The 71679-nt window shown below is 45.9% G+C and overlaps 1 protein-coding gene across 11 annotated transcripts; it reads right to left on the bottom strand.

The window, feature by feature from the left end:
- Positions 1-31736: 31736 nt before the first annotated feature.
- On the bottom strand, positions 31737-69265 carry LOC110519250 (maestro heat-like repeat-containing protein family member 1). Of its 11 annotated transcripts, none has more exons than XM_090188321.1 (43): positions 68948-69265; positions 68096-68207; positions 67775-67920; positions 66723-66854; positions 66296-66458; positions 65978-66076; positions 65617-65768; positions 62732-62872; positions 62175-62267; positions 61621-61699; positions 58923-59036; positions 56793-56866; positions 56338-56460; positions 56066-56176; positions 55088-55232; positions 54426-54466; positions 54109-54250; positions 53412-53464; positions 53057-53164; positions 52584-52703; positions 52008-52130; positions 51410-51556; positions 49670-49696; positions 48533-48655; positions 48219-48298; positions 47812-47956; positions 45265-45360; positions 45067-45171; positions 44319-44454; positions 43826-43938; positions 43488-43640; positions 43170-43324; positions 42672-42837; positions 42348-42544; positions 41839-41976; positions 41586-41700; positions 39756-40052; positions 39178-39366; positions 36820-36969; positions 36253-36387; positions 35872-35974; positions 35368-35433; positions 31737-34835 (listed from the first exon to the last, which is right to left on the bottom strand). In XM_090188321.1, exons 2-43 carry the CDS (start codon positions 68115-68117, stop codon positions 34759-34761), a joined length of 5094 nt encoding a protein of 1697 aa, XP_090044447.1. In that variant the 5' UTR covers positions 68118-68207; positions 68948-69265; the 3' UTR covers positions 31737-34758. The 11 variants fall into 11 exon arrangements, with proteins under 11 accessions (XP_090044447.1, XP_036793269.2, XP_090044455.1 ...); XM_036937374.2 differs by having other exon boundaries at positions 39906-40052; XM_090188329.1 differs by having other exon boundaries at positions 69021-69249.
- Positions 69266-71679: the final 2414 nt, after the last annotated feature.

The following is a 71679-nucleotide window of genomic DNA, read 5'->3' as shown; positions in this document are numbered from 1 at the left end:
TGTTCAGAGGGAACAGCTTTGACAGTCTTGGTGATCAACAGTGACAGCGTCAGCTCTGTTCAGAGGGAACAGCTTTAACAGTCTTGGTGATCGACAGTGACAGCGTCAGCTCTGTTCAGAGGGAACAGCTTTAACAGTCTTGGTGGCCAACAGTGACAGCGTCAGCTCTGTTCAGAGGGAACAGCTTTGACAGTCTTGGTCATCAACAGTGACAGCGTCAGCTCTGTTCAGAGGGAACAGCTTTAACAGTCTTGGTGATCAACAGTGACAGCGTCAGCTCTGTTCAGAGGGAACAGCTTTGACAGTCTTGGTGATCAACAGTGACAGCGTCAGCTCTGTTCAGAGGGAACAGCTTTAACAGTCTTGGTGATCAACAGTGACAGCGTCAGCTCTGTTCAGAGGGAACAGCTTTGACAGTCTTGGTGATCAACAGTGACAGCGTCAGCTCTGTTCAGAGGGAACAGCTTTAACAGTCTTGGTGATCAACAGTGACAGCGTCAGCTCTGTACAGAGGGAACAGCTTTGACAGTCTTGGTGATCAACAGTGACAGCGTCAGCTCTGTTCAGAGGGAACAGCTTTGACAGTCTTGGTGATCAACAGTGACAGCGTCAGCTCTGTTCAGAGGGAACAGCTTTAACAGTCTTGGTGATCAACAGTGACAGCGTCAGCTCTGTTCAGAGGGAACAGCTTTGACAGTCTTGGTGGCCAACAGTGACAGCGTCAGCTCTGTTTAGAGGGAACAGCTTTAACAGTCTTGGTGATCAACAGTGACAGCGTCAGCTCTGTTCAGAGGGAACAGCTTTGACAGTCTTGGTGATTAACAGTGACAGCGTCAGCTCTGTTCAGAGGGAACAGCTTTAACAGTCTTGGTGATCAACAGTGACAGCGTCAGCTCTGTTCAGAGGGAACAGCTTTAACAGTCTTGGTGGCCAACAGTGACAGCGTCAGCTCTGTTCAGAGGGAACAGCTTTAACAGTCTTGGTGATCAACAGTGACAGTGTCAGCTCTGTTCAGAGGGAACAGCTTTAACAGTCTTGGTGATCAACAGTGACAGTGTCAGCTCTGTTCAGAGGGAACAGCTTTAAGTCTTGGTGATTAACAGTGACAGCGTCAGCTCTGTTCAGAGGGAACAGCTTTAACAGTCTTGGTGATCAACAGTGACAGCGTCAGCTCTGTTCAGAGGGAACAGCTTTAACAGTCTTGGTGATCAACAGTGACAGCGTCAGCTCTGTTCAGAGGGAACAGCTTTGACAGTCTTGGTGATCAACAGTGACAGCGTCAGCTCTGTTCAGAGGGAACAGCTTTAACAGTCTTGGTGATTAACAGTGACAGCGTCAGCTCTGTTCAGAGGGAACAGCTTTAACAGTCTTGGTGATCAACAGTGACAGCGTCAGCTCTGTTCAGAGGGAACAGCTTTGACAGTCTTGGTGATCAACAGTGACAGCGTCAGCTCTGTTCAGAGGGAACAGCTTTAACAGTCTTGGTGATCGACAGTGACAGCGTCAGCTCTGTTCAGAGGGAACAGCTTTAACAGTCTTGGTGGCCAACAGTGACAGCGTCAGCTCTGTTCAGAGGTAACAGCTTTGACAGTCTTGGTCATCAACAGTGACAGCGTCAGCTCTGTTCAGAGGGAACAGCTTTAACAGTCTTGGTGATCAACAGTGACAGCGTCAGCTCTGTTCAGAGGGAACAGCTTTGACAGTCTTGGTGATCAACAGTGACAGCGTCAGCTCTGTTCAGAGGGAACAGCTTTAACAGTCTTGGTGATCAACAGTGACAGCGTCAGCTCTGTTCAGAGGGAACAGCTTTAACAGTCTTGGTGATCAACAGTGACAGCGTCAGCTCTGTTCAGAGGGAACAGCTTTGACAGTCTTGGTGATCAACAGTGACAGCGTCAGCTCTGTACAGAGGGAACAGCTTTGACAGTCTTGGTGATCAACAGTGACAGCGTCAGCTCTGTTCAGAGGGAACAGCTTTGACAGTCTTGGTGATCAACAGTGACAGCGTCAGCTCTGTACAGAGGGAACAGCTTTGACAGTCTTGGTGATCAACAGTGACAGCGTCAGCTCTGTTCAGAGGGAACAGCTTTAACAGTCTTGGTGATCAACAGTGACAGCGTCAGCTCTGTTCAGAGGGAACAGCTTTAACAGTCTTGGTGGCCAACAGTGACAGCGTCAGCTCTGTTCAGAGGGAACAGCTTTAACAGTCTTGGTGATCAACAGTGACAGCGTCAGCTCTGTACAGAGGGAACAGCTTTAACAGTCTTGGTGATCAACAGTGACAGCGTCAGCTCTGTTCAGAGGGAACAGCTTTAACAGTCTTGGTGATCAACAGTGACAGTGTCAGCTCTGTTCAGAGGGAACAGCTTTAACAGTCTTGGTGATCAACAGTGACAGCGTCAGCTCTGTACAGAGGGAACAGCTTTGACAGTCTTGGTGATCAACAGTGACAGCGTCAGCTCTGTTCAGAGGGAACAGCTTTAACAGTATTGGTGATCAACAGTGACAGCATCAGCTCTGTACAGAGGGAACAGCTTTGACAGTCTTGGTGATCAACAGTGACAGCGTCAGCTCTGTTCAGAGGGAACAGCTTTGACAGTCTTGGTGATCAACAGTGACAGCGTCAGCTCTGTTCAGAGGGAACAGCTTTAACAGTCTTGGTGATCAACAGTGACAGCGTCAGCTCTGTTCAGAGGGAACAGCTTTGACAGTCTTGGTGATCAACAGTGACAGCGTCAGCTCTGTTCAGAGGGAACAGCTTTGACAGTCTTGGTGATCAACAGTGACAGCGTCAGCTCTGTTCAGAGGGAACAGCTTTGACAGTCTTGGTGATCAACAGTGACAGCGTCAGCTCTGTTCAGAGGGAACAGCTTTAACAGTCTTGGTGATCAACAGTGACAGCGTCAGCTCTGTTCAGAGGGAACAGCTTTAACAGTCTTGGTGATCAACAGTGACAGCATCAGCTCTGTTCAGAGGGAACAGCTTTGACAGTCTTGGTGATCAACAGTGACAGCGTCAGCTCTGTACAGAGGGAACAGCTTTGACAGTCTTGGTGGCCAACAGTGACAGCGTCAGCTCTGTTCAGAGGGAACAGCTTTAACAGTCTTGGTGATCAACAGTGACAGCGTCAGCTCTGTTCAGAGGGAACAGCTTTGACAGTCTTGGTGATCAACAGTGACAGCGTCAGCTCTGTTCAGAGGGAACAGCTTTAACAGTCTTGGTGATCAACAGTGACAGCGTCAGCTCTGTTCAGAGGGAACAGCTTTGACAGTCTTGGTGATCAACAGTGACAGCGTCAGCTCTGTTCAGAGGGAACAGCTTTAACAGTCTTGGTGATCAACAGTGACAGCGTCAGCTCTGTTCAGAGGGAACAGCTTTGACAGTCTTGGTGATCAACAGTGACAGCGTCAGCTCTGTTCAGAGGGAACAGCTTTGACAGTCTTGGTGATCAACAGTGACAGCGTCAGCTCTGTTCAGAGGGAACAGCTTTAACAGTCTTGGTGATCAACAGTGACAGTGTCAGCTCTGTTCAGAGGGAACAGCTTTAACAGTCTTGGTGATCAACAGTGACAGCGTCAGCTCTGTACAGAGGGAACAGCTTTGACAGTCTTGGTGATCAACAGTGACAGCGTCAGCTCTGTTCAGAGGGAACAGCTTTAACAGTCTTGGTGATCAACAGTGACAGCATCAGCTCTGTACAGAGGGAACAGCTTTGACAGTCTTGGTGATCAACAGTGACAGCGTCAGCTCTGTTCAGAGGGAACAGCTTTGACAGTCTTGGTGATCAACAGTGACAGCGTCAGCTCTGTTCAGAGGGAACAGCTTTAACAGTCTTGGTGATCAACAGTGACAGCGTCAGCTCTGTTCAGAGGGAACAGCTTTGACAGTCTTGGTGATCAACAGTGACAGCGTCAGCTCTGTTCAGAGGGAACAGCTTTGACAGTCTTGGTGATCAACAGTGACAGCGTCAGCTCTGTTCAGAGGGAACAGCTTTGACAGTCTTGGTGATCAACAGTGACAGCGTCAGCTCTGTTCAGAGGGAACAGCTTTAACAGTCTTGGTGATCAACAGTGACAGCGTCAGCTCTGTTCAGAGGGAACAGCTTTAACAGTCTTGGTGATCAACAGTGACAGCGTCAGCTCTGTTCAGAGGGAACAGCTTTGACAGTCTTGGTGATCAACAGTGACAGCGTCAGCTCTGTACAGAGGGAACAGCTTTGACAGTCTTGGTGGCCAACAGTGACAGCGTCAGCTCTGTTCAGAGGGAACAGCTTTAACAGTCTTGGTGATCAACAGTGACAGCGTCAGCTCTGTTCAGAGGGAACAGCTTTGACAGTCTTGGTGATCAACAGTGACAGCGTCAGCTCTGTTCAGAGGGAACAGCTTTAACAGTCTTGGTGATCAACAGTGACAGCGTCAGCTCTGTTCAGAGGGAACAGCTTTGACAGTCTTGGTGATCAACAGTGACAGCGTCAGCTCTGTTCAGAGGGAACAGCTTTAACAGTCTTGGTGATCAACAGTGACAGCGTCAGCTCTGTTCAGAGGGAACAGCTTTGACAGTCTTGGTGATCAACAGTGACAGCGTCAGCTCTGTTCAGAGGGAACAGCTTTGACAGTCTTGGTGATCAACAGTGACAGCGTCAGCTCTGTACAGAGGGAACAGCTTTAACAGTCTTGGTGATCAACAGTGACAGCGTCAGCTCTGTTCAGAGGGAACAGCTTTGACAGTCTTGGTGATCAACAGTGACAGCGTCAGCTCTGTTCAGAGGGAACAGCTTTAACAGTCTTGGTGATCAACAGTGACAGCGTCAGCTCTGTACAGAGGGAACAGCTTTGACAGTCTTGGTGATCAACAGTGACAGCGTCAGCTCTGTTCAGAGGGAACAGCTTTGACAGTCTTGGTGATCAACAGTGACAGCGTCAGCTCTGTTCAGAGGGAACAGCTTTAACAGTCTTGGTGATCAACAGTGACAGCGTCAGCTCTGTTCAGAGGGAACAGCTTTAACAGTCTTGGTGATCAACAGTGACAGCGTCAGCTCTGTTCAGAGGGAACAGCTTTGACAGTCTTGGTGGCCAACAGTGACAGCGTCAGCTCTGTTTAGAGGGAACAGCTTTAACAGTCTTGGTGATCAACAGTGACAGCGTCAGCTCTGTTCAGAGGGAACAGCTTTGACAGTCTTGGTGATTAACAGTGACAGCGTCAGCTCTGTTCAGAGGGAACAGCTTTAACAGTCTTGGTGATCAACAGTGACAGCGTCAGCTCTGTTCAGAGGGAACAGCTTTAACAGTCTTGGTGGCCAACAGTGACAGCGTCAGCTCTGTTCAGAGGGAACAGCTTTAACAGTCTTGGTGATCAACAGTGACAGTGTCAGCTCTGTTCAGAGGGAACAGCTTTAACAGTCTTGGTGATCAACAGTGACAGTGTCAGCTCTGTTCAGAGGGAACAGCTTTAAGTCTTGGTGATTAACAGTGACAGCGTCAGCTCTGTTCAGAGGGAACAGCTTTAACAGTCTTGGTGATCAACAGTGACAGCGTCAGCTCTGTTCAGAGGGAACAGCTTTGACAGTCTTGGTGGCCAACAGTGACAGCGTCAGCTCTGTTCAGAGGGAACAGCTTTAACAGTCTTGGTGATCAACAGTGACAGCGTCAGCTCTGTTCAGAGGGAACAGCTTTAACAGTCTTGGTGATCAACAGTGACAGCGTCAGCTCTGTTCAGAGGGAACAGCTTTGACAGTCTTGGTGATCAACAGTGACAGCGTCAGCTCTGTTCAGAGGGAACAGCTTTAACAGTCTTGGTGATTAACAGTGACAGCGTCAGCTCTGTTCAGAGGGAACAGCTTTAACAGTCTTGGTGATCAACAGTGACAGCGTCAGCTCTGTTCAGAGGGAACAGCTTTGACAGTCTTGGTGATCAACAGTGACAGCGTCAGCTCTGTTCAGAGGGAACAGCTTTAACAGTCTTGGTGATCGACAGTGACAGCGTCAGCTCTGTTCAGAGGGAACAGCTTTAACAGTCTTGGTGGCCAACAGTGACAGCGTCAGCTCTGTTCAGAGGGAACAGCTTTGACAGTCTTGGTCATCAACAGTGACAGCGTCAGCTCTGTTCAGAGGGAACAGCTTTGACAGTCTTGGTGATCAACAGTGACAGCGTCAGCTCTGTACAGAGGGAACAGCTTTGACAGTCTTGGTGATCAACAGTGACAGCGTCAGCTCTGTACAGAGGGAACAGCTTTGACAGTCTTGGTGATCAACAGTGACAGCGTCAGCTCTGTTCAGAGGGAACAGCTTTAACAGTCTTGGTGATCAACAGTGACAGCGTCAGCTCTGTTCAGAGGGAACAGCTTTAACAGTCTTGGTGGCCAACAGTGACAGCGTCAGCTCTGTTCAGAGGGAACAGCTTTAACAGTCTTGGTGATCAACAGTGACAGCGTCAGCTCTGTACAGAGGGAACAGCTTTAACAGTCTTGGTGATCAACAGTGACAGCGTCAGCTCTGTTCAGAGGGAACAGCTTTAACAGTCTTGGTGATCAACAGTGACAGTGTCAGCTCTGTTCAGAGGGAACAGCTTTAACAGTCTTGGTGATCAACAGTGACAGCGTCAGCTCTGTACAGAGGGAACAGCTTTGACAGTCTTGGTGATCAACAGTGACAGCGTCAGCTCTGTTCAGAGGGAACAGCTTTAACAGTCTTGGTGATCAACAGTGACAGCATCAGCTCTGTACAGAGGGAACAGCTTTGACAGTCTTGGTGATCAACAGTGACAGCGTCAGCTCTGTTCAGAGGGAACAGCTTTGACAGTCTTGGTGATCAACAGTGACAGCGTCAGCTCTGTTCAGAGGGAACAGCTTTAACAGTCTTGGTGATCAACAGTGACAGCGTCAGCTCTGTTCAGAGGGAACAGCTTTGACAGTCTTGGTGATCAACAGTGACAGCGTCAGCTCTGTTCAGAGGGAACAGCTTTGACAGTCTTGGTGATCAACAGTGACAGCGTCAGCTCTGTTCAGAGGGAACAGCTTTGACAGTCTTGGTGATCAACAGTGACAGCGTCAGCTCTGTTCAGAGGGAACAGCTTTAACAGTCTTGGTGATCAACAGTGACAGCGTCAGCTCTGTTCAGAGGGAACAGCTTTAACAGTCTTGGTGATCAACAGTGACAGCATCAGCTCTGTTCAGAGGGAACAGCTTTGACAGTCTTGGTGATCAACAGTGACAGCGTCAGCTCTGTACAGAGGGAACAGCTTTGACAGTCTTGGTGGCCAACAGTGACAGCGTCAGCTCTGTTCAGAGGGAACAGCTTTAACAGTCTTGGTGATCAACAGTGACAGCGTCAGCTCTGTTCAGAGGGAACAGCTTTGACAGTCTTGGTGATCAACAGTGACAGCGTCAGCTCTGTTCAGAGGGAACAGCTTTAACAGTCTTGGTGATCAACAGTGACAGCGTCAGCTCTGTTCAGAGGGAACAGCTTTGACAGTCTTGGTGATCAACAGTGACAGCGTCAGCTCTGTTCAGAGGGAACAGCTTTAACAGTCTTGGTGATCAACAGTGACAGCGTCAGCTCTGTTCAGAGGGAACAGCTTTGACAGTCTTGGTGATCAACAGTGACAGCGTCAGCTCTGTTCAGAGGGAACAGCTTTGACAGTCTTGGTGATCAACAGTGACAGCGTCAGCTCTGTTCAGAGGGAACAGCTTTAACAGTCTTGGTGATCAACAGTGACAGTGTCAGCTCTGTTCAGAGGGAACAGCTTTAACAGTCTTGGTGATCAACAGTGACAGCGTCAGCTCTGTACAGAGGGAACAGCTTTGACAGTCTTGGTGATCAACAGTGACAGCGTCAGCTCTGTTCAGAGGGAACAGCTTTAACAGTCTTGGTGATCAACAGTGACAGCATCAGCTCTGTACAGAGGGAACAGCTTTGACAGTCTTGGTGATCAACAGTGACAGCGTCAGCTCTGTTCAGAGGGAACAGCTTTGACAGTCTTGGTGATCAACAGTGACAGCGTCAGCTCTGTTCAGAGGGAACAGCTTTAACAGTCTTGGTGATCAACAGTGACAGCGTCAGCTCTGTTCAGAGGGAACAGCTTTGACAGTCTTGGTGATCAACAGTGACAGCGTCAGCTCTGTTCAGAGGGAACAGCTTTGACAGTCTTGGTGATCAACAGTGACAGCGTCAGCTCTGTTCAGAGGGAACAGCTTTGACAGTCTTGGTGATCAACAGTGACAGCGTCAGCTCTGTTCAGAGGGAACAGCTTTAACAGTCTTGGTGATCAACAGTGACAGCGTCAGCTCTGTTCAGAGGGAACAGCTTTAACAGTCTTGGTGATCAACAGTGACAGCGTCAGCTCTGTTCAGAGGGAACAGCTTTGACAGTCTTGGTGATCAACAGTGACAGCGTCAGCTCTGTACAGAGGGAACAGCTTTGACAGTCTTGGTGGCCAACAGTGACAGCGTCAGCTCTGTTCAGAGGGAACAGCTTTAACAGTCTTGGTGATCAACAGTGACAGCGTCAGCTCTGTTCAGAGGGAACAGCTTTGACAGTCTTGGTGATCAACAGTGACAGCGTCAGCTCTGTTCAGAGGGAACAGCTTTAACAGTCTTGGTGATCAACAGTGACAGCGTCAGCTCTGTTCAGAGGGAACAGCTTTGACAGTCTTGGTGATCAACAGTGACAGCGTCAGCTCTGTTCAGAGGGAACAGCTTTAACAGTCTTGGTGATCAACAGTGACAGCGTCAGCTCTGTTCAGAGGGAACAGCTTTGACAGTCTTGGTGATCAACAGTGACAGCGTCAGCTCTGTTCAGAGGGAACAGCTTTGACAGTCTTGGTGATCAACAGTGACAGCGTCAGCTCTGTACAGAGGGAACAGCTTTAACAGTCTTGGTGATCAACAGTGACAGCGTCAGCTCTGTTCAGAGGGAACAGCTTTGACAGTCTTGGTGATCAACAGTGACAGCGTCAGCTCTGTTCAGAGGGAACAGCTTTAACAGTCTTGGTGATCAACAGTGACAGCGTCAGCTCTGTACAGAGGGAACAGCTTTGACAGTCTTGGTGATCAACAGTGACAGCGTCAGCTCTGTTCAGAGGGAACAGCTTTGACAGTCTTGGTGATCAACAGTGACAGCGTCAGCTCTGTTCAGAGGGAACAGCTTTAACAGTCTTGGTGATCAACAGTGACAGCGTCAGCTCTGTTCAGAGGGAACAGCTTTAACAGTCTTGGTGATCAACAGTGACAGCGTCAGCTCTGTTCAGAGGGAACAGCTTTGACAGTCTTGGTGGCCAACAGTGACAGCGTCAGCTCTGTTCAGAGGGAACAGCTTTAACAGTCTTGGTGATCAACAGTGACAGCGTCAGCTCTGTTCAGAGGGAACAGCTTTGACAGTCTTGGTGATTAACAGTGACAGCGTCAGCTCTGTTCAGAGGGAACAGCTTTAACAGTCTTGGTGATCAACAGTGACAGCGTCAGCTCTGTTCAGAGGGAACAGCTTTAACAGTCTTGGTGGCCAACAGTGACAGCGTCAGCTCTGTTCAGAGGGAACAGCTTTAACAGTCTTGGTGATCAACAGTGACAGTGTCAGCTCTGTTCAGAGGGAACAGCTTTAACAGTCTTGGTGATCAACAGTGACAGTGTCAGCTCTGTTCAGAGGGAACAGCTTTAAGTCTTGGTGATTAACAGTGACAGCGTCAGCTCTGTTCAGAGGGAACAGCTTTAACAGTCTTGGTGATCAACAGTGACAGCGTCAGCTCTGTTCAGAGGGAACAGCTTTGACAGTCTTGGTGGCCAACAGTGACAGCGTCAGCTCTGTTCAGAGGGAACAGCTTTAACAGTCTTGGTGATCAACAGTGACAGCGTCAGCTCTGTTCAGAGGGAACAGCTTTAACAGTCTTGGTGATCAACAGTGACAGCGTCAGCTCTGTTCAGAGGGAACAGCTTTGACAGTCTTGGTGATCAACAGTGACAGCGTCAGCTCTGTTCAGAGGGAACAGCTTTAACAGTCTTGGTGATTAACAGTGACAGCGTCAGCTCTGTTCAGAGGGAACAGCTTTAACAGTCTTGGTGATCAACAGTGACAGCGTCAGCTCTGTTCAGAGGGAACAGCTTTGACAGTCTTGGTGATCAACAGTGACAGCGTCAGCTCTGTTCAGAGGGAACAGCTTTAACAGTCTTGGTGATCGACAGTGACAGCGTCAGCTCTGTTCAGAGGGAACAGCTTTAACAGTCTTGGTGGCCAACAGTGACAGCGTCAGCTCTGTTCAGAGGGAACAGCTTTGACAGTCTTGGTCATCAACAGTGACAGCGTCAGCTCTGTTCAGAGGGAACAGCTTTAACAGTCTTGGTGATCAACAGTGACAGCGTCAGCTCTGTTCAGAGGGAACAGCTTTGACAGTCTTGGTGATCAACAGTGACAGCGTCAGCTCTGTTCAGAGGGAACAGCTTTAACAGTCTTGGTGATCAACAGTGACAGCGTCAGCTCTGTTCAGAGGGAACAGCTTTGACAGTCTTGGTGATCAACAGTGACAGCGTCAGCTCTGTTCAGAGGGAACAGCTTTAACAGTCTTGGTGATCAACAGTGACAGCGTCAGCTCTGTACAGAGGGAACAGCTTTGACAGTCTTGGTGATCAACAGTGACAGCGTCAGCTCTGTTCAGAGGGAACAGCTTTGACAGTCTTGGTGATCAACAGTGACAGCGTCAGCTCTGTTCAGAGGGAACAGCTTTAACAGTCTTGGTGAGCAACAGTGACAGCGTCAGCTCTGTTCAGAGGGAACAGCTTTAACAGTCTTGGTGATCAACAGTGACAGCGTCAGCTCTGTTCAGAGGGAACAGCTTTGACAGTCTTGGTGGCCAACAGTGACAGCGTCAGCTCTGTTTAGAGGGAACAGCTTTAACAGTCTTGGTGATCAACAGTGACAGCGTCAGCTCTGTTCAGAGGGAACAGCTTTGACAGTCTTGGTGATTAACAGTGACAGCGTCAGCTCTGTTCAGAGGGAACAGCTTTAACAGTCTTGGTGATCAACAGTGACAGCGTCAGCTCTGTTCAGAGGGAACAGCTTTAACAGTCTTGGTGGCCAACAGTGACAGCTTCAGCTCTGTTCAGAGGGAACAGCTTTAACAGTCTTGGTGATCAACAGTGACAGTGTCAGCTCTGTTCAGAGGGAACAGCTTTAACAGTCTTGGTGATCAACAGTGACAGTGTCAGCTCTGTTCAGAGGGAACAGCTTTAAGTCTTGGTGATTAACAGTGACAGCGTCAGCTCTGTTCAGAGGGAACAGCTTTAACAGTCTTGGTGATCAACAGTGACAGCGTCAGCTCTGTTCAGAGGGAACAGCTTTGACAGTCTTGGTGGCCAACAGTGACAGCGTCAGCTCTGTTCAGAGGGAACAGCTTTAACAGTCTTGGTGATCAACAGTGACAGCGTCAGCTCTGTTCAGAGGGAACAGCTTTAACAGTCTTGGTGATCAACAGTGACAGCGTCAGCTCTGTTCAGAGGGAACAGCTTTGACAGTCTTGGTGATCAACAGTGACAGCGTCAGCTCTGTTCAGAGGGAACAGCTTTAACAGTCTTGGTGATTAACAGTGACAGCGTCAGCTCTGTTCAGAGGGAACAGCTTTAACAGTCTTGGTGATCAACAGTGACAGCGTCAGCTCTGTTCAGAGGGAACAGCTTTGACAGTCTTGGTGATCAACAGTGACAGCGTCAGCTCTGTTCAGAGGGAACAGCTTTAACAGTCTTGGTGGCCAACAGTGACAGCGTCAGCTCTGTTCAGAGGGAACAGCTTTGACAGTCTTGGTCATCAACAGTGACAGCGTCAGCTCTGTTCAGAGGGAACAGCTTTAACAGTCTTGGTGATCAACAGTGACAGCGTCAGCTCTGTTCAGAGGGAACAGCTTTGACAGTCTTGGTGATCAACAGTGACAGCGTCAGCTCTGTTCAGAGGGAACAGCTTAAACAGTCTTGGTGATCAACAGTGACAGCGTCAGCTCTGTTCAGAGGGAACAGCTTTAACAGTCTTGGTGATCAACAGTGACAGCGTCAGCTCTGTTCAGAGGGAACAGCTTTGACAGTCTTGGTGATCAACAGTGACAGCGTCAGCTCTGTACAGAGGGAACAGCTTTGACAGTCTTGGTGATCAACAGTGACAGCGTCAGCTCTGTTCAGAGGGAACAGCTTTGACAGTCTTGGTGATCAACAGTGACAGCGTCAGCTCTGTACAGAGGGAACAGCTTTGACAGTCTTGGTGATCAACAGTGACAGCGTCAGCTCTGTTCAGAGGGAACAGCTTTAACAGTCTTGGTGATCAACAGTGACAGCGTCAGCTCTGTTCAGAGGGAACAGCTTTAACAGTCTTGGTGGCCAACAGTGACAGCGTCAGCTCTGTTCAGAGGGAACAGCTTTAACAGTCTTGGTGATCAACAGTGACAGCGTCAGCTCTGTACAGAGGGAACAGCTTTAACAGTCTTGGTGATCAACAGTGACAGCGTCAGCTCTGTTCAGAGGGAACAGCTTTAACAGTCTTGGTGATCAACAGTGACAGCGTCAGCTCTGTTCAGAGGGAACAGCTTTAACAGTCTTGGTGATCAACAATGACAGCGTCAGCTCTGTACAGAGGGAACAGCTTTGACAGTCTTGGTGATCAACAGTGACAGCGTCAGCTCTGTTCAGAGGGAACAGCTTTAACAGTCTTGGTGATCAACAGTGACAGCATCAGCTCTGTACAGAGGGAACAGCTTTGACAGTCTTGGTGATCAACAGTGACAGCGTCAGCTCTGTTCAGAGGGAACAGCTTTGACAGTCTTGGTGATCAACAGTGACAGCGTCAGCTCTGTTCAGAGGGAACAGCTTTAACAGTCTTGGTGATCAACAGTGACAGCGTCAGCTCTGTTCAGAGGGAACAGCTTTGACAGTCTTGGTGATCAACAGTGACAGCGTCAGCTCTGTTCAGAGGGAACAGCTTTGACAGTCTTGGTGATCAACAGTGACAGCGTCAGCTCTGTTCAGAGGGAACAGCTTTGACAGTCTTGGTGATCAACAGTGACAGCGTCAGCTCTGTTCAGAGGGAACAGCTTTAACAGTCTTGGTGATCAACAGTGACAGCGTCAGCTCTGTTCAGAGGGAACAGCTTTAACAGTCTTGGTGATCAACAGTGACAGCGTCAGCTCTGTTCAGAGGGAACAGCTTTGACAGTCTTGGTGATCAACAGTGACAGCGTCAGCTCTGTACAGAGGGAACAGCTTTGACAGTCTTGGTGGCCAACAGTGACAGCGTCAGCTCTGTTCAGAGGGAACAGCTTTAACAGTCTTGGTGATCAACAGTGACAGCGTCAGCTCTGTTCAGAGGGAACAGCTTTGACAGTCTTGGTGATCAACAGTGACAGCGTCAGCTCTGTTCAGAGGGAACAGCTTTAACAGTCTTGGTGATCAACAGTGACAGCGTCAGCTCTGTTCAGAGGGAACAGCTTTGACAGTCTTGGTGATCAACAGTGACAGCGTCAGCTCTGTTCAGAGGGAACAGCTTTAACAGTCTTGGTGATCAACAGTGACAGCGTCAGCTCTGTTCAGAGGGAACAGCTTTGACAGTCTTGGTGATCAACAGTGACAGCGTCAGCTCTGTTCAGAGGGAACAGCTTTGACAGTCTTGGTGATCAACAGTGACAGCGTCAGCTCTGTACAGAGGGAACAGCTTTAACAGTCTTGGTGATCAACAGTGACAGCGTCAGCTCTGTTCAGAGGGAACAGCTTTAACAGTCTTGGTGATCAACAGTGACAGCGTCAGCTCTGTTCAGAGGGAACAGCTTTGACAGTCTTGGTGATCAACAGTGACAGCGTCAGCTCTGTTCAGAGGGAACAGCTTTAACAGTCTTGGTGATCAACAGTGACAGCGTCAGCTCTGTTCAGAGGGAACAGCTTTAACAGTCTTGGTGATCAACAGTGACAGCGTCAGCTCTGTTCAGAGGGAACAGCTTTGACAGTCTTGGTGATTAACAGTGACAGCGTCAGCTCTGTTCAGAGGGAACAGCTTTAACAGTCTTGGTGATCAACAGTGACAGCGTCAGCTCTGTTCAGAGGGAACAGCTTTAACAGTCTTGGTGATCAACAGTGACAGCGTCAGCTCTGTACAGAGGGAACAGCTTTAACAGTCTTGGTGATCAACAGTGACAGCGTCAGCTCTGTTCAGAGGGAACAGCTTTAACAGTCTTGGTGATCAACAGTGACAGCGTCAGCTCTGTTCAGAGGGAACAGCTTTAACAGTCTTGGTGATCAACAGTGACAGCGTCAGCTCTGTTCAGAGGGAACAGCTTTAACAGTCTTGGTGATCAACAGTGACAGCATCAGCTCTGTACAGAGGGAACAGCTTTGACAGTCTTGGTGATCAACAGTGACAGCGTCAGCTCTGTTCAGAGGGAACAGCTTTGACAGTCTTGGTGATCAACAGTGACAGCGTCAGCTCTGTTCAGAGGGAACAGCTTTAACAGTCTTGGTGATCAACAGTGACAGCGTCAGCTCTGTTCAGAGGGAACAGCTTTGACAGTCTTGGTGATCAACAGTGACAGCGTCAGCTCTGTTCAGAGGGAACAGCTTTGACAGTCTTGGTGATCAACAGTGACAGCGTCAGCTCTGTTCAGAGGGAACAGCTTTGACAGTCTTGGTGATCAACAGTGACAGCGTCAGCTCTGTTCAGAGGGAACAGCTTTAACAGTCTTGGTGATCAACAGTGACAGCGTCAGCTCTGTTCAGAGGGAACAGCTTTAACAGTCTTGGTGATCAACAGTGACAGCATCAGCTCTGTTCAGAGGGAACAGCTTTGACAGTCTTGGTGATCAACAGTGACAGCGTCAGCTCTGTACAGAGGGAACAGCTTTGACAGTCTTGGTGGCCAACAGTGACAGCGTCAGCTCTGTTCAGAGGGAACAGCTTTAACAGTCTTGGTGATCAACAGTGACAGCGTCAGCTCTGTTCAGAGGGAACAGCTTTGACAGTCTTGGTGATCAACAGTGACAGCGTCAGCTCTGTTCAGAGGGAACAGCTTTAACAGTCTTGGTGATCAACAGTGACAGCGTCAGCTCTGTTCAGAGGGAACAGCTTTGACAGTCTTGGTGATCAACAGTGACAGCGTCAGCTCTGTTCAGAGGGAACAGCTTTAACAGTCTTGGTGATCAACAGTGACAGCGTCAGCTCTGTTCAGAGGGAACAGCTTTGACAGTCTTGGTGATCAACAGTGACAGCGTCAGCTCTGTTCAGAGGGAACAGCTTTGACAGTCTTGGTGATCAACAGTGACAGCGTCAGCTCTGTACAGAGGGAACAGCTTTAACAGTCTTGGTGATCAACAGTGACAGCGTCAGCTCTGTTCAGAGGGAACAGCTTTAACAGTCTTGGTGATCAACAGTGACAGCGTCAGCTCTGTTCAGAGGGAACAGCTTTGACAGTCTTGGTGATCAACAGTGACAGCGTCAGCTCTGTTCAGAGGGAACAGCTTTAACAGTCTTGGTGATCAACAGTGACAGCGTCAGCTCTGTTTAGAGGGAACAGCTTTAACAGTCTTGGTGATCAACAGTGACAGCGTCAGCTCTGTTCAGAGGGAACAGCTTTGACAGTCTTGGTGATTAACAGTGACAGCGTCAGCTCTGTTCAGAGGGAACAGCTTTAACAGTCTTGGTGATCAACAGTGACAGCGTCAGCTCTGTTCAGAGGGAACAGCTTTAACAGTCTTGGTGATCAACAGTGACAGCGTCAGCTCTGTACAGAGGGAACAGCTTTGACAGTCTTGGTGGCCAACAGTGACAGCGTCAGCTCTGTTTAGAGGGAACAGCTTTAACAGTCTTGGTGATCAAGCTTTAACAGTCTTGGTGATCAACAGTGACAGCGTCAGCTCTGTTCAGAGGGAACAGCTTTAACAGTCTTGGTGATCAACAGTGACAGCGTCAGCTCTGTTCAGAGGGAACAGCTTTAACAGTCTTGGTGATCAACAGTGACAGCGTCAGCTCTGTTCAGAGGGAACAGCTTTAACAGTCTTGGTGATCAACAGTGACAGCGTCAGCTCTGTTCAGAGGGAACAGCTTTAACAGTCTTGGTGATCAACAGTGACAGTGTCAGCTCTGTTCAGAGGGAACAGCTTTAACAGTCTTGGTGATCAACAGTGACAGCGTCAGCTCTGTTCAGAGGGAACAGCTTTAACAGTCTTGGTGATCAACAGTGACAGCGTCAGCTCTGTTCAGAGGGAACAGCTTTGACAGTCTTGGTGATCAACAGTGACAGCGTCAGCTGACAGTGGCAGAACAAAACACACCCCAGAAGCTCACAGGTTCCTGCTCCAGCTGTGGTGTTTTAACACCTCACCTCCCAGATTATTCAGTGGTAGTTAGAGAGAGACAGAAAGACACTGCATTCTCTCAACTCATTCAATTCTCTCAGGCTCACACTAACAGGCTCCATATGATCCAGAGGACATTACAACTTAATCCATGATAATATACATACCGTCTGTGCATGCATGGGGGCGGGGCAAACTCATTTGAATATGTGCATGTGTAATGAAGGTTCTCTATGTGACAATTAAGTACTGATTTCCTGGTTTAGCCATAGAAACTCCAGAAAAAAAAATATTTTAGGGTTATTTTGTATATATATATATATATATATATATATATATATATAAAGGTTAGTTCATTTAGAGATATTTTCAGGTGGAATACTATTTACTACTGTTGTTACTACTGTTGTTGTTTACTACTGTTGTTGTTTACTACTGTTGTTACTACTGTTGTTGCATCAAGCGTTTTTAATTATCAGTCCAGTTTCCCTTGAAATTCTCCCTTTCCCTCATCAAAGAGTTGGTGTCCATTAGCCTTGTTTAAAGGACACCCAGCCCTCCCCCACCCTTTCCCTCCCTCCCTTTGCCCTAGTGGAGGAGCAGCGAGAGTTTAGCTCATCCTCCCAGTGCCTTCTGAAGTGAACGGCTGGAGGACAGAGTCCCCTCCTAAAGCCAATGATTCCCACTGGCCTGGAAGGCCTGGTCTTCTCTCCCCCAACATCAGGGTCCCCAGAGAGACTATGTGCTAGCTATCTGTTTCTTCATTTCACGGTTCGTTTGTGATCACACTGACTACACCTTACTATGGTGTGTGTGTGTGTGTGTGTGTGCATGTGTGTGTGCGTGTGTGTGCATGTGTGTGTGTGAGTTTGCATGTGTGTGTGCGTGTGTGTGTGTGTTTGCTTCCCTTGAACCTGCAGTGAACAACCAGACACAGAGTATCCTTATGGGGATATCATCCTGATGGGATAGAACACACCCAAGCACCCAAATTGAAAATGATCAACGGAAGGAGCACCCAGTTATTTCAATTTGCGGTAACTGTGATCATTTTCCAAGGGCATGGAAGCTCACAAGTTAAGCCTAGCAACACACTAGGTATTGTTTTGGTTGATGTAGTAGTATGCAATCATCAAGTTCTCCTTCTACTGAGATGTTGTTATGGGTTGGGCTGCAAGACAATGGTCACAATGCAACGATTCGTCATCCACAGTTCGTCTTAGCTACTAATTGTATTGAAATCCACATTTGTTTTGACATGACAGTAATGTTATATGTCAGTATGAATATGACAAAAACTGTCAATTTAGGACAAGAAAACAAATGGCGTAAAAAGTTCCATGAAACATTTTCAAGTTTACTGCAAAGTCAATAAAACTCTTTCAGTCTGCAATTGAAATAGGTTTTCTAATACCAAGCCAGTGTCATCGGACAATTTCCTTGATCCAGACCAGAATCAAGATTACTACAGGATCTCAAATATAATGGTTTCAGAGCACAACACAGGGTTTTCATTGTATCACACCACAGTATAAATTGATGGGAACTATCAAATGTGAGCAAAAGCAATCGAGTCACAAATTAAAGGCATACAGTATGTCCTGAAAGAGTGGGGACAACTCCAGATACATTCCTCTTCTGTCTAGCTTTCCACGCCTGCCAGGTGGGAATGAATGACTGTAATTTCAGAGAGAGCGCGAGAGAGACAGAGAGAGGTGATGGAGGAAAGAGAGAGGTTGTGGAGGACAGAGAGAGGTGGAGAGAGAGAGAGGGAGAGAGAGAGAGATGTGGAGATAGAGAGAGGTGGTGGAGGAGAGAGAGGTGGGGAGAGAGAGAGGTGGAGAAAGAGAGAGGTGGTGGAGGAGAGAAAGGTGGAGAGAGAGAGAGGGAGGGAGAGGTGGTGGAGGAAAAAGAGAGGTGGAGGAGAGAGAGTGTGGTGAAGGAGAGAGAGGGAGTGAGGTGGAGAGAAAGATAGTGGTGGTGGAAGAGGAGGAAGATGGAGAGGTTGTGGAGGAGAAAGAGATGGAGAAAGAGGTGGAGAGAGAAAGGGAGAGAGGTAGAGAGAGAGAGTGGTGGAGGAAGAGGAGGAAGGAGAGATTGTGGAGGAGAGAGAGAGGTGGTGGAGGAGAGAGATGGTGGTGGGGAGAGAGAGAGGTGGTGGAGGAAGGAGAGAGATGGTGGAGGAGAGAGAGAGAGGTGGTGGAGGATAGAGAGAGAGGGAAAAGGAGAAAGAGAGAGAGAGAGGTGGTGGAGGAGAAAGAGAGAGAGGTGGTGTAAGAGAAAGAGAGAGAGAGGTGGTGGAGGAGAAAGAGAGAGAGGTGGTGTAAGAGAAAGAGAGGTGTGGTGGAGGGGAGAGAGAGAGATGGTGGACGAGAGAGAGCGAGAGAGGTGGTGGAGGAGAGAGAGATGATGGAGGAGAGAGAGGGGGTGGAGGAGAGTGAGAGAGGTGGTGGAGGAGAGAGAGAGAGGTGGTGGAGGAGAGAGAGAGAGGTGGTGGGGAGAGAGAGAGGTGGTGGAGGAAAGAGAGAGATGGTGGTGGGGAGAGAGAGAGGTGGTGGAGGAAAGAGAGAGGTGGTAGAGGAGAGAGAGAGGTGGTGGAGGAGAGAGAGAGTGAAGGTGGATGAGAGAGAGAGATGTGGTGGAGCAGAAAGAGAGAGAGGTGGTGGAGGAGAAAGAGAGAGAGGTGGTGGAGGAGAGAGAGAGATGGTGGAGGAGAGAGAGAGAGGTGGTGGAGAGTGAGAGAGGTGGTGGAGGAGAGAGAGAGGTGGTGGAGGAGAGAGAGAGAGAGAGAGGAGTGGTGGAGGACACAGAGATGGTGGAGGAGAGAGAGATGGTGGAGGAGAGAGAGAGATGGTGGAGGAGAGAGAGAGATGGTGGAGGAGAGAGAGAGATGGTGGAGGAGAGTGAGAGAGGTGGTGGAGGAGAGAGAGAGGTGGTGGAGGAGAGAGAGAGAGAGAGAGAGAGAGAGAGAGAGAGAGAGGTGGTGGGGAGAGAGAGAGGTGGTGGAGGAAAGAGAGAGATGGTGGAGGAAAGAGAGGTGGTAGAGATGAGAGAAAGAGGTGGTGGAGGAGAGAGAGAGGCAGTGGAGGAGAGAGAGAGTGAAGGTGGATGAGAGAGAGAGGTGGTGGAGGAGAGAGAGAGGTAGTGGAGTAGAGAGAGAGATGGTGGTGGGGAGAGAGAGAGGTGGTGGAGGAAAGAGAGAGGTGGTAGAGGAGAGACAAAGTGGTGGTGGAGAAGAGAGAGAGGCAGTGGAGGAGAGAGAGAGTGAAGGTGGAGGAGAGAGAGAGAGGTGGTGGAGGAGAGAGAGAGAGAGGTGGTGGAGGAGAGAGAGAGAGAGGTGGTGGAGGAGAGAGAGAGATGTGGTCAAGGAGAAAGGAGAAAGAGAGAGCGGTGGTGGAGGAGAAAGAGAGGGAGGTGGTGGAGGAGAGAGAGAGAGAGGTGGTGGAGGAGAGAGAGAGAGAGGTGGTGGAGGAGAAAGAGAGAGAGGTGGGGGAGGTTGAGAGAGAGGAGTGGTGGAGGAGAGAGAGATGGTGGTGGAGGAGAGAGAGATGGTGGAGGAGAGAGAGAGATGGTGGAGGAGAGAGAGAGATGGGGGAGGAGAGTGAGAGAAGTGGTGGAGGAGAGAGAGAGGTGGTGGAGGAGAGAGAGAGAGAGAGAGGTGGTGGGGAGAGAGAGAGGTGGTGGAGGAAAGAGAGAGAGAGGTGGTGGAGGAGAAAGAGAGAGAGGTGGGGGAGGTTGAGAGAGAGGAGTGGTGGAGTAGAGAGAGATGGTGGTGGAGGAGAGAGAGATGGTGGAGGAGAGAGAGAGATGGTGGAGGAGAGAGAGAGATGGTGGAGGAGAGTGAGAGAAGTGGTGGAGGAGAGAGAGAGGTGGTGGAGGAGAGAGAGAGAGAGAGGTGGTGGGGAGAGAGAGAGGTGGTGGAGGAAAGAGAGAGATGGTGGAGGAAAGAGAGAGGTGGTAGAGATGAGAGAAAGAGGTGGTGGAGGAGAGAGAGAGGCAGTGGAGGAGAGAGAGAGTGAAGGTGGATGAGAGAGAGAGGGGGTGGAGGAGAGAGAGAGGTGGTGGAGGAGAGAGAGAGATGGTGGTGGGGAGAGAGAGAGGTGGTGGAGGAAAGAGAGAGGTGGTAGAGGAGAGACAAAGTGGTGGTGGAGAAGAGAGAGAGGCAGTGGAGGAGAGAGAGAGTGGAGGAGAGAGAGAGGTGGTGGAGGAGAGAGAGATAGGTGGTGGGGGAGAGAGAGAGAGAGAGGTGGTGGAGGAGAGAGAGAGATGTGGTCAAGGAGAAAGAGAGAGCGGTGGTGGAGGAGAAAGAGAGGGAGGTGGTGGAGGAGAGAGAGAGAGAGGTGGTGGAGGAGAGAGAGAGAGAGGTGGTGGAGGAGAAAGAGAGAGAGGTGGGGGAGGTTGAGAGAGAGAGAGGTTTGGTGGAGAAGTGGGAGAGAGAGGTGGTGGAGGAGAGAGAGAGGTGTTGGAGGAGAGAGAGAGGTTTGGTGGAGAAGTGGGAGAGAGAGTGGTGGTGGAAGAGGAGGAAGATGCAGAGGTTGTGGAGGAGAAATAGATGGAGAAAGAGGTGGATAGAGAAAGGGAGAGAGGTGGAGAGAGAGAGTGGTGGAGGAGGAGGAAGGGGAGATTGTGGAGGAGAGAGAGATGTTGTGGAGGAGAGAGAGAGGTGGTGGAGGAGAGAGATTGTGGAGTAGAGAGAGAGAGATGGTGGAGGAGAGGGAGAGATGGTGGAGGAGAATGAGAGAGGTGGTGGAGGAGAAAGAAAGAAAGGTGGTGGGGAGAGAGAGAGATGAAGGAGGTTAGAGAGAGTGGTGGAGGAGAGAGAGATTGTGGAGGAGAGAGAAAGGTGGTGGAGGAGAGAAAGAGAGGTGGTGGGGAGAGAGAGAGGTGGTGGAGGAGAGAGAGAGAGTTTTGGTGGATAAGTGTGAGAGAGAGGTTCCAACGACCTTCCAGTGCCACCTTCAGTCAGTTATCAAAATCCTTCAAATGACCTTCCAGTGTCACCTTCAGTCAGTTATCAAAATCATTCAAATGACCTTCCAGTGTCACCTTCAGTCAGTTATCAAAATCCTTCCAATGACCTTCCAATGACACCTTCAGTCAGTTATCAAAATCCTTCAAATGACCTTCCAGTGTCACCTTCAGTCAGTTATCAAAATCCTTCAAATGACCTTCCAGTGCCACCTTCAGTCAGTTATCAAAAGCCTTCCAATGACCTTCCAGTGCCACCTTCAGTCAGTTATCAAAATCCTTCAAATGACCTTCCAGTGCCACCTTCAGTCAGTTATCAAAATCCTTCAAATGACCTTCCAGTGCCACCTTCAGTCAATTATCAAAATCCTTCCAATGACCTTCCAGTGCCACCTTCAGTCAGTTATCAAAATCCTTCAAATGACCTTCCAGGCCACCTTCAGTCAGTTATCAAAATCCTTCAAATGACCTTCCAGTGCCACCTTCAGTCAGTTATCAAAATCCTTCAAACGACCTTCCAGTGTCACCTTCAGTCAGTTATCAAAATCCTTCAAATGACCTTCCAGGCCACCTTCAGTCAGTTATCAAAATCCTTCAAACAACCTTCCAGTGTCACCTTCAGTCAGTTATCAAAATCCTTCCAATGACCTTCCAGTGCCACCTTCAGTCAGTTATCAAAATCCGAGAGGGAAAAGGAGAAAGAGAGAGAGAGGTGGTGGAGGAGAAAGAGAGAGAGGTGGTGTAAGAGAAAGAGAGAGAGAGGTGGTGGAGGAGAAAGAGAGAGAGGTGGTGTAAGAGAAAGAGAGGTGTGGTGGAGGGGAGAGAGAGAGGTGGTGGAGGAAAGAGAGAGATGGTGGTGGGGAGAGAGAGAGGTGGTGGAGGAAAGAGAGAGGTGGTAGAGGAGAGAGAGAGGTGGTGGAGGAGAGAGAGAGTGAAGGTGGATGAGAGAGAGAGATGTGGTGGAGCAGAAAGAGAGAGAGGTGGTGGAGGAGAAAGAGAGAGAGGTGGTGGAGGAGAGAGAGAGATGGTGGAGGAGAGAGAGAGGTGGTGGAGGAGAGAGAGAGAGGAGTGGTGGAGGACAGAGAGATGGTGGAGGAGAGAGAGATGGTGGAGGAGAGAGAGAGATGGTGGAGGAGAGAGAGAGATGGTGGAGGAGAGAGAGAGATGGTGGAGGAGAGTGAGAGAGGTGGTGGAGGAGAGAGAGAGGTGGTGGAGGAGAGAGAGAGAGAGAGAGAGAGAGAGAGGTGGTGGGGAGAGAGAGAGGTGGTGGAGGAAAGAGAGAGATGGTGGAGGAAAGAGAGGTGGTAGAGATGAGAGAAAGAGGTGGTGGAGGAGAGAGAGAGGCAGTGGAGGAGAGAGAGAGTGAAGGTGGATGAGAGAGAGAGGTGGTGGAGGAGAGAGAGAGGTAGTGGAGTAGAGAGAGAGATGGTGGTGGGGGAGAGAGAGAGGTGGTGGAGGAAAGAGAGAGGTGGTAGAGGAGAGACAAAGTGGTGGTGGAGAAGAGAGAGAGGCAGTGGAGGAGAGAGAGAGTGAAGGTGGAGGAGAGAGAGAGAGGTGGTGGAGGAGAGAGAGAGAGAGGTGGTGGAGGAGAGAGAGAGAGAGGTGGTGGAGGAGAGAGAGAGATGTGGTCAAGGAGAAAGGAGAAAGAGAGAGCGGTGGTGGAGGAGAAAGAGAGGGAGGTGGTGGAGGAGAGAGAGAGAGAGGTGGTGGAGGAGAGAGAGAGAGAGGTGGTGGAGGAGAAAGAGAGAGAGGTGGGGGAGGTTGAGAGAGAGGAGTGGTGGAGGAGAGAGAGATGGTGGTGGAGGAGAGAGAGATGGTGGAGGAGAGAGAGAGATGGTGGAGGAGAGAGAGAGATGGTGGAGGAGAGTGAGAGATGGTGGAGGAGAGTGAGAGAGGTGGTGGAGGAGAGAGAGGTGGTGGAGGAGAGAGAGAGAGAGAGGTGGTGGGGAGAGAGAGAGGTGGTGGAGGAAAGAGAGAGATGGTGGAGGAAAGAGAGAGGTGGTAGAGATGAGAGAAAGAGGTGGTGGAGGAGAGAGAGAGGCAGTGGAGGAGAGAGAGAGTGAAGGTGGATGAGAGAGAGAGGTGGTGGAGGAGAGAGAGAGGTGGTGGAGGAGAGAGAGAGATGGTGGTGGGGAGAGAGAGAGGTGGTGGAGGAAAGAGAGAGGTGGTAGAGGAGAGACAAAGTGGTGGTGGAGAAGAGAGAGAGGCAGTGGAGGAGAGAGAGAGTGAAGGTGGAGGAGAGAGAGAGGTGGTGGAGGAGAGAGAGAGATAGGTGGTGGGGGAGAGAGAGAGAGGTGGTGGAGGAGAGAGAGAGATGTGGTCAAGGAGAAAGAGAGAGCGGTGGTGGAGGAGAAAGAGAGGGAGGTGGTGGAGGAGAGAGAGAGAGAGGTGGTGGAGGAGAGAGAGAGAGAGGTGGTGGAGGAGAAAGAGAGAGAGGTGGGGGAGGTTGAGAGAGAGAGAGGGGTTTGGTGGAGAAGTGGGAGAGAGAGGTGGTGGAGGAGAGAGAGATGGAGGAGAGTTATCAAAATCCTTCAAACGACCTTCCAGGCCACCTTCAGTCAGTTATCAAAATCCTTCAAACGACCTTCCAGTGTCACCTTCAGTCAGTTATCAAAATCCTCCCAATGACCTTCCAGTGCCACCTTCAGTCAGTTATCAAAATCCTTCAAACGACCTTCCAGTGTCACCTTCAGTCAGTTATCAAAATCCTTCAAATGACCTTCCAGGCCACCTTCAGTCAGTTATCAAAATCCTTCAAACGACCTTCCAGTGTCACCTTCAGTCAGTTATCAAAATCCTTCCAATGACCTTCCAGTGCCACCTTCAGTCAGTTATCAAAATCCTTCAAACGACCTTCCAGTGTCACCTTCAGTCAGTTATCAAAATCCTTCCAATGACCTTCCAGGCCACCTTCAGTGTCACCTTCAGTCAGTTATCAAAATCCTTCCAATGACCTTCAGTGTCACCTTCAGTCAGTTATCAAAATCCTTCCAGTGCCACCTTCAGTCAGTTATCAAAATCCTTCCAGTGACCTTCCAGTAACATCTCACAAGGGTGCCGTAATCTTTCATTACTTTTTCCACCTATAGTTTGTCATATTGTAGAGTCTGTATGCAAGGCTGGTTTCCTAGTCTTTGTGATTAACACTGGATCTCTGTCCCGCTTCTCTGAGTGTGTGTGTGTGTTTGTGTTTGTGTTTGTGTGTGTGTGTGTGTGTGTGTGTGTGTGTGTGTGTGTGTGTGTGTGTGTGTGTTAATTTGTGCGTGTGTGTGTTAATGTGTGCGTGTGGGTCTTGTCAGGCCCTTTCATCGGCAGCATTAGCATTAGCAGTAAATGGGTGGCCAATGAGAGACGTTATCATACAGCAACAAATGAGCAGTAATCCCCTGTTTAAACCAGCCAAGAAAGAGGGAGAGAACAGCCCAAGTCGATAGGAGGTACTGACCGTACGGTGACAATGGAAAAGATCAACTTGATTATGATGAAGGACAGTTAGTGTTTTTCCAACATAGAAAATTACCTCAGGCACACAGATGTAGCATCCCTAATGGTACCCTATTCCCTAGACTCTGGTCAAAAGTAGTGCACTACGTAGAGAATATGGTTCCATTTGGAACGTAGTTAGAATCACATCTACCTGACCTCACATGTACACACGTTTTCCTAATCCTGAGACTATAAGGATTCAACCCTGAGAAGGATTTAAGTGGATTTCTGCAAGGTAATGTGAATGACTTGATAAACACAATCTGATCACAGTGTGTTTGACCTTTTAACCCACATCCCCAGAACCGTTTCCATTGGATAATAATCACATTTCTCTCACTCTCTTCATTGGCTTTAGCATTCCAGTCAATGTATAACTGTCTGACTCTCACGTTTAGCAATTCAGCAAGGTTGAAACGACAACGTGAGGATTATTTGATTATGATGAGCTTTAGCTCCCTCATGTGGTTACACGAGAGAGAGGTGGAGGAGTCCTTCTCCTTGGTCAGGTGACAGATCTATAACCTGCTCCTGTCACACATTTTAAGAGATCAAATTCAGCATGATATCATAATAAATCCTTGTGGTAGGAATTTATGAAATCATAGTCTTGTGATATAAAATCATGAAAATCCTTGAGTCCTGTGATATGACATCACGGTTTTGTGATATAAAATCCTTGAGTCCTGTGATATGACATCACGGTCTTGTGATATAAAATCCTTGAGTCCTGTGATATGACATCACGGTCTTGTGATATAAAATCCTTGAGTCCTGTGATATGACATCACGGTCTTGTGTGATATAAAATCCTTGAGTCCTGTGATATGACATCACGGTCTTGTGATATAAAATCCTTGAGTCCTGTGATATGACATCACGGTCTTGTGTGATATAAAATCCTTGAGTCCTGTGATATGACATCACGGTCTTGTGATCAGATAGAACATTAGCTGATGCACAACAAGGAAACCTCGTAATGATCCTCTTTCAATGTGATGGGAGGCAGCTGTCCGTCCAGCCATACTGAGGATGTTCCATCATTCATGAAAGGGAAGACATTCCTTCACTCTCATAACTACCTCCTGCTCTCTTGAATAGGAGTGAAGTTTGATGTACAGTATCAGTCAGAACTCATTCCAGTTTTTTTTTTTTTTTTTTTTTACTATTTACTTCATTGTAGTAAAACTATTAAATAACACACATGGAATCATGTAGTAACCAACAAAATATTAAACAAATCAAAATCTATTTTAGATTTTAGATTATTCTAAGTAGCCACCCTTTGCCTTGATGACAGCTTTGCAAACTCTTGGCATTCTCTCAACCAGCTTCATGAGGTAGTCACCTAGAATGCATTTCAATTGTGAGGTGTGTTTTGTTAAAAGTTAATTTGTGGAATTTCTTTCCTTCTTAATGCGTTTCAGCCAATCAGTTGTGTTGTGACAAGGTATACAGAAGATTATGGCAAGAACAGCTCAAATAAGGAAAGAGAAATGACAGTCCATCATTACTTTAAGACATGAAGGTTAGTCAATCCAGAACATTTCAAGAACTTTGAAAGTTTCTTCAAGTGTAGTTGCAATAACCATCAAGTGCTATGATGAAACTGTCTCTCATGACGACCGCCACAGGAAAGGAAGACCCAGAGTTACCTCTAATGAACTTTTCCTCTGCAGCAGAGGTAACTACACCTCAGATTGCAGCTCAAATAAATGCTTCACAGAGTTCAAGTAGCAGACACATCTCAACATCAACTGTTCACAAGAGACTGCGTGAATCAGGCCTTCATGGTCCAATTGCTGCAAGAAACCACTACTAAAGGACACCAATAATAAGAAGAGACTTGCTTGGGCCAAGAAACACGAGCAATGGCCATTAGAGCGGTGGAAATCTGTCCTTTGGTCCGAATTTGAGATTTTTGGACCCAACCTCCGTGTCTTTGTGAGACGCAGAGTAGGTAAACGGATTATCTCTGCATGTGTGGTTCCTACAGTGAAGCATGGAGGAGAAGGTGTGATGGTGCTTTGCTGGTGACACTGTCTGTGATTTATTTAGAATTGAAGGCACACTTAACCAACATGGCTACCACACCATTCTGCAGCGATCTGGTTTGCGCTTAGTGGGACTATCATTTCTTTTTCAACAGGACAATGACCCAAAACACACCTCCAGGCTGTGTAAAGGCTTTTTGACCAAGGAGAGTGATGGAGTGCTGTATCAGATTACCTGACCTCCACAATCACCTGACCTCAACCCAATTGAGATGGTTTGGGATGAGTTGGACTGCAGAGTGATGGAGGGCTGCATCAGATGACCTGGCCTCCACAATCACCTGACCTCAACCCAATTGAGATGGTTTGGGATGAGTTGGACCGCAGAGAGATGGATAAGCAGCCAACAAGTGCTCAGCATATGTGGGGACTCCTTCAAGACTATTGGAAAATAATTCCTCATGAAGCTGGTTGAGAGAATGCCAAGAGTGTGCAAAGCTGTCTTCAAGGCAAATGTTGGCTACTTTGAAGAATCTAAAATCTAAAATATATTTTGATTTGTTTAACACTTTTTTGGTTACTACATGATTCCATATGTGTTTTTTCATAGTTTTCATGTCTTCTCTATTACTCTACAATGTAGAAAATAGTAAAAATGCAGAAAAACCCTTGAATGAGTAGGTGTGTCCAGACATTTAACTGGTACTGTAAGTACCTATTAATGAAGCTTTCAACTGTTTGCAGAGGTGTAAAAACCTTAGACATGACCCATTAATCAACATGTAAAGTTAGGGATGTGCACTAAACATATTCAAATGAAAAAATACATAAAACATTTTCCTTAATTAAAGTATAGATTTTTAAAGATTACGAATGTTACTGTCCCCGCAACAACAACAAAATCATGAATTATGTCATTTTGCCCTTAATTGAAATAATGTAGAATTCTATTCATTCCTAAAGAGCAGTGGTTCCCAAACTTTTATAGTCCCATACCCCTTCAAACATTCAACCTCCAGCTGCGTACCCCCCTCTAGCACGAGGGTCGGCACACTCTCAAATGTTGTTTTTTTGCCACCATTGTAAGCCTGCCACCCACACACTATACAATACATTTATTAAACATAAGAATGAGTGTGGGTTTCTGTCACAACCCGGCTCGTGGGACGTGACAAAGAGCTCTTATAAGGCCAGGGCACAAATAATAATATAATAATCATCTTCAATCATTTTGCTCTTTATTTAACCATCTTACATATAAAACCTTATTTGTTCATTGAAAATTGTGAATAACTCACGACAGGTTAATGAGAAAGGTGTGCTTGAAAGGATGCACATTACTCTGCAATATTGGGATGTATTGGATAAAGTCTCAGTCTTAAATCATTTTCCACACACAGTCTGTGTCTGTATTTAGTTTTCATGAGGGCCGAGAATCCACTCTCACATAGGTACGTGGTTGCAAAGGGCATCAGTGTCCTAATGGTGTGATTTGCCAATCATACAATGATGGAAAGACCTGTGCGTTGTCCTTGGTAATGCAGACAGAGAAGAGCTCCAACTTCTTCATCACAGACTCAATTTTGTCTCACACATTGAATATAGTTGGGAAAAAACATCACCCAGATAGTCGAGAAAAAACAGTCGAGAAAAAACATCACCCAGATAGGCCAGTCGTATGAGAAACTCATCATCATACAAGCGGTCAGACTAGTGAAAATTATGGTCAGTAAAGAAAACTTTAAGCTCGTCTCTCAATTCAAAACAACGTGTAAATACTTTGTCCCTTGATAACCAGCGCACTTTTATGTTGTAAAAATGTTACATGGTCACTGTCCATATCATTGCATAATGCAGAAATGGGGCTTTATCAAAGTTAACCATATTCACTGTAGTGTCAAAACATCCTTCAAGCTGTCAGGCATTCCCTTGGCAGCAAGAGCCTCTCGGTGGATGCTGCAGTGTACCCAGGTGGCGTTGGGAGCAACTGCTTACACGTGCGTTACCACTCCACTATGTCTCCCTGTCATGGCTTTTGCGCCATCAGTACAGATACCAACATGAGCTGCAGCTACGTTTGGCTACATACGGACCGTTAGTGGAATCTCCGTGAGAGAATAACGGTTAATGTGATTGGATGTTAATTATTTGACTAGGCTACCTGTATTTGACATTGTGTTGTTATTTCACTGAACACTAGATGGTTTAATGTTATTTTTGGCAGTGAAACAAGGTTACTCAGGCGAGGAAAAAACCTCACCCAAATGTATAACCCCGTTGGACTGTTTGAAAATGTGAAAGAAAAAACTAAATGATGACTTCTACTGGGGAAGAGACCGGTGGTTTTCTAGCCTCTCAATGGCCAATACGTAGCATTAGCAATCCAGGGTTTATATGCATCATTGGTCACAACTTTAGACTAACTATTGACTAACTATTATTGCCTTTTCTCTTCTGCAGGACAATGTAGAACCAATATCACCATCTCCTGTCTTCTCTAGGACAATGAAGCATCAATATCACCATCTCCTGTCTTCTCTAGGACAATGAAGAACCAATATCACCATCTCCTGTCTTCTCTAGGACAATGAAGCATCAATATCACCATCTCCTGTCTTCTCTAGGACAATGAAGCATCAATATCACCATCTCCTGTCTTCTCTAGGACAATGAAGCATCAATATCACCATCTCCTGTCTTCTCTAGGACAATGAAGCATCAATATCACCATCTCCTGTCTTCTCTAGGACAATGAAGCATCAATATCACCATCTCCTGTCTTCTCTAGGACAATGACGCATCAATATCACCATCTCCTGTCTTCTCTAGGACAATGAAGCATCAATATCACCATCTCCTGTCTTCTCTAGGACAATGAAGCATCAATATCACCATCTCCTGTCTTCTCTAGGACAATGAAGAACCAATATCACCATCTCCTGTCTTCTCTAGGACAATGAAGCATCAATATCACCATCTCCTGTCTTCTCTAGGACAATGAAGAACCAATATCACCATCTCCTGTCTTCTCTAGGACAATGAAGCATCAATATCACCATCTCCTGTCTTCTCTAGGACAATGAAGAACCAATATCACCCTCCCTTGTCTTCTCTAGGACAATGAAGCATCAATATCACCATCTCCTGTCTTCTCTAGGACAATGAAGAACCAATATCACCATCTCCTGTCTTCTCTAGGACAATGAAGCATCAATATCACCATCTCCTGTCTTCTCTAGGACAATGAAGAACCAATATCACCATCTCCTGTCTTCTCTAGGACAATGAAGAACCAATATCACCATCTCCTGTCTTCTCTAGGACAATGAAGAACCAATATCACCATCTCCTGTCTTCTCTAGGACAATGAAGCATCAATATCACCATCTCCTGTCTTCTCTAGGACAATGAAGCATCAATATCACCATCTCCTGTCTTCTCTAGGACAATGAAGAACCAATATCACCCTCCCTTGTCTTCTCTAGGACAATGAAGCATCAATATCACCATCCCTTGTCTTCTCTAGGACAATGAAGAACCAATATCACCATCTCCTGTCTTCTCTAGGACAATGAAGCATCAATATCACCATCTCCTGTCTTCTCTAGGACAATGAAGAACCAATATCACCATCTCCTGTCTTCTCTAGGACAATGACGCATCAATATCACCATCTCCTGTCTTCTCTAGGACAATGACGCATCAATATCACCATCTCCTGTCTTCTCTAGGACAATGAAGCATCAATATCACCATCTCCTGTCTTCTCTAGGACAATGACGCATCAATATCACCATCTCCTGTCTTCTCTAGGACAATGAAGCATCAATATCACCATCCCTTGTCTTCTCTAGGACAATGAAGAACCAATATCACCATCTCCTGTCTTCTCTAGGACAATGAAGAACCAATATCACCATCTCCTGTCCTGCCCACTGATCTAGCTGGCGTTCCAATCCATAGCCTCCTCAACTGCAGCTACAGTATATGATTGCATTACCTTCAAAGTCATTATTTAAAGATGGTCAATTAAGATTTGAAATGACCTGCATGACAATGTGGAGCTGCCATTTATGGTAAACCAATTGTTATCTGAAATGAACTGAGTTGACCTGAGAAGAACACCGGTGCCATTCAATGTGATGATGACACTGATCATTTTTAATCACCATTACGGATCTTGAGATTGGATTGCTTATTTAGACAATATGGGGTTCTCATGCAGAGCGGTCACTGGAAGCAGTGTTAAGAGGACATCCAGTCATTCACATGGGCGAGTGGTTATCAAGGTTCAGCCCATTACATTCAACAAGCCGTCATTTGGTCATGAAGTTAAATTGAGTCAGATTCAATACGCCGGTATGTATTCTATTCCATTAGGCGTTGATTATCTCAGACTGCCTGAGACCCCAATCTGCTGACTGCAGTTGAATACCGTGTCCAGATAGAACGTGCAGTGAATGTAACATCAATTACATGGCCTAGAGTTAAATTAACTTCATCACCAATGGTTTGATTCACCTTGAACACTACGGATCCAAATACTGCTGGGTGAGACTCACTTTCTTTTTCTTCTCATAGTCTTCAAACTACCCAAACAATACTCTCCTCTCTTACTTTTGAGGAGTTGTGAAGAGACCCAGTGGACAGTACTTTGAAGTGAGATATATTAAAAACCATTAGTCATTTAGAAAAACACAATTAAATCTTATTCCCCAATTCACTTCCATCAGGCAGATGCCTTTCCAGATGAATGCTGTGAGTGTGAGGAGAGCAGGGGACTCCCACAGGTTATCAAATAAGCTTTCACATAAAGGTACAGTAAGCTTTATATCCTCAATAGTATAGAAGTACCTTTCCTTTATATATATATATTCATCTTTCTCCATACTTTCCTTATAAAACAGCTTTAATAATCATGTGATGTATTATGTCTTAGTGTTTTCCTTTGAACAATTGTGACATAAAAGGCTCAGGACACCAGTTATTTTTATAGGGATCTTAGGTTTTATTTAGTAAATAAAATATGATTTCCATCAACGTCATAGGCCTGTTTCCGTTTCAAATGGACACAGTGTGCATACATGATACTTTTCCCATGTCCATTATTGAAAGATGTCACATTAAAATATTACATTAACAAAGAATGGTCCAAGAGAACAGCCATCATCCCCAGTAACCCTTCAACACCCCAGACACCGACAGACACACAGGTCCAATCCAGCTGTACTTTAGGACCAGGACTTTTACCCAATGTAGGCAATACAATAAATAGTGCCTATACTGCACTTTACCACAGTAAAACATCTCTATCCATCAGTAACACAACAAAAACATGTGGATGTGTCATTCACTGTGTACAATGACAGACTGATTAAGTAGTGCAACGTAAAACCTCGACAGGAATGTCATCTCTTAAGACCTCATAACCTGTTATAATCAGTACCCTAATCTAATCACATGAAACGGACAGGAGTGGAAAAGTGAAGTGCATCTTTTAAGAGAAAGATTGAGAGAAGACTAGGACCAATGTGAAAAGAAAGGTGAAGTGCATCTTTTATGAGAAAGATTGAGAGAAGACTAGGACCAATGTGAAAAGAAAGGTGAAGTGCATCTTTTAAGAGAGAGTGAGAGAAGACTAGGACCAATGTGAAAAGAAAGGTGAAGTGCATCTTTTAAGAGAAAGAGTGAGAGAAGACTAGGACCGATGTGAAAAGAAAAGTGAAGTGCATCTTTTAAGAGAAAGATTGAGAGAAGACTAGGACCGATGTGAAAAGAAAAGTGAAGTGCATCTTTTAAGAGAGAGAGTGTGAAGACTAGGACCGATGTGAAAAGAAAAGTGCATTCCATCTTTTAAGAGAGAGAGTGTGAAGACTAGGACCGATGTGAAAAGAAAAGTGAAGTGCATCTTTTAAGAGAGAGAGTGTGAAGACTAGGACCGATGTGAAAAGAAAAGTGCATTCCATCTTTTAAGAGAGAGAGTGTGAAGACTAGGACCGATGTGAAAAGAAAGAAAAGTGCATCTTTTAAGAGAGAGAGTGTGAAGACTAGGACCGATGTGAAAAGAAAGAAAAGTGCATCTTTTAAGAGAGAGAGTGTGAAGACTAGGACCGATGTGAAAAGAAAAGTGCATTCCATCTTTTAAGAGAGAGTGTGAAGACTAGGACCGATGTGAAAAGAAAGAGAAGGTTATTGCGTCCATCTTAATGCAGCTACCCAGTAAAACTATTATCTGTAGATATGGGTTCAAATACTATTTGAAATCATTTCAAGTACATTAGGTGTTCTTAATTCTGATTGCCTGCTGGCAATGGAACCAATAGAAAAGCGCTGGCTAAACTGCAAACCCTGCCCCTCTGGCAGGTTAAAGTAAACCACACTACTTTTGAAATAAATCAAATAGTATTTAAATCCAGGTCTGATTATTTGGCACTGTGGCAACTCCACGGGAGTGCCTGGTTGCGTACATGTTGTACCTGGGGTAAAGAAGAACAGATAAAGACTAGGGGTCACATTCATTAGGCACCAAACGGAAGAAAACTGACTGAAAACAGGGAGGGACTATCTGGACTAACTTCCCATATTCATTTTCCGTTGCGTGGTCCTAATGAAAGTGACCCAGGCATTTTCCCTAACCTGACAAGTAGAAACTCTGGGCCCTCAATGTATAACTAGGGCCTGTTTTCACCCCTGGTGAGGTCTCGTGGTCAGGAGAAAACTCCTGTTCCTACAAGACATTTTCTTTACTAACTACAATAGTGTTTCAGGATGCAGTTCTGTTGTTAAACAATGCTAGCACGAGAATAAATGGAGCCTCTGAAATCCCTTCTGCCTCAGAAGTGTAAGAACAGGTACATGGGATGGTTTTGGGCTGTCCTCGCTGACAGACAGCCTCCTTGGACGTGGATGATAACTGCTCATCCCTGAGTGGAGGGCTGTGGACGGTCATGGAGCTTTGTAGGACGGCAATTTGGTCAGCCAAATGACTGCGGTCACCGTAACAACCGTTCAAATAGCAAAATAAATACAAATTAATAAATGTAGACGCACATTTCTCCTCCGTTCCTGACTGCATGTGCTGCCATAGAAACAGAATGAATAGAACGGGAGTCCCCGTTCAACTCAACGTTGGCATAATGGGTGGACTGGCAGCCATTGCGAGTCTACCCATAGGACCAAAGCAGGAAGTAAAATATGTGCTGTGATTTGGTGATTCAACTCAATAGACATTACAAAAAGTGCAGTACATTCCATTGCATGAGCCACACCAGTTAACATCATTTGAATGAACATTCTACATAACAACAAAGATAAATCATGTTAAGAGTCCATGTTGCAGAAGAAAGGGACTTAACTGCACACATTAAATGTCTACGGTAATGGAGGTTATTCTTTACAGTCTTCATCCATAACCGTGGGTTACAGGGTAATAGTGCCAGCCCTACGTGTGTTTCATGGGTTGGTCCACTACACTAGTGTGAATGGAGTGGAGGCTGGAGATCAACCCCTAGCCCCTCCCCACAAGCCCCTTTTCCTGACCTGAAAGGGACAGACCGCTATAACCAATATGGTGGAGATTCCATCCAGCAGGCAAATCCCATCAGGAGGCCAAGGAAGTAACTACCATATTGCCTACTCCGTTCTATTCCCTTCAGGTCTACAGGAGTGCCTAGGGAAGAGGGGATAGGGCTCCATTTGGAATTCAGCTAAACACTAAGCTCAGCAGAGGTGAAGCCCATTGGCCAATTGACCTAACCCTAACACACTCAACATTCTAGAAGACAAATTGAAAAAGTGTCAACAGATTTCATAATACTGCTCCAAAGTGCTATGCATGTTTTTCTATACATGGAGGTACAGTCTTTGGTCACTAATACATACGTTCATGGACTAATTCAAGTTGCACTGTCAACATGTGAAGTACCAGATCATCTTTGTAGAAAACAGTAACATGAACAACTCTAAAACAGCTAATGAAGTAATGATTGGCAGGCAGGATGTGTGTCTGTTCAATGGAAGTGGCCCATAGCTTCAGCTGCCTTGACTCTCACCACTGGGTCTGGGTCCTGGAGCAGCATGACCAGACCTGGGAGACACCACACACAGAACACAGTATGAGGTCATTGTCTTTCCCCAGGTGACATCACTCCTATGCAACACTGATCAGACAGAAGACAATGAGTATGAGGAGGTTTCCCTGATCCCTGATCAGAGAGAAGACAATGAGTATGAGGAGGTTTCCCTGGTCAGACAGAAGACAATGTGTATGAGGAGGTTTCCCTGGTCAGACAGAAGACAATGAGTATGAGGAGGTTTCCCTGGTCAGACAGAAGACAATGAGTATGAGGAGGTTTCCCTGGTCAGACAGAAGACAATGAGTATGAGGAGGTTTCCCTGGTCATGAGTATGAGGAGGTTTCCCTGGTCAGACAGAAGACAATGAGTATGAGGAGGTTTCCCTGATCCCTTGGATCTGAGCAGGAATAACTCCTGGCCCGACATACCCAAGCACCGTTAGTTACAGTAATATCACATGGAAGGAGTACTCATCACACAGACTACTACAACCGTTCCAACAGGCCCAACTCACTGGGAAGCAGAACTAGAGAAACAGCCTACCTTTGGTCACACTCCCCATGTTGATGTGAGAAAATAATTCCTCAGGAAGATTACCCAGAAGGAAACCTACAAAGAAATAAAAGGCCTTTAACATTTCATTAGATAAATATTTAAGTGAAAATCTCTACCATGGTAATTGAGAGAGAATATTTGGTTTGTGCAAACAGCTTCACTGATATTCTCTTCTTGAAAATTACAACTAATTATGACATTGATCCAATATTAATAACAGAACACTGTCTGAAAAATGACTAATACTTTTCTAACTCATGAATGACTACAAAGGGATAGCTACAGGAGCTAAGACACAGAGCAGAGCCATGTTGAGCAGGGTTGAGGTCAATTCACAAGGTAAACTAAATTCCAATTTTCCTTATTGAAAAGCATTGAAGAGAATTGGGATTTCAGTGTACTTCCTGAATTGAAATGGAATAGAACCCAACCCTGGTGTTGAGGTGAAGTTGAGGAAACAGAGACATCCCACTAACCAGTTTCCCTACCTACCGATAAACATAGCAGCGCCGGCCCGAACCTCGGCCCAGTTGCTTTTGAAGAACTGGATGACAGTGATGTGGTAGAAGTTGAGCATGCCAGGGAAGTCTTGAATCTGGGGACAAATCAAAAGAACAGTTCTATCATATAAAGAGAGAAAAATAACTGTAACCTTTTGTAGTAGAACATTATTCAAGGTGGGTTTCCAAGGCAACTGCTCTAGTGATTGCATAGCGTGCAACGCATTTAAAAAGCTGTTTACTACAGTAGGTAAATAATTTCCACCTCCTGACGCCAGATCTCCACTACTGGTTTTGATGGCCGACGGTGAGGTCTGTACCAGTTTGTGGATGGTGAGTAGAGTATTACAGTATTAGACAGTGATCAACTCACAATATATTTGGTGAGGTCGTTGATGAACTCTCCGTAGTGCAGACTCTTGTCCTCGTGGAGATGGTTCTGGAACATAGTGGTGATGAGCTCTGAGCCCACCACTGGAGCACACACTCGCATGGCATACTTACACGCCTGCACAGACAAACAGACAGGAAACAGTCTTTTAGCCTACCATCTGAGTCTCTGCACAAAGGCTGCTTCAGTTCAATCCACATGACGTAATAACGTATCATTTACTTATCTATGATATAAGCCAGACTATATCAGATGAATCTATGATATAAGCCAGACTATATCAGATGAATCCATGATATAAGCCAGACGATATCAGATGAATCCATGATATAAGCCAGACGATATCAGATGAATCCTATGATATAAACCAGACTATGCCAGATGAATCCTATGATATAAATCAGACTATATCAGATTAATTCTAGGTATGTAAAGCACAGGACTGCAAAGAAAACTAGACAACAGGTATAGTGTACCAAACATCAAACCAGTTTGTAGAACCATAGTTCCCCAAGTCCACTGCCTGAGTGTTGATGTGAGGTTACCCACCTTGACCACCTGCAGGTTGGGGTCACTGAGGTGCAGCAGCAGGCTGACCAGTACGTTGTGGATCTGGTCTTTGAACACAGGCTCTCCTGAACCAAACTTAGACAGGTTCCCCAGGAGCATGATGGAGGCACAGCGGATCTCATCATTCTCCTGTTGGGTCAACAGTACAGGAGCGCAGTTAGAGGATCCACACTAAACCCATCATAACATTAACACACAGCAGTAGACCTACATAACCTTCAGAGGATCCAACCTAAACCCATCATTTAAAAACACTGTCATTTAGCAGATCAAACCCTTCTTATCCAGAGCGACTCAGCCTTACATCCATTTATTGAAACAAGGTTGTCCTTTTCTTGATCCTGTCAACTTCTACATGATAGAAATCTGGCCCTGAGAAACTAGGAACTCAAAACACCAAATATCAAACATATATATTGCCTTCTCTCTGAGAAGTGAAACGTAATAAGCCTAACAAATGTGTTTCAGACGTTGTAGCCACATCACAAGCATCCTCCTCAGAGGCCACTAGTCTCTAATACCCTGACAACACCGCTCGCTGCAAAATAAATGTAGGAATCCATGTTATTCAATTATTGCACCCACACTGCTCGTCTGCGTTGCCAAGGGCTAAAATAGAAGTCATTCCTATTTCTGACACAGATCGCGCTGCAAGTCCTGCCTCTCCCATCTCCTCATTGGTTTATAGAAGTAGGTACGCACGTGCCATCTCCTCACTGGTTATACCCACGTGGGTGATTGAAAGACTAACTGTTGCCGGTTGTCGTGGTAATACTATGAAACTTTAGATGCCAATCATCATACAAGTTAAACAATGATTAGCCTGGAAGGAGGAGAGATGACTAGAAACAATTCGGTTGACCGTTTTTATGTGTGGAGTAGAGGACCTTGTGCATTTCAGGTAAAATAACAAACTAATGTTTATATCCCAGGACAAATTAACTAGCAACAGCAAGCTAGATAAATAGGACAAATTAGCTAGCAAGTGCAAGCTAAATTGCCATGAATGTTTAATGCTTTTCGACCTGTCCCCAAATTAATGTAATTGGTTAAGAGTTTGTTTTGATATTTTAACCTGTGTGTCGTGATGGCGTTTGGTGTAGAGTGACAAAATAAATGTGTGCACGATGGAGCACGCTCGCAGCCAGTTTGGGTTCCGTGTCAGGGATTGGTGTAATTTCACCTTAATCTATATCTATCAGGTAGGGGAGTTACCAAGAGAGAAAAGCATATTTTAAGGTGCCAGACGCTAGACTTATGTCAGGAATAGTTCAAATAAGCTTAAAGACCCAACCACATATACCTCAATGGCACTTGTGACATCAGGTTAAACTGTATGTCTTATGTTATTAACTACAAAAGGCCCCTGAGATAAGAAACCTATTTTGCAACCTTGCAAAGTTTCAGTAATTGTATTATTTTTTATTTATTTAACCTTTATTTAACTAGGCAAGTCAGTGAAGAACAAATTCTTATTGACAATGATGGCCTAAGAACAGTCGGTTAACTGCCTTGTTCAGGGGCAGAACGACAGATTTTTACCTTATCAGTGCGGGGATTCGATCTAGCAACCTTTCAGTTACAAGTCCAACGCTCTACCCACTATATTTTGTCCCCCTACACCAAACGCAATCACGACACGCAGGTTAAAATATCAAAACACACACTGAACCTGCCGCCCCAAAGTAATAAAGTCAATAGAAGTAAGCTACTGGACATGGAATCAATGTACAGGGACCACGATTCACCTCTATTTATTTTGATTGAACCAAAACTCTACCAGTTAAGTTGACTGAAAAACACATTCCCATTTACAGCAATGACCTGGGGAATAGTTATAGGGGAGAGGAGGGGGGGATGAATGAGCCAATAGTAAGCTTGGGATGATTAGGTGACGGTATGAGGGCCAGATTGGGAATTTAGCCAGGACACCAGAGTTAACACCCCTACTCTAACAATAAGTGCCATGGGATCTTTAGTGACCACAGAGAGTCAGGACACCTGTAACGTCCCATCCGAAAGACGGCACCCTACACAGGGCAATGTCCCCAATCACTGCCCTGGGGCATTGGGATTTTTTTTTTTAGACCAGATGAAAGGGTGCCTCTTACTGGCCCTCCAACAACACTTCCAGCAGCATCTGATCTCCTATCTAGGGACCGACCAGGACCAACCCTGCTTAGCTTCAGAGGCAATCTAGCAGTGGGCTGCAGCAGGGTGGTAATGCTACCATGACAACAGTGGGCTGCAGCAGGGTGGTAACTCTAGCATGACAACAGTGGGCTACAGCAGGGTGGTAACCATGACAACATAGAAGTGTGTATCTGCTCAACTCACACTCTCCAGGAAGGGTTTAATCTTCATGAAGATGTAGACGACCAGCAGCTGGACGTTCTTCTTGTCCAGGTAGAGGAGCACCTTGGACAGGCCCGACATGGCCTCCAGAGTGATGCGTTTCCCAGGGTCGTCCTTCTCCTCCATCCCAGAGCTCATAGCAGCCAGCAGCTCCTTGGCATACTTATTTACCTATAAAATAGATTAAGTATAGGTTGTGATTACCTAGAGATCCATATTTGTCTGAAACATTGTTCCCCTCTGCTGCTGTCTTGGTTTGACGAGAGGGATATACTACAAAGTAGGATTAGCCAGATAACTTGCCTAAATATTCTGAAATCACTTATTTTATATAAGCTTAAAATTTGCATTTGATTCAACCAAAAACACAGTTCAGATGTCTTAATGAACCAGAAAAATCTATATATATTTTGGGTTGTTTATAAAATATATCTGGCTAACTCATTGCTCCTGCTCTGTAGTATATCCTAACCCGATCCCTCTGATATCTCTTGAAACTTCTGTTAATACATTTTGTCTGCGTAATGTTGCCACATTGAGGTAAGATTAATCAGTCATACCTTCTCAGGTGATCCTATGGCGATGTTCCCCAGCCCCCTGACAACCAGCACCTCCCATCCCCCCTCCATATGTACCTTCTCAGGTGATCTCACAGCGATGTTCCCCAGCCCCCTGACAACCAGCACCTCCCCTCCCCCCTCCATATGTACCTTCTCAGGTGATCCCACAGCGATGTTCCCCAGCCCCCTGACGGCCAGCATGCGGACAGTACAGCTGGGGTCAGAGATACGCTCCATCATGTTGTTCATCAGGACATCCATCATCATCAGCTCTGTCACCACGTGGTGGTTCAGCAACTAGCGTTACCCAGAGACAGAACAGTGGTTCAGCAACTAGCGTTACCCACAGAGACAGAACACAGTGGTTCAGCAACTAGCATTACCCACAGAGACAGAACACAGTGGTTCAGCAACTAGCGTTACCCACAGAGACAGAACACAGTGGTTCAGCAACTAGCGTTAGCCACAGAGACAGAACACAGTGGTTCAGCAACTAGCGTTAGCCACAGAGACAGAACACAGTGTGAAGCCGGTACATTGAGATATACATGAAGGAGACCTACAAAAGCACAACAAATGCAATGTAAACTACTTTGACTCCTGGTGACAACGGCAATTAAAATGCAATTCCTTCTAAGTATTATAATACTGTAAAGCCACTATGTCCAGTTTGACATCCTAACTCTGTCACACCTCTACAACCCCTTAGAGTGGATGTGGGCAGCCCCCCCTCCAACACCAAGTTTACCCCCCCCCCCCCCCCCCCCCACAAGCATCACGGGAATCGTCTGAAGTCGGTACATCCGATCTGCTAACTTCTGTCTGTAGTGTTTGAACAGTTTGGGCTACACACTAATATGACCCTCACAACCACGTACATGTCAGTTGTTTTGCTCCAGGACGCCCACAACCCTCATAAGACTAGTCTGAAGGTAGCTGTGCACCACTTTTTAAAAAAATACATGGAACTTTATGGAGATAGTTTAATGCTTAAACTAAGGGGTTAAATACATCAACAAAATGTTAGCTTAGTAAGCAGAGTTGCAGTTCTTGACACAAATCAGTGTGCCTGGAACCTACTGTACTACCATACCCTGTTCAAAGACACTTCTGTATTGTCTTGCCCATTCAGCATCTGAATGGCACACATACACAATCCATCTCAATTGTCTCAAGGCTTAAAGATCCTTCTTTAACCCGTCTCCTCCCCCAGACCTTTCTGTCCAACATGAACTGCACTAGCTAGCTAACTTAGCTCATCGCTAGCTTGGTTTGCTAGCTAGTTACAGTAGCTTGGCAAAACGGCAACATTTTCACTAACTATCTAAATTGTACAGCCAGCATTGTCTATAACAATTATGTTACAATTAATTACCAAACGTTTGGCAAATTTTTTTTTTTATGATACCATGATGTATTACAGGGTTGGATGTTGCATGCAATTTCTATTGCATTTTAATTGCTTTGTGTATCAGCAAAGATGTGTCACTTGCTGATGTCACTGATGTCACTTGCATCTGCAACAGAAATTGCATCCAAATTGCTTGGTGTGACACAGGATTTATATGTTTGCAGATGTGAAGGGTCTGGATAGGTATAATCAGTGTGGTGGTGGACATTCTACCATATTCCCTCCTTACAGACCTACAACAGTGGGCCCTGGGCTTGGCTCACCTTACAGACCTACAACAGTGGGCCCTGGGCTTGGCTCACCTTACAGACCTACAACAGTGGTCCCTGGGCTTGGCTCACCTTACAGACCTACAACAGTGGGCCCTGGGCTTGGCTCACCTCACAGACCTACAACAGTGGGCCCTGGGCTTGGCTCACCTCAGAGAAGAAGGCTGTGATAGTGACCCTCTGACACTCGTAGATGTTGTTGAGACAGGGGCACAGACACTCCACTATGGCCGGGAGACGAGGGCCTGCGTGTTTGGCCATGGCCCTGAAAACAACAACACACCTCTCACACTAACTGGTACAGCATATAAGGTAGCTATACTGTACATATCATGAAGAAAGAGTTAGGGCTGAGGTTAGGGTTGAACCAGGATGTGGACATGAAGCCAGGGTCAGGGTGTACCTGGCGAGGAGGGTGACCCCGGTGATGTGCTGCTGGGGGTCCTTCATCTTGTCCCAGGCCCCCTCCTGGTCCAGGGGTTTAACTACATAGTCCAGCTGGGCCCGGGCCAGGAGGATCCGCAGCGCCTCGACCGCTACCCTGCAGACCCAGGAACACACACAGACAAAGGAGTTAAACCTTGAATAAAAATAACTACATTTTTCCTGAAGGAACTTCATTTTCACAACTTCACATTGTATGGTAACTATGATCAGTGAAACAGATACTGTCATTACCTGTACTGATAACTTCATATCGTATGTCACCAGTACTAAGTGTATATTTACATGTTTGGATGATTTCCGGTATGACATTTTCTGGGAGGTACATGTGGACCCCTGTAGGACCTAACCTCTAGTTATTTTCTAACAGTGGCTCTCCAGATGATCTAATGGAGTGTCCCTGCACTCCAGCCCGTGTGTCTTATGATACAGTATGTGCTAGCTAGCGTATGTCGTCTCCTAACCCACCCGCACACGTCGAAGCCTGCGGACAGTTTGGTGGGGCTCTTCCTGTTTGTTCCGGAGCTGTTGATGTCTTTGGGTAGTGTGACCCCCACGCTGGAGCCCAGGCGGACCAGCAGGGAGCTGAAGAGCTGGGGGAACAGGGACACCACCGCCTCCTGGCTCTGCCCGTTCAGCATCATCTCCTTCAGGGCACAGGTCATCTGACACAATAGAATAGCATAGAAAATGATTGCTCAGACTTGTACATTTGACACAAATAAACCTAGCAACACACCATTACCCAGACATCTACAGTCTCATCATAGCACTCTACAACCTGCTACTCACAGCTAGAGGGTGACTGGTGGCCACCTTGGTGAGGCCTCCTCTCATCATGGACTCCTTCTTGTCCACGTAGGGCACCATGATGTTGAGCTTCTCCATCAGCATCTCCATGATCTGAGAGGCCAGTTTACTGTCTGCCCCAAGGGCAATCCACATCTCACAGCTCCAACTGGGGATCACACAGGGAGAAGTGACCATGAGGGGTAGGGCTCACTTTGAATGGGAGGCAGTGAAAACATTTCCTCTGCTACTACACACAGGGTTGCAAAATGTCTAACTTTCCCCAAATCCATCAGTTCTCCAGAAATACTGGTTGGAAGATACATGGAGTCCCACTCGTGTGTGTGTGTGTGTGTGAGAGAGAATTAACATGTCAAATGGAGAAACAAAGACAGAGGAATCTTCCTTGTTGAACAAAGGGGAGATAGAAGAGGAAGAGAGAGATGGTTCTCACCTGTCGAAGGGCAGGGGGTAGGAGATGGAGGGAGAGATGGTTCTCACCTGTCAAAGGGCAGGGGGTAGGAGATGAGTGTGTTGATGACAGTCTGGAGGTGCTGTGTAGCCAGGATGAGGATGGACTGGGCCACAGACACCTTCACCTGCTCCTCACTGATCATCTGCAGACGGATGTGAAGCACCTCCAGCATCTCTGATACCTGACACACACAGATCATTTAGAGGGGGTGAACGTGTGTGAGAGAGCCAGTGAGTGAGAGAGCCAGTGAGTGAGAGAGCCAGTGAGTGAGAGAGCCAGTGAGTGAGAGAGCCAGTGAGTGAGAGAGCCAGTGAGTGTGAGAGCCAGTGAGTGTGAGAGCCAACCAGGTCTTGTAGTCCAGCTCCTCTGTTCTTCAGCAGGGTGTTGAGTAGAACACTGGAGGCTCTGGAGCAGTTAGACTGGGAGTCCACCAGCCCCTCAATCAACATGAAGATCAGAGTGTTGAGCTGCTGTTGGGGCAGACGCTTACTGATGATCTACACAGATGAGGGGAAAAGACAGACAAAATAAAGACACATTATGAAAGCAGAGTTGCAAAATTCCAATAACTTTCCCTAAATTCTCCGGTTTTCCAGAAAGAGTTGACCAGCATTTTGAAACCCAAGGTGAAACAATGTGTAAATATGTTTGACTATGTAATGCTGTGTTCTCCTATCCTCACCTTGGCCAGCTCAGAGCAGGTCTTGTAGAGGACAGAGTGGTCTGGGTTGTCCATGCTCTCCCTCAGTGTGATCAGTCTCTCCACAGAGTCATCTTTATAGTCCAGAGAGAAGCCTAGCACCAGGGCAGGGAGACAATGAGACCAGCTGCTGCTGAGCTCCACACACTGCAATCTCCCTCCCAGCGGAATGCCACACAAACAGAGGTGTGCTTCCCAAATGGCAGCCCATTCGCTATATAGTGAACCAGAGCCTTATGGGCCCTATATAGGCAATAGGGTGCCCTTTGGAATGGAACCAGAGTTTCGCGTATTAAAGGGGCCCACAAATGGGCTGTATTGGTCGCTGGGGGAGTTAAGCTGGTCGCTGGGGGAGTTAAGCTGGTCGCTGGGGGAGTTAAGCTGGTCGCCAGAGAATAGGAAACTAAACAAAACAAGGCGTACTGAATCAGAGACTGTGTGTGTAGTGGTGTGTGTGTGTAGTGATGCGTGTTACCTTCGTAGCGTAGCTGGATGTAGAGCAGGGTATAGATGCAGTCGATGGCTGCCCTGCGGACCAGGGGGTTGGGGTCGGTACATCGGGGGGCCAGGCGGCCCAGGAGAGAACCCAGGTTGTGGAAGGTTACCATGTTCTACAAAGACAGAACACCCAGATTAAGGCTATGGGTTGGTTCCACATTTAAAGGGATCCTTCAGGATTTTGGCAATGAGGCCCTGTATCTACTTCCCCCACTTGTGGATACCATTTTTATGACTCTGTGTCCAGTATTAAGGAAATTAGAGGTTGTTTCACAAGCCAATGCTAACTAGCGTTAGCGCAATGACAAAGTATATTGGTATCTACAAGGAAGCTGGCAGATACCCATAGACTTCTAGTGCAGTTCACCTGTTCATCAGAGTCTGGGAAAGTAAATAAATGGCCTCATTGCAAAAATCCACAAGAATCCCATTAACAATAAATAAGCACTTTTATCAACTTCTATGGTTCCCCAGGAGTTCTGGATAATTTATTTCAATGTCCTTCAGTATTTTGTGGTGCTGGTACCACAAGCCCCATATTCCTACCAAATGACATCGGTCAGCTCATAAGACACACTACTGAACATTATGGCATCTCAAACATTTTGAAGAACACAAACACAGCTATATTTGCTGTTAGTTCATGTCTACAGAACTCAAGGACTTCAGCTAGTAAGGTCCAAATATTACCTGAGAAAGAAGGGTTTGCAGAAGTTCTGACTCACTTTGACGTGGAGGTTGTTGAAGTAGAACTCTAGGATGTGAGCGGTGGTGTTCATCGCCCTCTCCCTCTCATGACCCTGACCAGAACTCAACCACTCCTCAATGTGCTGAGGACAACCAAAGACAGGGTCAAAGTGGAGTTTAAGATCAAGGTATAAATAAGTCAACATTTAAGCGTATACTTCTTATCACCAACTTACCTTGAATACACTCTGGAGTCCGTCTGGACTCAGGTCTCTTGCAAGAATATTCCTCAACAACTCCTGAAGAGCATTGAAGGTGTCTTTGTATAACGCCTGAGGGAAAAGCAGTAGACAGAAGCTTTACCATCTCCACTGTCAGGGTATCTGCTGGTTCCATGAAGGTGAATTGAAGACTGTTCCCAAGCATTCCCACGCATTAGAGAGGGACACGTGATCGTACACAAATGTAAGCAAGGTTTGAAATGATTATGTTTTAGTCAAACATATCTGTTTGGGCTTCTTGTGGTCAATGTTTAGTCTACAAATTATTAGTCATTATGTTCCATCCGCTCAATAAAAAAAATGAATTTTGGTTTTGTTTTAATTAGCCTGCGTCTGAATCTAGGTGATGATTCCTGGGCTGCTAGGCTATAGATGGCTGAAGCATGGGGTTGCCCATCTGCATTTGTTTAGGCTGGCCCAATCATTAGCTAGATCACAAACGAAGGCTTCGATACCTATACCTGCTACAATGATACTTCATAACATCACCACCATACCACTGTGAACAAATCCTTCAAGTCACAAACGCAGCACAGTAAGTGTATAAACATGTGGTCAACTCTCCACCTGGAGAACCAGGTCACTGGGTGTGCAGGCGTTTGATTCAGCACTGAGTCAGATTAACAAGGTCCTGTTGAGCAGCTGATTGGTAGAATCTGACATGTTAGACTGGGGCTGGAACAAAAGTCCATTATCCAATAATTATTATGGGATACGACTAGAACATCAGCCTACAACTAAAGAGTCTAATAAAATAACTCATTCAGTGAATCCAGGATCAAATGGCGGTACTTTGAAGCAAGGTAGCTGAGAGGGAAGGCTCCAAGACTGACTTTACCCAGTGCAAAGACATTATTATAGACATTTCATCTAACCTGTTCAGGGAATGCATGATAGTTATTCTGATGTGCAATAACAAAATAGGATCCAGAATAATCAAATATTAGTTTGATTTATTTGTCTGCATGTTTGTGTATAATGTCCTAGGCCATACACTACATAATGATAGAAATAAATATGTTATGTCACATACACCAGATAGGTGCAGTGAAATGTGTTGGCTTTAAAGGGTAGTGCGACACCCCTGGAGCTAATTAGGGTTGAGGTGCTTTGCTCAGATTTTTCACCTTGTCGAGTCAGATATTGAAACCAGCAACCTTTTGGTTACAAGCCCAACGCTCTAACCGCTAGGCTACCTGCTGCCCGAGGAAGTGGAAACTCAAAACACATTAGCTAGAGTGCTAACTCTAAATATGATATTGTTGCTGGGTAGCAATGCAATTGATCCAACAGTGTAACATGTAAAAAAACGTCCCATTGTATTCACCCCAGATGGTACGCCCCTCTCCGTTCCCCTGGCTCATCATCCGTTTGTAAAGTGGTGTCATTTCCTCCATCTTGACAGAAATTATTTTTACAGGGATACACAAGGCTGAGACGCTACTCTTAACAGTAACAGTAGTTGTTTTAAAACAACCAAGTCTTTCCCACAATTACATTTCTAAAATGTTGCTCAACTGTCAGTATGCTCTTATCAGAACGCATCTCTCCCTTCACTCCGTGTGTAAAGGGGGGAGAAGGAGCGAGAGCCAACAGCGAAACAGCGCAGATACTTTCATTTCAGGAAGCAGATTAATGCACATTACTGTTGAGCAAAACATGTTTTTACAACCAAAACAATCTGCAGGAACGTTGTGGAGCCTCATCACCAACACAAGCAAAATGTATTAGGTAAGAAGGACAATGTCTGTTTATCATCCCAGATCGGGTTGTTGTCTCTGATTGTATAGGCTACCTTCTCTCTCCCGACACACACCTAACATCTTGAAAGTGCGGTTCGATTGTTATTTAATATTGCCGTTTTGTCAAAGTAGCCACAATTACGCAGAAGCACATTGTAAAACAGTGTAGTCATCTCCGTCACATTCTTTAAGACACTTAAACTGAATTTAAGGCATTTTTAGACTTAAGGTCTTCAAATCAGATTTTTTTTTAAATCATTTATTAATTTAAGGACCCGCGAACACCCTGTTTCATACTTTCACAAAATGAGTGTGAAGGAACAAAGTGCAGGTTTATGTTGAGATGACTGTATGTCTACACACAGAGAGAAGGTCTGTGCATACAGTATGTGTATACTTGAGGTTGTTCATGTGTCCTGAAGTTGAACATAACTATTAGGTTTCTCTATAACAGGATACATAATAAATCACTTCCTGCTTTAGTCACATGGCTTGTGACTCACCCCATGTCAATCCACTGACTATGAAATGTCCTTGATACATTGGTTTGATTGCACTTAGGTCAAGATCAATTATACTGAATCAAGAACAAACTTCCTTTGCAATATGGATTGGTTGATTTGTATGAATAATGGTTAATGTACCTACATGTACAGTAATTCTCATTTTGCTCCCCCTCCAGGTTTGTGCACCTGTTGATTACAGCAACCCACTGACGGTGAAGAATCACAACGAGGTATTGAGATGCTTCAGATCTCACCTCTCTCTGTTGGGGCTCCAGCACCTCCTCGTCTTTTCCCCTGTCCCTGTCCGGAGTGTTCACCGGGGGAAGGCCGTACACACCGTTCAGACACGTCCGCAGCATATCAAAGTTCTCATTCTCCGTCAGCGCCGGCTCCAGGTTACTGGGGTCAACCTGGGGTCAAGGACCAACGATGTCACTCAGTAGAGGCTAGGGTTGCAAAAACTGCCCAGGAGGGAAGGAATATCCAGAATCTTCCAACCAGGATTTCTGGAAAACCTGGGAGTTTGGGGAAAGTTCCCTGATTTTTACAACCCGAGAGGAAGATGAAACACCTGGTACTGACAAGCTCCTGACAGGCTGACATCTCTGGGCTCTGTTCCAATATGCAACCCACTAGCACACCTCTGGGCATTAAAGGATACATGAGGTTGGCACACGTGGTCATCACAAGGTGGCGAACCGGAGTCCGCATGGCATCCGTGGGTTCTGCCTTGATAAAATCCTTCAATAAAAGGAAGATATTGAGATGGGTCAACACAATCAGAACCACTTGACTGTAGCAGCCCTTATATCATAAAGCCTTTCTAACAGCTGCCTAAGATCTAACAGCTGTCATAGGCAGTCATAAACAATGTTTTACAGTTGGTGTGATCTAAATCCAGTAACATTTAATGTAACCCTCCATCATAAGGGCAACAACGACACAACAGAGTACATAAACATGACCAACACTGACCATCATGACTCCCATGAGTTCCTGCTTGCGGACGAACATGTAGCCCTGATTACGTACGACGGTGCTGATGGCCCTGGCTATGAGGCCCACACTCTGAATCAGACTCAGCTTCATGGTCAGGTCCTGACGGGGGGGGGATACAGCGTACACACACACAGAGACAGGGAGACAGAAACAAACAACAAAAACACAGACAGAGACAAATACACAGCTTCAGACTGTGTTCATGGCAATTGGCGATAGCAGTCCGAGGTTTAGTTTGTTCGCATTATTGTGAGCAAGACAACCAAATATTAGTTGTATAGTGCAGCCCTCAAGCATACATAGACAGTCACTTACCCTGATTCTAAAGTTCCCTATGCCATTCATAAAACTTCTAGAGATAGCTGGATAGCCTAGAGCAGGAACAAGGGTTTCAACCGTAGTGATTTTTAGATTTAGTTGAAAATGTCAGGGGTCCATAAAAAAAAAATGTTAAAAAAACTTGATAAGAGCATCTCATCAATAGAACTGTTTCAGAAAATGGCATAAGAAACAACAGCTTATGGTTGGGTAAGTCACACATTCTACTGAAGATGAATTTGACTACTTTTCAGTTGGCTTAAAAATCAATGTGTAGATAGATACAGGTCAACATGAATGAAACAATCAGAGTAGAGGGTGTATTTTTAAAGAATGATCATCCATGCCTTGATTTGGAGACTGTAAATATCAGACAGAAATGTAAGCTTTGCGATCTGGAAGGGGAAAAAGAATTTGAACATCAAATTCCACCATCTGATTTGGCATCACAACCTAAGAGCTGGTGTGTGTCGTCGATCAAAGAGGAAACCACAAGGCCCTAGAAACACCAGTGTCAGACCGTGTTAGTAGGACATGGAGGGCATTCAGAAACACCATAGTGTCCGACCATGTTAGTGGAACATTCAAAAGCACTAAACGTTCTGAACTTCTGAAACAGAGGCAAACAAATACACTGCCTCCCATCATAACTACATGAGGTGCTGATCTTTCAACTAGAGCCATTTACTTCTAAAAGTTCAGAAAGTTGAAGCAGCAGCGTTCTAGAGAGAAGAGATTGTTAGAGGAGTTTTAGTGAGAGACAGAGGATCCTTCATTAGGGTCCAGTCACGGTACCTTGGTCTCTATTTTAATTCCCAGAACCTGCACAACATAAAAGCAACAAGGAGTTTAATCCACAAGTGTACGCTACTAGACGAGAATATATCCCATCCCCCTAAAGAGAAGAGAATATGCTCTTTCCCCTCATTAAGAAAATGTTATCAGACTACAGTGTTCCCCGGTTAGATGGTTAACCATGGTATGGGACAGCCATACATTAAATGTCTCACAGATACAGATGAACTCAACCTCTATTTCCACATTGCAGTAAAAAGGTTAGCAAATGTTACAATGCTAGCCAACTAGCCGTAGCCAATTAAATGAGCCCTGTGTGGAACCCAAACGACTCGATGGATATAGACTCGGCTTCTTAACATTAAACACCTTGTGTGTGTGTGTGTGTGTGTGTGTGTGTGTGTGTGTGTGTCCAATGACCCACCCTAACCACAGACATAAAATCCCATGATCCAATTCAAGTGGACATCTGGAGGTCATAGTGTACATTGGCAGCTGCCCTTGCAGGCTGCAGTTTAACAGGACTCATTTAACCAAGACAACTATGGAGGCTAGTTTTCAGACAGTCATTGTGATGCTAAGCATATGGCCGGCAGCTACAGGAGAAGAACCCGAGGATATAAACCAGGTTCATCGGTAGCCATGGAGAGACAGAGACCTCCTGAATGATAGGAGGGAGACATTTGAAACACTACAACGTAGCGTGACTTCTCCAACTGGTTGATATAATCACACATTCCTTTCACTGTGGTTTGTGCTGTGTGGTTTTATGTACCTTTCAAATGCCTCAATTATGACCCATCGTTGGTTTTAACGATATAACCACCAGTATGTAATTGTGAGCAGTGAGCCTAACCGACTGTCTGTGTACATCCCAAATTCACTATATAGTGCACTATGTAGTGAATAGGGTGCATTTTGGGATGGATCCTCTGTCTGACCAGCATGTCTTAACTCCATCAGACTCAGCCTTATCACAACTTCTGCTCTGTGAGGTCACTCAGTACCATGCCAACCCACACATGCTCACAGAACTTCTTCTCGGTGAGGTCACTCGGTACCATGCCAACCCAAGCATGCTCACTGGGCCAACGGTAAAAAATAGATTCAGGAATAATGTGAAACTGCAGCTATTCTGACTACGCTAGCTGACGCTGCCATTGAGGAAAGAGAAAACACTACAAGTCGATGGTAAAACACAGTGCTATGTGGTGATCAGCAACGGGTATCGCTCAGTCATTATTTCCTCTCTCTGCAATGGGGGGGGGGGATAAATGGATGGTTGGAGATGGGAGTGGGGTTTCATTTGACTGGCCGCACCTCTTTATAGGACATGTAGGGGCAATTAACAGGTCGGTCCCTGGCGGCCTCTGTACTCTAACAGTATGGGCAGCCAAATGTAACACCCAAACTAACTCTTCAGTCTTTATGCTGATGAAGGCCTGGGCCTGTAGTGTCTCAGAGTAGGAGTGCTGATCTAGGGTCAGGTCCCCCCCTCTTATTCATTATGATTTAAAACTGATCCCAGATCAGCACTCCAACTTTGTGACTATGTGCCCTGAAGGCCAAAACTGGTCCATTGAGACTGATGACAACATCTAAAGAACTATTTAAATTTGAGAGATGCTGGCTGTCTGTTTCATCCAGGCCTTCCTGACAGAGATTCCCTCTTGGGTCGAAACGTTGTAGACTAGAATTATTAAAGGGATGTGGTGGAGCAACCAAGCCCTAGCTCCTTACCTTGGTGTTGAAGTGCTTACTGATGCTGCGGAGGATGTCTGAGTCGATGCGGGACAGGATCTGGTCCTCTGGGGCGTGGAGCGCTACATAACCGTAACACAGGATCAGCGTGCTCTTCATCTTCTCTACATCCAAGTCATTCTTGTCCTGAGGAGGAGGTGGTAGAGATGGGAAGATTACGGTGTAGGGGCTGGTCTCCCAGACACAGATTGAGCCTAGTAGTGGACTAAAAAGCTGTCAACTTTATAAAAACCTTCAAATATATAAATTAGGCTAATTAAAAATCAGTTTTTCAATACCTGTACACGTTTCCTTTAAAATTACTTTAGCAGGGCTTGATCGAGCTTGTCTGGTGAAATGGAACCAATGGAATAGTCCCAAAAGTGCAAACTGTGCCTACTGTACCTGGCACTCCAGGCAGGCTCAATCAAATGCTCAAAGTAGTAGAAAGAAATCAACAAACTCCATAAAATCTTCAATCTGAACGTGTTAAATTGCTGACTGTACGGTGTAGATAGAACCTCCAAGGCAGGCAGACATTGCCAAGTTTGTGTTTATCCACCTACAATGAAAATAAAAACAGGAATAGCACACTAACTTTGAGCAGGCTGAATATTCCTGAGGCTTTCTTGAAGGCGTCAGATTTCCCGAAGTCGTCCAGTTTGGCCAGAGTGGCATCGAGATGACTGCTTGCACACAGCCCGATCCCCATGGCGACACCCTGGAAACCCATTACCCCACCCTATTAGCACAGTTTAATGGACACTTCAGCCTCCAATGACCAAACAGTACATCTAGATGATCATTAACACCGGCATTACAATTTCACTACCACTCTCTATTAGGCCTAAAGACTGTAAAAACACCACCATTCCCAATCATCTGGTTAAAATACAACGGAAATGAGGGGAAACTTAACACTAGACACAGATTACAGCTTAGGAAGGCAGACGTGACCTCCCTTTGAAAATAAGCAAAGGCTTAGGAGTACATGTCACAAGACTGCCTTAACTGGGCAATTCAGCTGCACAAAGAAAGACTGTTCTACCCGGCGACGCTCTGCCTTACACAGACAATTACATCACAGGTCACGCTGAACATATGATGATAAATAAAAGCAAATGCTATCAAGAGGATCATGGCCTGACTCAAACGGGGACGAAGAGGTGTTTACCGCTCTCTCGATGGCGTCGTTGTGTCGTGCACTGATCAGCATCTCCTGTAGCTGCTTCTGGACCACTTCCTTATTGGAACACTGCTGCAGAGTCACACCAATGCACCTGTAGAGGAAACTCTGGAAAGAGCCATGAAGCCAAGACCAGAAACCTTGATAGTTTGTAGAAGACATTATTTTACTAAGATTTTGCTAAGGCTTATGAGGTTCTACCAACCTGGATACTTTGTAGAATATATTGTTTTAATAAGATTTTGTTAACGCTTATCAGGTTCAGAAGAGATCCTTGGGGTACTTTTAAATAAGATCATGTTCAAAGAGACAAATAAATAGAATGTGTTACATCTCATGGTTAGGGCCAGGAGTTTTCCCTGAACTATAAGTGGAGACCAGAGAACTTCCTGGTCAGGTCATGAAGAACTCTTGGCCCTACTCATGGTTGAAGAGAGGTTAGGATGAGGTTGTTCACTAACCTTCTCTTCCAGGGACTGGTTATAGGTGGACAGGTAACGTGTGGCCTCTATAGCCAGCTGACAGCTCCACTTGTCATCAGCTATGGCCACCAGGGACTTGGCTAGGAACTGTATATGTCCAAACAAATAATGCTGTATATCAAATCCCTTTGAAACAGAAAACACTTCTTATCCAACACTTGAAATACTGTTGACTCCTGGTCAAAGAGGATGTTAGATAAAGATCACCATAGTGACTTATTGACAGTGTTGTGGGGACAGACAAAGAGGATGTTAGATAAAGATCGCCATAGTGACTGTTATTGACAGTGTTGTGGGGACAGACAAAGAGGACGTTAGATAAAGATGGGCATACCTGTAATAGACTCTCTTCCCATTTCTTGTTGTCTAGTGTTTCTGGGGTAGACTCTGTAAAGAAGAATAGACCATACTACTCAGACCTCGCTCGCCGGACTTCCTCCCAGACAAAAACAAAAAATAAATAAATGAGCAGCAGCAGAATATTCTGTACACGTTCCAAAACCGACCAAAGAGCTAAAATGATTTAAGATGCGTTTTAATACCCTATGCTCTACTTCAATCCAAGCTATGTATTTTTATGATGGAAAGATGAAAATGGCCCACAGCTAAAAAAAATAAAAGTAAGTTCTCAAAAAAAAATATATAGCCCATAAAATATTGCCTTTAAAATTGTGAATCACTTATAACATCCCTTAACTGCAGCTGTTGTGGTAGAAGCATGCGTCTTTTTTTATGTCCGTTCTCAGCAGAATACATGGAGGGAAAACTATTTTAAACCAGTGACATTAAAATGAGGTTGAAACAGCCTCCTAAGCTGTCAATACAGCAGCAGCAATACAAGTCCCTCAGGGTTATTTCTGCTTTGGAGAGAGAGAGAGATATATTATGAGCCCCAAATAGCACCCTATTCAGTGCACAACTTTTGACCAGGGTCCATAGGCACTACATAGGGAATAGGGTGCCATTTGACAAACAGACATAGCTCGCTACAGGTTATAAGACTCCGGGGTCATTGAGTTGAGGTCCTTTACCTTCCAGGTAGCTGAGGAGAGCAGGGATCTCCTTCTCCCAGAGTGTCTCAGCGTTGGGGTGGATATTAGGACTTATAACGTTCAGTAGAGACAGAGACGGTGCACCATGGCCACGACTCCGGAACGGGAACGAACCATTCACCTGACACACACACATCCCAACTTACAGGTAAGACAAAGACATAGCCTAGCTATTACCGGCGACATTGATCATATTTCATGGGGGTTTTAAATCAAGTTCACGTTTTATAACACCCACATAGCAAACTGAAATCCAGGAGCATTCAAGTGGCCTGTCATTAGGGTTTCATACTCACCAAGAGCCGCACCATCAGTATATGTGGAGAGGGAAGATTAACTGAATTAGAAAGAAGAAACAGATGAGAATAAACAAGGTTGATAGCAGACTAAGCATTATAATGAATGACTGAATGATTAACTGGCCAGGCTCATACTTCTCCCCACAAAGAGTTCAGCTTAATCATTGAAACAATGACCTTACAGTTCAGGACCCAGCTGACGCTAGTGCTTTATTTAGTGATAAATGTGGCTTCTCATTCAGCTAATCAGAACCAGACACTCTGGTCTGTCTGGCCTCTAAGAACCGACCAACAGCCCTTTAATGAGAACAAAATGGCTGTATAAAATACAGTTTCAACGAAGAAAACTAAAACATTCCCAATCCCAAAGAAGTGCTGACGAGGAGTGGGCCCGGGCTGCGACCATCTCGTTTACATTAAAGGGACTGTGTGCCGAATCCCAATACGGAAACGCCAGACTGACTCAGTGGGAAAGGGAGGGAGGAAAAGACCTCCCCAGCTCAGATGATGGTGATGACATCATAATGCCTTGTTAATATGAATGTAATGTACTGTGTATGAACCTACTGTAAATGTCTACCAGGGAGGAAGGGATAGAAAAAAATACATTTCTGTTGCACACCTAGTAAATGGAGCTCCTTCTTCTAAAAGACACCTACCATGCTCGTTGAAGTCGATGTTGAAGTTGGGCTCCTGGGAGGCTCTCTTCTTGGTTCCCAGCAGCGTGAGGCTCTTACAGAGCGGTGCGGTGGCGTTGGAGTACTGACCTGGGGTCAGGTAGTACAGCAGCATGGGCCACAGGACCTGAAGACAGACAGACAGAGGGATCACTGTCAGGTAGTACAACATGGACCACAGCACCTGAAGACAGACAGACAGTCAGGTAGTACAGCATGCAAAAGAGCACCTGCCACAGATGTACAGTAATATCACAACATTGAGTTCGCCTGGTGCAATTGAACCAATAGAATAGTCACAAAAGTTCAAACCCAGAGCTCCTAGGCATGCTAAATCAAACCCAGAGCTATAAATCAAACAAAATATGTAATGTATGATTTGAACCCAAATCTGCAGAGATTTAATGCCATGAAGGCATGGTAAATCATTGTTCTCTTCAGTCTCTGTCAATGCCTTGTCTCGTAGCTTCCAGTGGGAAGTAATACAAGAGACATATCATCTCAGAGAGAGTGTTGATGTTGGGAACTGCAAAGGAACAAGTAACTAAGAGCAGAGTGATTGGCTGTAAAAAACAGACAGGGTGATGCCGTCTTTGGATGTGAGCTGGTTTTCCCCTCAAGACATCTGATGATAGGAAAATATGAACTGACTGAGCTTCTTTACACAAAACTCCATATTATAGCAATTCCACCCTCAGCCTCTTCTCATAAAACAGTATTATGTTTGGTGTTAAGTGTGACTTGGCTTCAACGTATTCGAAAGCCATTTTTCCAGCAGGAACAAACATTAAAATGTAATTTGTTCACTGCCTCTATACCTGAAATGATTTCATGAACGACAAAATATGTTTGTGCATAAATATGCTGATCAGATACATAATGTTAATGTGAGAGAAGAAAACAGGTGATGGATTGCCTGCCTGCCGAGAGAGAACTCTTATCTCCATGCAGTAGACTCACGTCAGTCAGGCGTCCCACAGTCGTAGTGAAGAGGTGAAGTGTGTTGTCACACATGCTACGCAGCGCCTCATTGGTCACTTCCTCCGGGTCACTGGGGCGCTGGCCTGGACGCTGCAACAGACCAAACCCACACAGTTCTTTAGAAACACACGGACCACCATATACAAGTCAGAGAGTAGTTTTAACTGAACCACCATCTACAATGTCATGCTAATCCCTCGCCAAGGATAATGTCTTAAGACCAAAAGGGATTGTAGATATGACAAACGTACATAGTAGGTGTCGGGGAGAGCACAGTGTTGGATGATAAACTTGACCAGCAGATCTCCTCCCTCCAGCTCCAGGTAACCATGGTGAGCCATGGCACTGATCACCTGGACAACCCTCTTCTTCACCTGCAGGGGGCAACGATAGACAGAGGTCAAGCAAAACACTAATACAACACAACAAGAATAAAAATGTAGCGCCGGTTTCCTGATTAAGCTTATGTTTGTACTAAAAGACATGTTATAGTCTATTGAAAGTGATTTTCAAACCAGGACCAGATTTAATCCATGTCTGGGAAATTGGCCCATAAAGTATGACATGTTTCCCAATGGAAAATGTGTTTTTTACAGCACATGGATACGGGTCATTGAAACTGTGTTCATTGTTATTTTCTATGCCTTTTAGGAGAGAAAACGATGCCGAATTGTAACAGTTTAACATTTACACGGCATGAGGTTACCTTATTGCTGTGGTCAGCCAGTGGTTGTCTGATGCTGGCCAGGATGAGAAGCTTCTTCGACTCCATAATGGATGCTAGATCACAGACAGAAAGCCTTGAGTAACATCATGAGGTCATTTCATATCAAAACAAGTCCTTTGTAAGTACCAGTGATGCTTTCAAATCCAGAGAACAGGGTCAAATACCACTAACTGCTAATGTAGTCATTTTGACTGTTCGTGAATGTATTTTATTACTCTGCCATTTAAGTCATGCCCCCCCCCCCCCCCCCTCCGTTCTTGACCTGCCTGAAATAAGTCTACATAAAAAGACACGGGTTGTTAGAATCTTAATATCACAAACAGAAGTGGAGTTTTGTCTAGTGGAGGGGTTCAGAGGGCATATCATTATTTGAATGGTTTTACACCATAAATTGGTGTGGATGTTTTTGATCAGATGGCACAGCTGCACTCTGAAAGGAGGCACCCGCTGCTGGCCTGTTGCTGTGTTTTACAACATGCTTGACTTGGCTGCTGTCAACACACACACACACACACACACACACGTGTTGTTCAAGAAGTGCATGGCCAACACCATGCCCAGGAGAGACTTCATCACGATTCTGGCATATGGGCTACCTGAGAGACATAGGAGAGTCAAGGCAGCAGCAGATTCCCCATGAGCCTTTGCACGAGGCAAATGCACAAAGAACAGAACCCAAGACACCCGTGTCCCCTGCAAATGACGTGTGGTGAAAAAATAAAAAAGTGGTGAAGATGTGTCGACTGTTAGGACAAGGGATAACTGCTAAATAAAATCCAACTGATGCCATTATGTGAAGCACACCATGTACAGTGGCTTGGGATATTTTTTGTTATGTTACAGCCCTATCCTAAAATGTATTAAAGTTTGTTTTCCCCCTCAATCTACACACAATACCTCATAATGACAAAGCAAAAACAGGTTAAGACATTTTTGCTAATTTATCAAAATAGAAAAACATAAATATTACATTTACATAAGTATTCAGACCCTTTACTCGGTACTTTGTTAAAGCACCTTTGGCAGCGATTACAGCCTTGAGTCTTCTTGGGTCTAACGCAGCAAGCTTGGCACACAGCTGTATTTGGGAACTTTCTCCCATTCTTCTCTGCAGATACTCTCAAGCTCTGTCAGGTTGGATGGGGTGCGTTGCTGCACAGCTATCTCTCCAGAGATGTTCGATCAGGTTCAAGTCCGGACTCTGGCTGGGCCACTCAAGGACATTCAGAGACTTGTCCCTTAGCAACCCCTGCGTTGTCTTGGCTGTGTGCTTAGGGTCATTGTCCTGTTGGAAGGTGAACCTTCGCCCCAGTCTGAGGTCCTGAGTGCTCTGGAGCAGGTTTTCATCAAGGATCTCTCTGTACTTTGCTTTATTCATCTTTGCCTCAATTCTGACTAGTCTCCCAGTCCCTGCTGCTGAAAAAAACCCACACAGCCTGATGCTGCCACCACCATGCTTCACCATAGGGATGGTGCCAGGTTTCCTCCAGATGTGACACTTGGCATTCAGGCCTAAGAGTTCAACCTTGCTTTTATCAGACAAGAGAATCTTGTTTATCATGGTCTATGAATATTTAGGTGCCTTTTAGGAAGGAAAAGCAGCCAAGAAGTGTACAGCATGTGGGAACTCCTTCAAGACTGTTGGAAAAGCATTCCAGGTGAAGCTGGTTGAGAGAATGCCAAGAGTGTGCAAAGCTGTTATCAAGGCAAAGGGTGGCTACTTTGAAGAATCTAAAATGTAAACTATATTTTGAAAATATATTTGTTTAACACTTTTTTTGGTCACTATATGATTCCATATGTGTTATTTCATAGTTTTGATGTCTTCACTATTATTCTACAATGTAGAAAATTGTAAAATAAAGAAAAATCCTTGAATGAGTAGGTGTTCAAACTTTTGACCGGTACTGTATATATTGTAGTAAATTAGTAGTAGTGTCTATATGTATACTGTAGTAGTGAGTAGTGACTATAGGCATACACTACTGTTAGTAGTAGCGCCTATATATATTTACTCTATTAGTTTGTAGTAGTGTCTATATATACACTGCAGTAAGTGCCTCCTGTCCTGTGCAGACAGGCCCGAGCCAGACTAACTAGCAGTCTTACTGGAGGAGTTGATGAGGTGTCGGAGCACAGCCAGGGAGCCCATGCGGATTCTCTCATTACTGTTCTCCAGTTTCTGAAGCACAAACATGACCAGCCGGTCTGGGAAGGTGTTGGCTAGGAAGGAAGGAAGCGTATGGCACAGAGTCAGACCACTGTTTAAATTTTAAACACATTTACCTCTGAGTGAAGTCACACCATCTAAAGATCTAAATCATGGATTATCTCATTACAGGAGGACATGGTGTCCATCATGGAGCTGCTGCAGAGAAACTATGTGTTCTAGAATAACAAAGACCTTATTCACAATGGCACCCTATTCCCTTTATAGTGCACTACTGTTAACCAGGGCCTATAGGGTTCTGGTCAGAAGTAGAGCACTATATAGAGAGTAGGGTACCTCTTGAGACACAAGGAGTCCTGTATTAGTTGAAGAGGGAAAACAGTCTGGAACTCTGAATATGGTATATCGTGCTAGTACAGTACCATGTAGGTAACAGAACCAATTAATACTGATATTCTACAATTCCATGATCATTTTATATTATACAATGTGAAGGAAATTACCCAGATCTGAAAATATATAAACACTGCTCAAAAAAATAAAGGGAACACATAAACAACACAATGTAACTCCAAGTCAATCACACTTCTGTGAAATCAAACTGTCCACTTAGGAAGCAACACTGATTGACAATAAATTTCACATGCTGTTGTGCAAATGAAATAGACAACAGGTGGAAATTATAGGCAATTAGCAAGACACCCCCAATAAAGGAGTGGTTCTGCAGGTGAAAACCACAGACCACTTCTCAGTTCTTATGCTTCCTGGCTGATGTTTTGGTCACTTTTGAATGCTGGCGGTGCTTTCACTCTAGTGTTAGCATGAGACGGAGTCTACAACCCACACAATTGGCTCAGGTAGTGCAGCTCATCCAGGATGGCACATCAATGCGAGCTGTGGCAAGAAGGTTTGCTGTGTCTGTCAGCGTAGTGTCCAGAGCATGGAGGCGCTACCAGGAGACAGGCCAGTACATCAGGAGACGTGGAGGAGGCCGTAGGAGGGCAACAACCCATCAGCAGGACCGCTTCCTCCGCCTTTGTGCAAGGAGGAGCACTGCCAGAGCCCTGCAAAATGACCTCCAGCAGGCCACAAATGTGCATGTGTCTGCTCAAACGGTCAGAAACAGACTCCACGAGGGTGGTATGAGGGCCTGACGTCCACAGGTGGGGGTTGTGCTTACAACCCAACACCGTGCAGGACGTTTGGCATTTGCCAGAGAACACCAAGATTGGCAAATTCGCCACTGGCGCCCTGTGCTCTTCACAGATGAAAGCAGGTTCACACTGAGCACGTGACAGACGTGACAGTCTGGAGACGCCGTGGAGAACGTTCTGCTGCCTGCAACATCCTCCAGCATGACCGGTTTGGCGGTGAGTCAGTCATGGTGTGGGGTGGCATTTCTTTGGGGAGGGCCGCACAGCCTTCCATGTGCTCGCCAGAGGTAGCCTGACTGCCATTAGGTACCGAGATGAGATCCTCAGACCCCTTGTGAGACCATATGCTGGTGCGGTTGGCCCTGGGTTTCTCCTAATGCAAGACAATGCTAGACCTCATGTGGCTGGAGTGTATCAGCAGTTCCTGCAAGAGGAAGGCATTGATGCTATGGACTGGCCTGCCCGTTCCCCAGACCTGAATCCAATTAAGCACATCTGGGACATCATGTCTCGCTCCATCCACCAACGCCACGTTGCACCACAGACTGTCCAGGAGTTGGCGGATGCTTTAGTCCAGGTCTAGGAGGAGATCCCTCAGGAGACCATCCGCCACCTCATCAGGAGCATGCCCAGGCGTTGTAGGGAGGTCATACAGGCACGTGGAGGCCACACACACTACTGAGCCTCATTTTGACTTGTTTTAAGGACATTACATCAAAATTGGATCAACCTGTAGTGTGGTTTTCCACTTTAATGTTGAGTGTGACTCCAAATCCAGACCTCCATGGGTTGATAAATTTGATTTCCATTGATAATGTGTGATTTTGTTGTCAGCACATTCAACTATGTAAAGAAAAAAGTATTTAATAAGAATATTTCATTCATTCAGATCTAGGATGTGTTATTTTAGTGTTCCCTTTATTTTTTGGAGCAATATATATATACACACACACACATAAAAAAAAAATAAAGGGAACACTAAAATAATATATCTAGGCCCAGACAGTAATCTCTAGATGCAAGCACACAGAATTGCTCACAGTCCAAACTATGATGACCAGCCCCTCATAAAATCCTTCTACACATTGCAGCCAAAAGGTCTTCAAGCCAAACTCCATAAGTTGGAAGAGCAGTGAAGACAGACATGTGGCATATTGCTGCAGCAGCATTGTGTCTGTGTGGCAGGGGGACTGTTGCTTAAATCCCTCCCTCCCCAACAGGCTGCAAATGACTCCTGGAGTCACACAGTGGTCCACTGACTGGTGTAACAAAGACCAGGTCAAGGGGCCTGTTCTAGAACCTTCCAGTAGAAATAGATTGGGTAGAACAGTTGTGATTGTCATGTAGAATAAGGAATCGTGTCAATTCTATTCAACGCATTTCTATCTGTAACATTCACTTAAATGACTACAACCCTGACCTCTCAATCCAATAAACCCAGAGAACAACACACACACAGATTATTGAAGAACAGAAAACCAACCTAGAATGCTGAAGCATCTCAATACCTCGTTGTGATTCTTCACCGTCAGTGGGTTGCTGTAGTCAACAGGTGCACAAACCTGGAGGGGGAGCAAAATGAGAATTACTGTACATGTAGGTACATTAACCGTTATTCATACAAATCAACCAATCCATATTGAAAAGGAAGTTTGTTCTTGATTCAGTCTAATTGATGTTGACCTAAGTGCAATCAAACCAATTTGAAATTTCAAAGGTGCATAGGGTGAGTCAAAAACCATGTGACTACAACAGGAAGTGATTTATTATGTATCCTGTTATAGAGAAACCTTATAGTCAGTGTCTAGTATCACTAGCTATGCTAAATACAGAAAAACATCCTATTGACATTGTGCAAACAGCCCAGGCGGAGTGACAAGGAGCTTTGTGTGTTCAAGGAAGTCCTTTTAAATCAAATGTTATTAGTTACATCAACAGTGTGCAGCATGTGTAAAAGGTGCAGTGAAAGGCTTGCATGCTAGCTCCCTCAACATTGCATTGTACTGGTGCCATCAGGGGACGGTCACTTTGCCGTACCTGCTGGTTTAGAGTAGTGAGCAGGCTGTCGATCTGCGTCTCCAGAACTCTGCTGCCCATGTTCACAGAAGCATCCAGAACTTGACACAGGCTCTGCAGGGGAGGTGAAAACAACATGAGCTGATTAGTGAGCAGAGCAGACAGTGTTGGGAAACTATGTAGACTAAAATACTGATACAGGACTCATGAATGACTGGGAGAGTAGGACTCCATTAAAGAAGAAATGCAAGTCCCAATCAACATAAATACCAGAGTGTCAGACTGCAGAGTACCCTGGTCTGAATCGGTATGTGCTTCAGTCAACTCCACAGCTAACTACCACTGTCATGCCAAGACAACCAGACGTCTTGGCGTGAGAACATGACAAGCATACCTCCTGGGGCAGCCCTACCTCCCGGGGGCCCTACCTGATTGGCAGGCCACTGGCAGGTCAGCAGAGTTAACTATTACACACACAGATCTGGACCAGGCAAACTGCTGAACTCTCTGGGTGACTCACATACAGCACTTTATTCCCTGTATAGAACACCAGCAGCGGTCATTAGAGGCCGACCTACCTTACTGATGACGTAATGCTCCGTGTTCTTCTTGTACAGGGAGAGGATTGTGGGAATGAGTTTGGGAAGCTGCTCCTCCAGTTTATCATGGGCCATCAGGTGACTCATGGATCCCACTGCTTCTGCCACCGTCAGTCGTAGCTACGGCCCCCAGGGAGAGAGAGAGAGAAACACCACAGTTAGTTGTAGCTACAGCCCCAGCCAGGGAGAGAGAGAGAGAGAAACACCACAGTTAGTCATAGCTACAGCCCCAGCCAGGGAGAGAGAGAGAGAGAAACACCACAGTTAGTCGTAGCTACAGCCCCAGCCAGAGAGAGAGAGAGAGAGAGAGAAACACCACAGTTAGTCGTAGCTACAGCCCCAGCCAGGGGGAGAGAGAGAGAAACACCACAGTTAGTCGTAGCTACAGCCCCAGCCAGGGAGAGAGAGAGAGAGAGAGAGAGAGAAACACCACAGTTAGTCGTAGCTACAGCCCCAGCCAGGGAGAGAGAGAGAGAGAGAGAAACACCACAGTTAGCCATAGCTACAGCCCCAGCCAGGGAGAGAAAGAGAGAGAGAGAGAAACACCACAGTTAGTCGTAGCTACAGCCCCAGCCAGGGAGAGAGAGAGAGAGAAACACCACAGTTAGTCGTAGCTACAGCCCCAGCCAGAGAGAGAGAGAGAGAGAGAGAGAGAGAGAGAAACACCACAGTTAGTCGTAGCTACAGCCCCAGCCAGGGAGAGAGAGAGAAACACCACAGTTAGTTGTAGTTACAGCCCCAGCCAGGGAGAGAGCGAGAGAGAGAAACACCACAGTTAGTTGTAGTTACAGCCCCAGCCAGGGAGAGAGAGAGAGAGAGAAACACCACAGTTAGTCGTAGCTACAGCCCCAGCCAGGGAGAGAGAGAGAGAAACACCACAGTTAGTCGTAGCTACAGCCCCAGCCAGGGGGAGAGAGAGAGAAACACCACAGTTAGTCGTAGCTACAGCCCCAGCCAGGGAGAGAGAGAGAAACACCACAGTTAGTTGTAGCTACAGCCCCAGCCAGGGAGAGAGAGAGAAACACCACAGTTAGTTGTAGCTACAGCCCCAGCCAGGGAGAGGGAGAGAAACACCACAGTTAGTTGTAGCTACAGCCCCAGCCAGAGAGAGAGAGAGAGAGAGAGAAACAAAAGTTGTAGCTACGGCCCCAGCCAGGGAGAGAGAGAGAGAAACACCACAGTTAGTCGTAGCTACAGCCCCAGCCAGGGAGAGAGAGAGAGAGAGAGAGAGAAACACCACAGTTAGTCGTAGCTACAGCCCCAGCCAGGGAGAGAGAGAGAGAAACACCACAGTTAGTCGTAGCTACAGCCCCAGCCAGGGAGAGAGAGAGAAACACCACAGTTAGTCGTAGCTACAGCCCCAGCCAGGGGGAGAGAGAGAGAAACACCACAGTTAGTCGTAGCTACAGCCCCAGCCAGGGAGAGAGAGAGAAACACCACAGTTAGTCGTAGCTACAGCCCCAGCCAGGGAGAGAGAGAGAAACACCACAGTTAGTTGTAGCTACAGCCCCAGCCAGGAGAGAGAGAGAGAAACACCACAGTTAGTTGTAGCTACAGCCCCAGCCAGAGAGAGAGAGAGAGAAACAAAAGTTGTAGCTACGGCCCCAGCCAGGGAGAGAGAGAGAGAAACACCACAGTTAGTCGTAGCTACAGCCCCAGCCAGGGAGAGAGAGAGAGAGAGAGAAACACCACAGTTAGTCGTAGCTACAGCCCCAGCCAGGGAGAGAGAGAGAGAAACACCACAGTTAGTTGTAGCTACAGCCCCAGCCAGAGAGAGAGAGAGAGAGAAACAAAAGTTGTAGCTACGGCCCCAGCCAGGGAGAGAGAGAAACACCAGTTAGTTGTAGCTACAGCCCCAGCCAGGGAGAGAGAGAGAAACACCACAGTTAGTCGTAGCTACAGCCCCAGCCAGAGAGAGAGAGAGAGAGAGAGAGAAACACCACAGTTAGTCGTAGCTACAGCCCCAGCCAGGGAGAGAGAGAAACACCACACTAGGACTGTGTCCCAAATGGCACCCTCATCTCTACCGTGTACTATTTTTGACCAGATACAGCAGCATCAGGTTTGACCAGAACCCTATCAACCCTAAGGGTTCTGGTCAGAAGTAGTGCACACTATAGGGCAGGGGTGTTAAACTCTTTCCACGGAGGGCCTAGTGTCTGCGGGTTTTAGTTTCCTCTCAAGACCTAGACACAGCCAGGTAAGGAGTTGTTTACTAATTAGTGACCTTAATTCATCAATTAAGTACAAGGGAGGAGTGAAAAGCAGCAGACACTTGGCGCTCCATGGAATTAGTTTGACACGTGATTTAGGGAATACAATGCCATTTGGGACACATACAATCACTGGAAAAAGATTGAATCAACCAAGTCCACATCTAACTGAAGCAGAAATCTGTTTACCAACTCAGAGACGTGGAGTCATGTTACTTCTGGCACTCTCAAACATAAAGAGAGCAGCAGTTATGCTGCAGTTACTCTGTGGCTAATCATGTCATAACCAAAATGGAGGAATACAGAGTTTATGACCAGATTACAGATAAGGGACTATTTGTTAGCCCACAAGCCTAGACCAACCTGTACTGTGATTATGTCCTCTACTCAGAAACCACAGGAAAACATTTCTGCATAACCTTGCTGAGAATTAACCAGGCAAATATGTCCAGGAAACTCTCCTAAATGTCTTTATTCATCTGATATCAGTCCTGGCTGTGACTGTGGACCTCTCTCCTCCCTTCCCTATAAATACCAGCACACAGTCTAAGGGGTTGCGTTCATCAAGACATCCCTACAACAGAGGGACCATTGAGACAAATGTAATTAGGAGAAATAAATTGGTTTCCTGCTCCTCTTAATGTAATGTACCTTGGATTCCCTGCTCTGGAGCCAGCTGCAGTAGAGGATGTCGTAGGCTGCGTAGATCTCGCTGGAGAACGTGTCCTTTCTCACCGTCGGGTCGGGAGCTTTGTCCAGGTTGGCTAGGTACTCCAGGATACTCTCACTGAAGTGGGACAGAGCTGGGAGAAGGAGGGAAGGTCTGTAAACTGGGTCTGGTAATACATGTTTAACCATGTACAATAATAATAATAAAATATAATGCTACAGTATGTTGGACATAGTGCATCTAGTCCTACCAGAGGAGAACACTCACTTCATGTTGTCCTGCTTGGCCATGCCCAGCATGTACAATAATAATAAAATATAACGCTACAGTATGTAGTCCTACCAGAGGAGAACACCCACTTCATGTTGTCCTGCTTGGCCATGCCCAGCATTGGGAGCATGGTGCCCAAGATGGCATTGAGAAACGGCACCATACCATAAACTGTCAACAAAAGTAAGATTAGACGTTAGACTCTACCTCTATTACAATGCCAAGAGATCTCTAAGCAATTTGAACACACTGAGGGGGATAGTCTTTGTAAAGACCAAACTGCTTCTCGGAAGCTATGTGACAGGACAGAAAGGATACATGTCAGCAGCCTCAGTATTTAGACAGCTCTATACAGTGTGCTTGACACCGTTGTGTCTGGTGTTTGCCTACCGTTGGATTCAGAGAGGCTTGCTAATGTTTGGACCACAAAAAAATGAGGCAGGATCCCTGGCTGGAACTTGCTGAGGATTTCCTCCATGATGTCATTGATGTACTTGTTTCCCACAGCAACCAGAATATTGCTGGCTGCCTGTTGCCAATCAGGTACAACATCCTGTAAAAACATGAAAACTGAGCTGTTGAATCAAACCCTGGGCCATTGTTTTCATGTAAATACAAAAACTAACAGATACTATCCATGTGTTCAGATTGATGCAATGGCCTCAATGTTAGAACAAAGTATAACCACTGATAAATCAAGTACATTCTCAGATGAATAACTAGAGTACATGTAATATCAGGCTAAAAGCATAGAAATTGAATGACCAACTTTGTATTTCAGATGAGACCAAATAACAATCATCAGAAACAATCTAACCTTTGATCGGGTCATTTCATCGGAGGCCAAAGAAATGATGCTTTTGATTTTCAGGTAACTGATATCGTCTATCTTGGTCTTCACAATCAGCTCAATCGTCTGCAGTATGACAACTCTGTGCCCAACGATAAGCTGCAGGAATATAAGTTTACATTGTAATTCACTTCAAAACACAGGCCTTAAGTCTACATGCATTAATGTCAACACAGTGGCCTGTATGAAAAGTCTCTCCCATACAGTACATTTCCTCATCTCTTTTGTATTCATATCATTGGTGCAGCACATGCAGAGTCCCAGTCAACAGAGAAGTGATGATAAGGTCTCCAGCTTCTGGAAGGATGTGTGTTATTGCGTCATGTTAGAACATATCACATCCTAATGCAATCTTGTATTATTTCATATTGTTGTTGCACTGTCGAGAAGGAACCTGCAAGTGAGCATTTCATTGGACGATGTATACCATGTGTATCCCATGCAAACGACTAATACAACTCTAAAACCTTATCTCTCCAGCATTGTAAGGAAATCTGCAGCACAGAGCAGCATTGGTGCTGTCTGAAATTGCACTTGCATCAGAGGACTATGGTCACACAGTACAGTAGCCTTCTCATATCTAAGAACCCTATCACCATCACACCTCCACTTCCCATGTTTTGAGAGTGAAAGTTAAATCAAGGATGTTGACAGGACAGATAAATGGCTGAAATTAGGAGGAATGACACCTCAAAAACAGAACTAGAAATCTATGCTGTTATTCAGGTACAATGGAAACATATGATTGCCACAGTAGGTTTTAAACATCAGGCTTGTATTACAATTGTCTTGGGTCTTGGTAGTAAAAAGATTATATTAATATTGTTAACATAGAGCAATGTTTACATAGGCCAGCATTGAGCACCAACTACCTCAACACAAATACAGACACAGATAGCCTACAAACATGAGCCACATCAAGTTCAGCATAAATTGCTAATGAGACTGGGGACGTTCTATTATAGTGTTCCAGTCTCTCTAATCAACAGTAAGTGGCAGTAGTAGTGGTGGTGTCTGACCTTGGGGTGCTTGACCAGGTAGTCCTGGCACATGGACAGGACCTTGTTAGGCTGCTGCTTCCCCAGGGTCAGTATGGACTTCCTGACCTGCTCCCTGACCACTGGGTCCTTGTCATTGGCTGAATCCAGCAGGGCCAGGGTCACCTCTGACGGGGAGAGAAGACATGGAGGAGGAGTGAGAGAATACAGAATAGATGTGGAAGAGTGAGACACAAATGAGAGACCTGGGGTCTATTCATACCACCAAACAGCATGCAAGGGATAGCCAATATCAAAAGAGGTAATGGCATAAGCACACAACTATGAAAAGAGGTCACTCACGCTCCACATCTGACTCCTCCATTGTGCCTGTCTGAAGGCTGGGACTGGAGATATTTAGGATTTCATTTGGTGGTCAGAAAGGGTTCAAACTTGTTCATCTGGTTTCACCACACTGCAAAGAGAGAAAACATGCATGTTTGACATGTCAAAGAATGTAGCCTATGGTAAAAGTCGGGCGAATGGAGAGAACACCAACACAATGTGATTATTATTCATGTGCTTAAAACGGTGCATTATATTCTCACTGGCGATGATGTTCAGTAACATCATGACTAGCTCAGTGGCGTCACTTTGTGTGGCAACTTTAAGACTAGTGCAAACAGCCACATGACATGTCCTATGCTGGATACAAACAAACTGAGTTGCAACACACCGTTGCAGTGCATGACAAAGTAAATCAACTGTTAACTAGCTGTCAAATCATAACGAGCCTGAACCTGAAAACAGTCAGAGAGAAGTGCAGCACTTCCTTGTCAGACCAAGACTTGTTTTTCTTGGTTGGGATATTACTGTGGCTAAGTTAGCTATTCCACATGTTCTGCGCTGGTAAGTGGTTAATAGTATGGTTGTTGTCAATATGCTATAATTGAATTTGGATACATGAAGTGTCGTCGACCTATTTTGTCTATTGCTACAGGTGACAACAAGCTAGCTCTGTTTCGACTGAGACAGAAGGGCAAGCTCTGTAACAGAGCTTGCTAGCGGTCACCTGTAGCAATAGACAATGTGGGTCGATGACATTTCACGTATTCAATTCTAGTATATTGACAACATCCATACTGTTAACCTTATACCAGCAGCGACCATGTGGAATGATGAGCGTCGTCAAATGCAGCAAAGTAGGCTCCCCACCTTTCAAACAGCCCGTCTGACAGGCTAGCTGGATGTTAACTAACTAGCAAGCAGGCTAGCTAACGTTACACACAATTGCAAGGATGAATCTCCTCACGCGCAGTAATCCAGTGAAGATGCGATGTATATTGTCCGATACTTGGCTGACTAACTGTCTTCCACTGTGATATCGTATTTTTCCTCAATATAAAGAGAGAGACTTGTTAGCATCCAGTAGCTAGATTAGCTCTACGCCACTGCAACGCATCGCAGGTTAACACCCCTAATCATGTGCGTCGAGTCAGTGTGGGCGTGACTTTGACAGCAGTTCAGCAGGTTGAATGATTTTGATCCATGTGATAGATCACTGACTGGATATCACGAGGTACGTGAGATATCACTTTTCTGTAACTTTTGCAACGTTATAGCCATAGGAAAGTAATGTGTTTTTGTGTCATGCATCATGACTTGAAATACTTTGACAATGTGTACTGGATACGTCTCAAAATCTATGTTTTTATATTCAATTTCTATTTTCTATCCAACAATTACAGCAATATTAGCCATATTACTGCGAGCATGCGCTGACCAACCAGCAAGTGTATTCACCGACATTTTCAACCTCTCCCTGTCTGAGTCTGTAATACCAACATGTTTTAAGCAGACCACCATAGTCTCTGTGCCCAAGAACACTAAGGTAACCTGTCTAAATGACTACTGACCCGTAGCACTCACGTCTGTAGCCATGAAGTACTTTGAAGTACTTTGAAGTACATCAACACCATTATCCCAGAAACCCTAGACCCACTCCAATTTGCCTGAAAAGATTTGGCATGAGTCCTCAGATACTCAAAAGGTTCTACAGCTGCACCATTGGGAGCATCCTGACTGGTTGCATCACCGCCTGGTATGGCAACTGCTCGGCCTCCGACTGCAAGGCACTACAGAGGGTAGTGCGAACGGCCCAGTACATCACTGTGGCCAAGCTTCCTGCCATCCAGGACCTCTATACCAGGCGGTGTCAGAGGAAGGCCCTAAAAATTGTCAAAGACTCCAGCCACCTTAGTCATAGACTGTTCTCTCTGCTACCATACGGCAAGCTGTACCGGAGCGCCAAATCTAGGTCCAAGATGATTCTAAACAGCTTCTACCCCCAAGCCATAAGACTCCTGAACATCTAGTCAAAAAGGCTACCCAGACTATTCACATCCCCCCCCCTACCCTCTCCACACCACTGCCACTCCCTGTTGTCATCTATGCATAGTCACTTTAATTAACTCTACCTACATGTACATACTACCTCAACTAACTGGTGCCCCCGCACATTGACTCTGTACCTTTACCCCCTGTATATAGCCTCCACATTGACTCTGTACCGGTATCCCCCTGTATATAGCCTCCACATTGACTCTGTACCGGTATCCCCCTGTATATAGCCTCCACATTGACTCTGTACTGGTATCCCCCTGTATATAGCCTCCACATTGACCCTGTACTGGTATCCCCCTGTATATAGCCTCCACATTGACTCTGTACTGGTATCCCCCTGTATATAGCCTCCACATTGACTCTGTACTGGTATCCCCCTGTATATAGCCTCCACATTGACCCTGTACTGGTATCCCCCTGTATATAGCCTCCACATTGACTCTGTACTGGTATCCCCCTGTATATAGCCTCCACATTGACCCTGTACTGGTATCCCCCTGTATATAGCCTCCACATTGACTCTGTACTGGTATCCCCCTGTATATAGCCTCCACATTGACCCTGTACTGGTATCCCCCTGTATATAGCCTCCACATTGACTCTGTACTGGTATCCCCCTGTATATAGCCTCCACATTGACTCTGTACTGGTATCCCCCTGTATATAGCCTCCACATTGACTCTGTACTGGTATCCCCCTGTATATAGCCTCCACATTGACTCTGTACTGGTATCCCCCTGTATATAGCCTCCACATTGACTCTGTACTGGTATCCCCCTGTATATAGCCTCCACATTGACTCTGTACTGGTATCCCCCTGTATATAGCCTCCACATTGACCCTGTACTGGTATCCCCCTGTATATAGCCTCCACATTGACTCTGTACTGGTATCCCCCTGTATATAGCCTCCACATTGACCCTGTACTGGTATCCCCCTGTATATAGCCTCCACATTGACTCTGTACTGGTATCCCCCTGTATATAGCCTCCACATTGACCCTGTACTGGTATCCCCCTGTATATAGCCTCCACATTGACTCTGTACTGGTATCCCCCTGTATATAGCCTCCACATTGACCCTGTACTGGTATCCCCCTGTATATAGCCTCCACATTGACTCTGTACTGGTATCCCCCTGTATATAGCCTCCACATTGACCCTGTACTGGTATCGCCCTGTATATAGCCTCCACATTGACTCTGTACTGGTATCCCCCTGTATATAGCCTCCACATTGACTCTGTACTGGTATTCCCCTGTATATAGCCTCCACATTGACTCTGTACCGGTATCCCCCTGTATATAGCCTCCACATTGACTCTGTACTGGTATCCCCCTGTATATAGCCTCCACATTGACTCTGTACTGGTATCCCCCTGTATATAGCTTCCACATTGACTCTGTACCGGTATCCCCCTGTATATAGCCTCCACATTGACTCTGTACCGGTATCCCCCTGTATATAGCCTCCACATTGACTCTGTACTGGTATCCCCCTGTATATAGCCTCCACATTGACTCTGTACCGGTATCCCCCTGTATA

This window comes from Oncorhynchus mykiss, chromosome 2 (genome assembly GCF_057628025.1).
Source record: "Oncorhynchus mykiss isolate SJ-2025 chromosome 2, ASM5762802v1, whole genome shotgun sequence".
NCBI classification, from domain to species: domain Eukaryota; kingdom Metazoa; phylum Chordata; class Actinopteri; order Salmoniformes; family Salmonidae; genus Oncorhynchus; species Oncorhynchus mykiss.
Note: the sequence above shows the minus strand (reverse complement) of the source record. Positions and strands in the feature narration are given on the sequence as shown.

Excerpts from the sequence above, each read along its gene's own strand:
- LOC110519250 (XM_090188321.1), bottom strand. The coding sequence starts at position 68,117 with ATGGAGGAGTCAGATGTGGAGC. Across the intron at positions 62,268-62,731 it reads AGCATTACGTCATCAGTAAG|AGCCTGTGTCAAGTTCTGGA; the intron begins GTAGGTCGGCCT and ends CCTCCCCTGCAG. Across the intron at positions 35,975-36,252 it reads ACGACCTCACCAAATATATT|ATTCAAGACTTCCCTGGCAT; the intron begins GTGAGTTGATCA and ends ATTTGTCCCCAG.